This window comes from Pinus tabuliformis, chromosome 9 (genome assembly GCF_031772625.1).
Source record: "Pinus tabuliformis cultivar Carrire ecotype Pingquan chromosome 9, CPIR1, whole genome shotgun sequence".
Taxonomy (NCBI): domain Eukaryota; kingdom Viridiplantae; phylum Streptophyta; class Pinopsida; order Pinales; family Pinaceae; genus Pinus; species Pinus tabuliformis.
Genome location: NC_142307.1, coordinates 858,758,681 through 858,830,769, shown reverse-complemented (window position 1 = coordinate 858,830,769; position 72,089 = coordinate 858,758,681).

Genomic DNA, 72,089 nt, shown 5'->3' with positions numbered 1-72,089 from the left:
GGTTTTTGACAAACCCTTACACAGCGCAGAGACAAACTAAGCAGCTTCTCAGGCACAAGCAGATCTCTTGACAGCACAGGCTCTGTGCTTCTAGAAGCAAAGCACAATGAATATTCCGATGGGGGAGGCATCAACGCCTCCCCCCAATGAACACAACAATGAAAACCCAATAGAAGGAGGAACTCAGAATACAGAGACGCCAGAGATATGGCCTGACCAGCAGCAGGGGAAGAAAGCGCAAGAAGATCTAGACAACGAGAAAGAAGATAAATTGGCAGCATCTGAAAAACCAAAGAGAGTAACATCGTCCACTTGCAAGCCCATTGCCATAGAACGGCCCAAGATTGAGCTACCCAGTCATAGGATTAATGCGCAGATACAACACATGAGAGACCATGCTCTGATTGGCAAATTTATAGGCTATTGGCCAACTGAAAAAGCTCTGCAAGGATGGATAACCTCAAAGTGGAAGCCCAAAGGACATGTCACTCTACAGCTGGGCCCTAAAGGCTTTTTCACAGCTATCTTTAACTGCCTTGAAGACCAAAATCGAGTCCTGGATGGAGGACCCTATTTCTTCAATGCAGCAGGTCTTTATCTACGTGACTGGGTCGAAAGATTTAACCCAGATAAGGAAGACTTCAGTTGGGCGCCAGTCTGGATCCGCATGTACTCGCTTCCACTGGAATACTGGGATGAAGAATCACTTAAAGCCATTGGCAATGGATTGGGAGAGTTCATAAAGGCAGCTGAGGAGACAAAGCTTCGAAGATATACATCCTACGCTTGTATTTGCGTATACATGAAGTTGGGCCAGGCGCTCACGAACTCGGTAAGTCTCCTACACGACGACTTTGAATGGATACAACCTATAGATTATGAACATGTACCTTTCAGATGCAGGAGATGCCATGCTCATGGACATCTTTTTCGTGACTGTCCCTTAAACGCTCCTCCTAAACCCACAGAAAATGGAGGTAAGTCTGATCCAGAAGGATACACCAAAGTGGCCAGCAGAAAAAGGCATACCAAAAAACCTCCCACAGTACCTAAAAATGTTATCCCATCTTTAGATGTGCCATCCTCCAGCAACAGCTTTGATATATTGGAAAACCTAGATATGCCTGAATTAGATCCCCCTGCAACAGCAAAAGCAACCTCTGTTCCATCCACCGCTCTCTCCTCCATACCTATTCTCAATAAAACAGGTCAACCATCGAAAGTCAATACCTCTATTACGCATGCCTCAAACTCGCAACTTATCCCCAACTCTAATCAAAACAAAGCCCTCTGGTCTGACAAAGTTATGGACATTGATGAAATACTGGCAGAACCTCCTTAGCCATTATCCCTTATGGAGGGCAGCAGTCAGCAAAGCTTAATGGAAGAAGAACTTGAAAGCTTTGATCTAGGAGATATAGATATTTTCAGTCTAGAGCAAGCCTGTAAAAGGAAAGAGTTTGATACAATACCAGACAGACAACTGGAAATTTGGAAGTAGTGTTAACAAGAGTGCATCAGCACAATACTTTGGGCATACAACAAGGAGGTAAATGGGATGGGAAACACATCATCAAAGATGGGAAGAAAAGAGGCAGAAAGACAGATCTCCAGTGCACTATTTTAATTGGAGAAATGCTAGTGGAGTCCGGAATGTGCTCCAAGTTGACCAAATACTACCGATCCCTACCTACAGGTCAACCATGAAGCTCATCTCATGGAATGTAAGAGGACTTAATGGTCCCAGGAAGTACAGAATGTTAAAGAACATGATTCAGCAGGAACAACCACAAATTGTATTCATGCAGGAAACAAAATGTAGCACTAGTACATTAGCCTACACTTTATCCAAAGCTTGGGCAGGATGTCAAACTGTGACAGTAGACGCAACAGGAGCCTCGGGAGGGCTCGCCATAGCATGGAACACTCAGCATATCTCCCTAACAAATTTCCATGCCTCACATCATTTCATTCAAGCAACGTTCCACCTAATCAGAACCAACATACATGGCCATTTAACTAATGTATACTTCCCTCAGGATGGCACGCAAAAAATCAGGGTGCTAGAAACATTGGAAACTCTTAATGCTCTAAGAACTTATCCTCTCTAGATCACAGGAGGTGACTTCAATATGATCACACGGCTGGAGGAAAAACTTGGAGGTAGAAGAAAGTTGGACAATGAAAGCAATAACTTCAAAGAATACATTCAACACAATGGTCTAATAGACTTACCATTTGATAACGACACCTACACATGGAACAACAAAAGAGCAGGCTCACAGCAAATATCATCACGGCTGGATAGATATCTAATCTCAGACAACTTTGTACATCTAGGTGGGGACATATGCACCTCCATTCTCCCCATGGCTGGCTCGGACCATTGGCCCATTTCCTTGCAATGGAAAAATCTGGGAAAATCAAACAGAAAACCTTTCAAATTTGAAGCTTTCTGGCTCACCCACCCTGAGTTCAAAACAATGGTCAAATCAGCGTGGGAAAGCTTCCTTCCCAATGGAGGCTCACTAATGTATCAATTCCAGCAGAGATTGAAGCACATCAAAAAGAAAATCAAAACCTGGAATTACACTACATTTGGCAACATATTTCAAGAGCAAAAAGTTCTGGAGCAAAGCATGAAAGAGCTACAGCAGAAGATCATCATAGAAGGCAGAACAGAGGACCTAGCCAGACATGAACAAGTCCTAATAACACAATTAGACGAAAGAAGGAAACAAGAGGAACTGCTCTAGAAACAAAAGTCAAGAATCAGATGGCTAAAAGAAGGGGAACGAAATACCAAATTCTTTCATCGCACAACCATACAAAGAAGAATGAACAATACAATCTCGCATATTCAAAACTCACAAGGAGACAGAATGGAGAAACAGGAAGATATAGAGAAAGAGCTCACTAATCACTTCAAAACAGTGCACCAAGAGCCGCCCATAGACAGACAACCTGCCATCAATGAGATACTTCAACATATTCCTAGACTCATAACAGAGGAGCATAATCAGCTATTGCTAAGACCGGTCACCCCTATGGAGGTCGAAGAGGCATCAAATCAATTGAAAGCGAGGAAAGCACTAGGACCTAATGGTTTCACTTCTAACTTTTACCATCATTTCTGGGACTTAATTAAAGTAGATGTTTGGAATGTGGTCGAAGAATCACGAGTCATGCATTGGCTACTTCCCTCGCTCAATGCGACCTTCATCACTCTTATTCCTAAAGAAGCGCAGCCGAGCACTCTGGAGAAGTTCAGGCCCATCGCACTCTGCAATGTCCTATACAAAATTATCTCGAAAGTCATTGCCAACCACCTCAAACCACTCCTCCCTCTTCTCATTTCACCAGAGAAATATGGATATGTAGAAGGACGTCAAATCCTGGACGGCATTATTCTGACTCATGAAACCATCCACTCATTAAAGAAACACAAACAGGCAGGCATGCTTTTGAAAATCAACTTATCTAAAGCCTTTGACAAGCTCAGCTGGACCTACATAAAACAGATGTTGACTGCCTTTGGATTCAATCCAACCTGGGTAAGATGGCTTATGACCCTTATTTCCTCTCCTCTATGCTCTGTTCTAGTCAATGGGATCCCCTCCAAACCCTACTCCCCTTCTAGAGGAATACATCAAGGTGACCCTCTATCCCCATTTCTCTTTATCATTATGGCTAAAGGTTTGGGTCGTATTATAAAGCAGGCCATTCATTCTCATGATCTCAGAGGGATCTCCGTACATGGAACCCCTGCAATCACTCATCAACAATTTGTTGATGACAACATGCTCTTTGGTCATCCCTCTGTCAATGAAGCCCGTACCTTCAAAGCTCTTCTAGATACCTTCTCAAAAGCCTCTGGCACCACTATAAATACGGCTAAATCCCAACTTTTCTTCTTCCATACTCCTGTTGCTACTCAAAGAATCATTGCTCGAATCATTGGATTCTCTCAAGCCAAACTTCCTTCTCATTATTTAGGGGCCCCTCTTATAGATTCAGCCTTAAAGCATGCTTCCTGGCATCAACTTATTGAGAAAATGGAAAGCAGGCTATTGTCTTGGACACACAGAACCCTTAACATGGCAAGCAGGCTTGTCCTAATAAAGGCAGTCCTACAATCCATGCCCCTCTATCTTTTCTCAGTCCTTGCTGCACCGAAATGGGTACTAAAGAGAATCAAGAATATGCAACGCAATTTCTTATGGGGTTCCACAGGACAAAATAGAAAATGGGCATTAGTAAAATGGGACAAGGTTTGCAAGCCTAAAAGGCAGGGAGGTCTAGGCTTATGTGACCCGCAACATAGCAATACTTTGATGGGAGCACGAATCTGGTGGCATTGGGTCTCTTGCCCACAAAAGCCATGGGCACAACTCTGGACTGCTAAGTATGCAAACAATCGACCGCAACAAGAGCTAATAAGGATAACTACCACAATCACAGGATCCCTAATTTGGAATGTAGCAAAGCAACATAGAGAGATCATCCAACATCATAGCTTCTGGGAGATAAGGGACGGGAGGACAACACACTTCTGGGTGGATTCATGGCAACAGAGACCAAAAATTGCAGAACTCTTTCCTTGCACAAATTACAATGGAAACGATATTAACCAGGAGGACAATGTAGCACAATTCTGGACTCCCGGCACCACACAGGGCTTCAGGCAATGGAAACCTTCTGTTCAAATAACACAGCAAGAAGCAAAAGCTTATAACTTGGAGCTACACAAAGAACTCACCAGTAGAAGAATCAGATTCAACACTGGAAAAGATGTACTTAGATGGGGACATACACCAAAAGGAGTATATACTGCCAAAGAAGCATACCAGCTAATGCTCCAAACACAGGAACCAACTGATCTTGCTTGGAATCGTATCTGGACTGCAGGGATTTGGCCAAAAATCTCCACTTTCACCTGGCTGCTATATCACCAAAGAATACTCACTTGGGACAACTTAATCAAAAAAGGTTTTCAGGGACCATCCTACTGTCCCAACTATCAAAACAATGAAGAAACTATTTAGCACCTTATGGACTCCTACCATATGGCTAACCATCTTTGGGAAAATCTCACTTTCAGATGTCAGCGACCTTGCAGACTTCTAGGGGATATAAAAGGTACCATTCGCAACTGGACACCAGAGCCCTATAATTAGAAAGTTCTCAATAAGCTATGGACAATTCTGCTAGGCTTCCTTTTTTGGACAATTTGGAAGGAAAGAAACAAGCGAATTTTCAAAAATAAAAAAACTTCATTAGAAATCATATGGACTAACTTATGTCAGAATATCAAGGAAACTCTAGCTCTATACCATTGGAATACTGAGGACTTTCCCACCCAGCCTCAGGAATCAAGCATATGGGCAAACTGGAACCTCCAGCTTCAGCAAGCTCCACTAGATCCCAATAGAACAAGCACTATTACCAAGCAGCTCTCACATTGGACTCACCACCCACAGAAAGTGATTAAGTTAAATTTTGATGGTGCCTCCAAGGGCAACCCAAGCAAAGCAGGATATGGGGGCATATTCAGAAACCATGAGGGCCAACCATTGCTAATATAATTTGGCTCCATTAGATGGGATACGAATAACTCTACAGAATTGGAAGGCTTATGGCAAGGTATGAACTTAGCTCACCAACATAATTTTCATCCCATCATAATAGAAGGGGACTCCCAAATTCTAATCAATATGGTTACTCAAATCCAACAAGGAAGCACTGCTTCGAGAGTCGCCAAAAGCTGGAGATTAATGGCTAGGTTTGAACTAATAGAGCAATGGATGAAAAATAGGAGAGCAATCACTTTTATTCATGTCAAAAGGGATAGCAACAAAGTTGCAGATCTCCTGGAAAACATTGGAGTAGAACAGGATCATATCCTACATTCAGGTGCAATCAATATTCTAAATGACCACAATCAAATGCAAGCTTGCACTGACCTGTTGCACAAAGACGCCCATCTCCCGGATGTGGGTGAAAATGGCAGACGATGAAGTGGCCACCAACTAGGTTAGTGCATGGAGAGAGCACATGGCCTCCCACAGGGCGGTACAAGGATCCAAACATGGCATTTACCACTGCCATAAATGTGCCTCGAGCGATCACTGCCACCGCTCTGATAACTGACTCCAACTTCGGCTCGAAATCACGATGGGCTCTTTGGAAAACACAACCTTTGCTCCTGCCATTCCTCCTCTGCAACCACCTACCATTACTCCTATGCAACCTCGGCCCCTGCATTGCCTCTGCTCTCATGCAGTGGCGGTGCCCAGCTCCTGCACCACCACTGGTAGGCGGTGTAGTCTTTACTGCTGTATAGATTTTGGCTCAGGCATCCATTTCACCCACAGCCTGAACCTACAAATTCTCATTCCCTCGGCCCTGGTAGCTCATTCCTCCATAGATTTGCCTGGTAATCCCGCTGCAACACAGCAGCCCACTGAGCCTAATTTGGACCCAAACTCGCCTCCAATTGTGGAAAGTATGGTGCGCCATAGGATGTGCAGTCGAAGAGGAGGGAACCGAGGGAGCTTGAACTACTCCAGGCACTCTTCTACTTCAGAAACAACCTCCTCCCTGGCCAAGCAGAACACTGGCCGCTACCCCAACACGCATAGTGGCAGAGGTCGTTTCCACTCGAGAGCCTCTGCTACGCCTCCCTCAATTTCCGGCCCTTCTACCAGAAGCACTCCGCCTGCCCCTCAGCCTCAGTCCCAGAATGCTTAATTTACCTTTCGCTCGACCCTGAACCAACCCCTCATCACGGCCACAATTACCATTAGTTTTCATGAGGAGAAGCAGAATTCGGAGGCTCAAGACTCTGAGGTTGGCGGCTGACTCATGGCAGCCGAGCAACACAGAGCTATGGAGGGTGGCTACACTAACGCAATGGGGCTCTCAGGCACTGAAGCGGGAGGACGAACCACTGCAGGAAGTAGTCATCACAAAGCCAAAACTGAACTGGCTCAATCAAGTCTTCAGGGTGCAGGGGAGTGCAGCACTGAATTGCCAACCAGACGAGCAGGGAAGGAAGTGGAAGCGGCTCAGCAGAGGAACTGGGTTTTTGATGAGTATTGCTGCATCATCGAGGAAGAGTAGCCAGAGCTGCAGACAGGTGACACAGAGGCGGAGCCACTGGCAAGTGGCGACATGGATGAATATCGATGCTTCATTGTGGAGGAGCACCCTCTGTCGCCGCCACGTCCCTAGTGTCACCTCGTTGCCAAGTGCTAGCCACTTGGTCTGCCACCCTGCGGCCTTTCAACGTGCCACGTGCCTGCCCTGTAAACTACCACTCAGCCGCCATGTGTCTCAGGTTCATTGGGAGTTTGTTCATTCAGTTTCTGGTTTTTACTGGTTTTTCTTGGGGAATACTAAAATGTTAGGCTCTTTTGTTAGGTTTAATTTTAATCTCCTCAGATACAATGTAGTAAAACTTGTTAATTTGCTGGTTTCCCCTTCGTGGGCAGCAAGATAATATTTTTGAAAACCTCGGTTAAGAACTAGTTTCCCTTCGGGGCAGTTCAAATCTAGTTTTTTTTGCTAGTTAATGCCTTTCCTCTGGCATAGCTAAGTACAGGCTTCGGCCTCTGTGTATGATATTTTTTCTTACTTTAATAGAATTAGCCTAACTTAGAAATATATATATATATATCTATATATATATATATATATATATATATATATATATATATATATATATATATATATAATAATTTTAAATATGCTAAATATGTTTGAGATTTATTTGGTCATTTTAATTTTAAATTTGCTTAGTTACCTTAGTTTGTTGAGATGATAAATATTGTTAATAACTTTAATGATGAAAAATGATGAAATAAAAATTTTGAATGCAAAGTGACAATGCAATAGCATTTAATGATATAAAATATGTAATAGAAATGTAGTCAATTACAAATAGTCTTCACTGTGATCAATCTCAAACTATTTTCTTGTACTATTCTTATTGTCGCCCTTGTTAGTTTTGACATATTTTCATATCGATTATATGAAAAGGATAGTTGAAATCATAAATCATTTAAATCTTTAGCTCGATCTGTTGTAGTAAACATCGTACCTTGTCTCTCTTGCTCTCTAATATTAATAGGTTGAATTACTATAACACAAAAATCAATGTACATTGTCAATAATTTTTTGTGCTTACACTGAAATCAATGCACATTGTTAATCCAATCACTTTAAAATTAATGTACCATCGTACATCCAATTACATCAAATCAGAAATCAACATCTACACTGAAATCAATGCATTTAATGCAATCAATCAAATAAGATTAGAAAACAACATCTACGCTGAAACCAAAGCATCTAATGCAAGTAATCAAATAGGATTAAAAATCAACATCTACGCTCAAATCAATGCATCTAGTGCAAGTAAGCAAATAGGATTAGAAACTAACATCTACACTCAAATCAATGCATCTAGTGCAAGCAATCAAATAGGATTAGAAATCACCATCTACATTGAAATCAATGCATTTAGTGCAAACAATCAAATAGGATTAGAAATCAACTACATTGAAATCAATGCATCTAGTGCAAACAATCAAATATAATTAGAAATCAACATCTACATTGAAATTAATGCATCTAGTGCAAGCAATCAAATAGGATTAGAAATCACCATCTACACTAAAATCAATGCATTTAGTGCAAGAAATCAAATAGGATTAGAAATCATCTACATTTAAATCAATGCATCTAGTGCAAGTAATCAAATATCATTAGAAATCAACATCTACACTAAAATCAATGCATCTAGTGCAAGCAATCAAATAGGATTAGAAATCACCATCTACATTAAAATCAATGCATCTAGTGAAATAAATCTTCTTCCCTCTCTCCCCCCTCCATCTATATCTATATCTCCCTCCATCTCTCCTTCTTTGTCTCTCTATCTCACCCCCCAAACTCACACGCTCTCTCACTCCATATCTATCAATCTCTCTATCCCTCCCTCCCTATCTCCATCTCTCTCTTCTTCCCTCTCTTCACCTTCCATCGATATCTCTATCTCCCTTTGTCTCTCTATATCACCCCCAAAACATACATTCTCTTTCTTCAATTTATTTATCTCTCTCTCTCTCTCTCTCTCTCTCTCTCTCTCTCTCTCTCGATTCTATCTCTCTTCCCTCCCGTTGTCCTCTCTATCTCTCCACCTTTCTCTCTCTTTCTTTCTTCTTACCTCCCTCTCTCTCCCCCTTCATCTCCATTTCTCTTTCCCTACCTCTCTCCACTATCTCACATCCTCTCTCTTCCTTCCTCTCTCCCTTTCTCTCCCACCTCTCTCTATCTCTCCACCCTCCAACTTCGTTACTATATGGCTCTCTCTCTCCTTCCCTCCCCCCATTCTCTTCATATCTCCTACTTTGTCTCATTATCTCACCCCCAAACATGCACTCTCTCTCTCTCTACATCTCTCCCTTGTCACTCCCTCTCTCTCTCTCTCTCTCCACTTCTCACTCTCTATGTCTTTCTTCTTCCCTATCTCTCTCCTCCTCCAACTCCATCTCTCTATCCCTCCCTCTCTCTTCCTCTCTCTCAAGTCCTATCTCTTGTCCTTCCTCTCTCCCCCTTTCTCTCCTACCTCCCTCTCTCTCCCCTCCAATCCTCTCTCTTCCCACGTCACCCTCTTCCTCTCTCTCAAGTCCTCTCTCTCGTCCTTTCTCTCTCTCCCTTTCTCTCCTGTGTCTCTCTCTCTCTTTCTCTATCTCTCTCTCTCTCTCTCTCTCTCTCTCTCTCTCTCTCTCTCTCTCAACTGTATCATTATATCCCTCCTTTTTTCCTTCTATCTCCTTCTCCCCCCCGCCTTGTCTCCATCTCTTCTTCTTTGTCCCTTTATCTCACCCCTAAACATGCACACTCTCCCTCCATCTCTCCCTTGTCAGTCCCTCTCTCTCTCCACTTCTCACTCTCTATGTCTTTCTTCTTCCATCCCTCTCCCCCCCTCCAACTCCATCTCTCTATCCCTCCCTCTCTCCTCCTCTCCCTCAAGCCCTCTCTCTCGTCCTTCCTCTCTCTCCCTTTCTTTGCTACCTCCCTCTCTCTTCCCCCATATCTCTCTTTCTCTCTCTGCCCTCCAATCCTCTCACTATGTCCCTCCCTCTCTCCTTCTCTCTCTCCCACCTCCATCTTTATGTCTCCCTCTCCCTCTCTTACCATTCTCTACCTCTCTCATTCCTCTCCTTCTCTTACCATTCTCTACCTCTCTCACTCCTTTCCCTCTCTCTCTCTCTCTCTCTTCATTCGTCCTCTCCCCTTCCCTTCAGTTTATCTCCATCTCTCCCTTGTCACCCCCCCATCTCTCCACGTCTATCACTCTATGTATTTGTTCTTCCCTCCCATATATATCTAGAGTTAATATATATATCATGATATATATTTGTTCCCAAAGGAAGAATCGTAATTTTATTAATGAAAACAAAATTACATGTTGTAGATGCTTATAATGCATTCAATCATGCTAGTTGAAACCGGTGTTCACATAGACAAAAAACTACTCTGAAATGGAAGTACTCAAGTTACCCTTTTCTCCATTTCTTATCTTCTACCTTTCGCCATTCTTCCCAGGATGGAGTGGTTGTTACAAGTTCTAACTGGGTCCCTCCATTCATTCTTGGATTTTCCTTATCTGAATCCGAACTTTTAGATACATGATGATGTTTTTAGTCCCATGTCTCCTTTGCTTTAGGGATCATCTCTATGTTGGAGTTCCTGAAACTTCATGATTAACTCCCTCCTTTTCTACGATGTCTTGTGGATTATGGGTTTCATCCTTGGTAGGGGGCTCCATTTCTTCATCATCCTCTTCTTCTTTAGGCATTTGTTGTGGGAATTTCCATCCCTTGGGTTTCTTTCCTGATTTCTTCTTCCTTCGAGGTGCTTTCTTGGCATCAGGACATGAGTTTTGTAGATGTCCGGTTTGTCGACATATTCAACATCTAAAAGTTGTGTTCTCAAAATCTAGAAATTGTGTCCAACACTGCTTGTTATGTGTCAAGAGAATATGGTCGATAATTCCTTTCTCAAATTCACCTCCACACAAATTCTGGCAGAAGTGTAGATTCGTTCTTTGACTCTTTGTGTGTCTATCTTTATGTACCTCCCTACGAGGTCCCCAATGCCTTCTAGCACTTTATTCAATGCCAGAAATGAAGGGGGGGATTATGCAATCTAACCCAAACTGACATTCTTAATAACACGATTGTACTAGCATCGAAATCTAGGAACCATGGGGTGACAAATAGTCCCGAAGAACCCCAGAGCCATGGACCCTCTCACAATATACATTCATGTTCCTTCGATGATGCAAACTTTACTATGAAAAAAATCCCTGGAGCAGAGGTGAATCTCACAAATTGTTGTCTAAGTTGTGAAGATACAGTGGAAAAGATCCATTGGTTTTTGCTAGAAACCATTGAATTTGCATATAATTGCTTGAGATTCATAGGTTGTGCATAGATCATTTGTTTCTGATAGATCTACAGTCATTGCTGGTATTTGATTCAAGTGTTCCATTATATAGGGGATAAGGATATTGTGTATATAATCTGGTATTTTTGATGCAACATAATTCCCTTTGAGGATGTCTTTAAACGAAGGACCTCCATTTACTTGTCCTTGATTTGATTATGTTCCTTTGGGGAGACTAGATCCAAACACTCCCCTACTCCCTTTTGATTGATCGATCCAGGAGAGCCTCCCCGAAGCCTCAAATTTAAGATGATGGTGGATGACGGAAGAATGTTATAATCTTATAATCTCAGTTCATCCTGCATGGATTTTCCTCCATAGATCAGGCTCCGTAGGAGCATCAAAGTACCCAAAATGTGCAGGATATTTTTCTTCAATTGGTTGACGTGCTTTAAGGCCTGAACCTAGAATAATATTCATTTTCCATCTGGGATTTTAATGAAAATTTGGAAGGATGTCTTGGTTCTCAATTCCAAATCCCATACATGACAATTGCACAAATCGTCAGCTAATATATCATGATATATTAATATATGTTATAATATTAAAACTTTAATATTGTATTAATCCAAAATTATTAAATTTAATAATATTAATATTAGGGTGAATAATTTTTTTTCATGGTATTAATAATAATTTGGTCCATGGTATTTGACCCATATGCTTGGTGTATAATTAGATATTGATTTCTAATCCTATTTGACATATTTTTATTTATTTACCATACCTCTTTTATATTTATTTATTTACCTTGCCTCTTTTACAAATATGGTATTTTGTCCATGTTATTAATAATAAGTCTTCCCGTAGTATTTGGCCCATAGGCTCCACCTAAATAAATCCTCTTTTTTGAGTTTTTGTAAATATAAAGAGGTTTATGGAGTAAATATAAAAAGAGGTTTTTATTTATTTACCATACCTCTAGTTTATTTATTTGCCATACCTCTAGAGTAAGTATAAAAAAGGGTTTTATTTATTTACCATACCTCTGGTTTATTTATATTTTTACTTATTTACCATACCTCTTTTTTGAGTGTTCATAAAGCTCTTCATATTTTAAATTTTTATTGTGTTTATACATAATAATAATTAAATTGATTTTTAAATAGGACCAACATTAGATTAAAAATGTTAAATGTTAAATGCTAAATGTTAAACATTACATGTTAAATGTTTAAGTGTTTATGTTTACGATTACGTTTTTACGTGAGATCTACCCCAATACTGGGCTATAGAGAGCCTCTAAGCACAATAACTATGAATACATTGTACTAATCACCAAATAAAATAATAAAATGTATCCTAACAAAATTATATTTAAAAAAATAATAATATGTGAAATGTTTAAAAATAAGGATTAAAAAATGACTTAAACATATAAAATACCAATCCCAAAATTTACCTTATGTAAGAATTAAACCTATGAAGTTTACATCTAAAACCTCCATAACAAAACCCCGATCCTTTCTAAAAACTTGTAAGATTGAGTTTAACAATTCATATTCCAGCAATCCATTGTCATCAAGAACTGCCTCCATGTGATCCTTCCAGGCAATGAAATTTGAGCTACCTTCTAAGGCATACTCTAATCTTATTCCATTGAAGGCCATTCTCCTAACTCTGAAGAAATTCTGCTACACTGAAGTTGCAAATTCGAACTTCCTGAGGAACAACTTTGAAATTCTTATTCTAATGTGAATCCTGCTCTGATACCATGTAGAAATATGGTGATAGAATTGAAACTGCTCAAGAAATTTAATCTAAATCAAGAGACACAATTCTACTCTATTGCTCTATGGAAATTAATTCACAATTTATAACAACATTCACAAACATGCATCAATCACATACACAAGTACACAAATTTATCTAGGGGAAACCAACTGGTAAAAACCCTTAAGCCTACTTGCATTAATCAGATGAATAGAGAATGTATTACAATTTCTTGCTTGCTCTGAGCTCAACCTGCAAGTGAATAATTTTTCTCTCTGCTCAATGAAAAACGCTGACCCATACTTAGTCAATTGTTTCATCCAACTGAGATCTTATTTACTTGCACAAAACTTGAGGAATTAGGTCCCTATTTTTTGGAATTTTCCTCCAATTGATCGCACATTTCCTAAGGATTGATCACCGATTACATGCAACACCTATACAGTCAAAACTAGTCTGCAACTAATGTTACACTACCTTGGAATATCCACCACAACTGAGCAATTCGAAATCGTTGCATGCACGAGCTATTTTTGATTGATTGATCAGTAAACTAGATGATCACTAAGTTAGACTACTGTCCTACTACATAACTAACCTGCAACTAGTTTTATTAACAGATAGAACTAGTTTTATTGAATAACACTAGAAATAACTGAATTGGATTGCTACAAATTAGTAATCAACACATGCAAATTGAACTCCAAACCCTTAACTTGAATTTACTGAGCTAACTGAGTGACAGAGCCATGTCACCTAAGTTAACTACCTCCAAGTTGTCTGCTAATGTGGAAATTTCAAATTTTCTCAATTTGACCAAGGTTAAGTCAAATTGAGCCTTTCTTGCTACACTTCTCAACAAGGCCCTGGACACTCAAGAGGAAAAAATAAACGATTCCTGAACTCAATGGCTCCTCATTGGAAAATGAAGACACTATAGGTTTTAGTTCTTAGAGACAAACATGTTGAAAAGTACAACATCTTTGCATCCTTGGAAGATGTCAAGAGGATATTGAGAAATATGTGCTTCTGCATTTATGGGATTGATGCTCGCCTAAGGCATGTTGAGGGCCATGTCCCTCGTGAATCAAAAGGAGGTGACCCTGGAGACTTTCCTGGTTCAAGTGTTCGTGCCCCGGCTATTGTTTCTTCATTAGATAGAGATTAGTGAAGGAGGGTGGGAGAAGAATGGTTTTTTAGTTGTCTCCCTTAATGGTAGACTTCAAGTTCCAGTTTGGCCCTGTGTGGTTAGCTTTCATTTGGGATTACAATGACATATGGAGTCACGACCTAGTTTTGATGGTGGTAATGTTCTCCTTCAACTCATGATGGTTACTGTTTTGTTGCGTATTGTAAGTTCCATTGCCTCTCGCTACGTGGGTTCTTTGGAGACGACAGAGGTTGCTCATCTGTGGATCTTTGGAATGTAATGCCTCTTGGGTCTTTGGTGATGTCTGGTTGGAAATTTTATAAGCCTAAGTGGGAAGTATTTTTATAAATATTAATACACATGCAACTAGATTCAGTTGGATATATGCGACAGGGGTCAATATCTCCAGTTAAAACTCCCTCTGCCAGTATCAATCTCTCTCTCTATATTTGTTTATGTGATTGATACAAAGTTCTGGAAAAAAAAATATCATCACTTATATCTCTCTCTCTCTCTCTCTCTCTCTCTCTCTCTCTCTATCTATATATATATATATATATATATATATATATATATATATATATATATATATATATATATATAATTTTAAAATATCTTATAAAAAATTAAGAAACAGGTGATCATTTTTAATTTATGTCTCAGTATATCTTCTTTAATAAGAAACACCCATGAATCATGCAATGACAGGAAGAGACCCCGAGCAATAAGAAACGGGGCACAAATCCCAACAAGAAGCTCACAACAACTCCAGAACACTGTCAAACATTGTAGCAGAGAAAGGACCAAACAAAAATGACAAGACGACTGGACGATGACAACCAAAACTAAAAAATTGGCAAATCCAACCAAAATACATAACAAAACACCACACTGAGATGACAATTACATAAGACTTCAATGCCCAACATGGAAGATGGAGAAGACCCACGACTCCATGGCAAAGACACACGAACCAAGGGGCTAGGGTGATTGGGGTATTAACAAGGAAAATTGGATGAAAGTTTATCTTAAAGTTTAAAAACCTTGGCGAATCTTACTAGTCCCTAATATGCAAATTGTAAAATGTTTGACAATATTTTTGTAAAATATTTATATTTCTAGTGATTTATATTACTCTATAAATTTTGGTGATTTTTAAGGTAAAATAATTTTATACTATAAAATGTAGGCAAATCAATTTTAGAAAAAATGGAAATTAGCGAATCTTTTTTTGGAAAAAACATGGAAAATTAGCCCACCTGCTCCTAAAATTTTCCTAGTAGAGTTTCGGCCACCCCGTCCTCTTAACCGAATTTCAATGAGTTAAATGTCATATATATTTTGGGTAAATTATATATTATATTAATTATTGTTTGTAAAAATTTTGTAGTCAATAAATTTATTTGAGAATATATATGTATATGTATATGTATGTCAGTCATTAATTATATATTAATATATAAAATTATTGTAAATTTTTTTTATTTACATTATATATACATATAGATTAATATAATTTTGTTAAAGTTAAACGTGATTATTTGAAAAATAGAATCCATAATTCTTATTTATGAATATGGATTAATATATTAAATTTAAAATTTAATAAGAAATCAACATTATTAATAATAGTTTAGATTAGCACAACTATATTAATAAATGTGATTGATAAGATATCTTTTTCACCTTTTATATGTCAATTTTTTACAAATGAGGCCAATCGACTTAATTTTATATTGTTTATTAATATTAAATTAGTATTAATGTTAAAAAAAATTATATTAAAAACATTAATATCACTAATAATATTAATATTATTAATATTAAAGTAATATAAAACATAAAACCTAATTTTAATATCAAAGTATCAGCTAAATATGATGTTTTTATTTTTTATTTATAAATTACAAAATTGACAAAATACCAAATTTTTATATGATTGACAAGAATATAAAATTCCAAAATTTGATAAATACACTAAAATGATTCATAAAAAATATTACAAAATTCTCTGTATACCTTATCTATAAATAACTATGAATCCATTGTATTAATCACCAAATAAAATAATAAAAACAAAATTATTATTAAAAAATAATAATATGTGAAATGTTTAAAAATAAGGATTAAAAATTGACTTAAACATATAAAAGCTTATGTAAGAATTAAACCCATGTATTCTACATTAAAACCTTCAGAACAAAATTGCAATCCTTTCAAAAAACTTCTAAGATTGAGTTTAACAATTCACTGAGTTGTAGTCTAACCAGCCTGCAAATTTGCCTTGAAAATCATGGAAATTTTGATAAGATCTTGATAAAATCCGGCACGGATTTTTGTAAATCTAGGTTACATCTATCAAACTTAAAGATTTTGGGTGCCCTAGAGGTTTTTGATGGTGTTGAATCCATATCCACCATAAAAAACATGATTCAAACACTACTACTCCGAGATTTTTTGAATTTTTTTTGGCCGGATTCCGACCACTTTTGACTGTTCGAGCAATTCCTCCGCAGGTAGATGACATCATTCATTAATCATAACAAAAAATTTAATAAACTAAATGCTAGAAATTAATGGACATGGACTCAATCACCACTCAAAATAAAGTGGAGCTGAAGTGACAAAGCAATGTTTGATAAATATTTTTTTAATAAATTTTAACACCAACAACATTTCATTAATTGTTTTTGAATAAATTAAATATAAGAGCAAAGCAAAGAACTAAAAAACTATTCACAAACCTTATATATTATCCATTGGATCATGTATTAGACAAAGAATGTATTTTTTTTTAATAAATTTTAACACCAACAACATTTCATTAATTGTTTTTGAATAAATTAAATATAAGAGCAAAGCAAAGAACTAAAAAACTATTCACAAACTTTCTATATTATCCATTGGATCATGTATTAGACAAAGAATGTATTAGACAAAGAATATTATGAGATTATCAAATCTGGTTCAATCATAATTTAAAATTTTGAAATTCCTCAAATCTAATTCCCATATAAACCAAACTTTCAGCATAATTAAAACACGTTACTTGAAAAATAGATAAACCTTTACTCATATACGACCTAAACCAAAACCAAATCAATATAATAGATAATTACTTATTTATATACGTAGTTGCCATGATTAAAACCAAAACGAACCCTTATAATTATTTATTTATATACATGGTTGCCATGATTAAAGAAGGACAACTTAAAAGGGTAGTATTCATGATATTTTATTCATCAATATAAATGTTTAACCATATGATTATATTAAAATATTGGATAAGATATCCATTTCATTGTCAATTTATTTGTATATAAGATTGTTATAATAAAAAGAATAAAAAAAATTCGTTATTAGTTGCTTATGCTTTCCAGGGATACAAAGTCTTTATTCACTATAAACGAGGACATAGTATACAATAGTCAAAATGAAATTTTAATTAAAGTATATAAAGGACATAGTATACAATAGTCAAAATGAAATTTTAATTAAAGTACAAAGAGGAAATAATATACAATAGTCAAAATGAAATTTTATTTAAATTATAAAGAGTTATGACAGTGATGCCCAATCATCCATGATCCTCAAAGCTCGTTTCAATCATTCCCTTATGGCAAAAGTGCATTCACCAACCCCATGGGGAAGGGTTTAAATCTCAAAAACAAATATTAAAAGGAAAGATTTATTTTCCCAAAAAAAACATGAAGGTTATTGTTGTGTATTGTATTATATTAGAGTGTTTGTGAAGGAGAAAGAGGCCCCCAACGCCCAATCATTTTTTTATTTATAGAATATTCTTTATAACACTTGTTTATACAAATATTAAAATCATTATTAAGAATGATACCTTATACAAATATTAAAATCATTATAGATTGATACCTATTTAGTATTGATATTATAAGTAATATAAATTCAATGTTTAACAACAAAGATTTCTTTATTCTAATGAGGTACATTGATATTCTAAAAAAGTAAAAGGTGCATAGAAGTGCGCTTGTCCGCATTCTCGAACCATACAACGTGCGTGCAACTTGTGGAAAGAAAGTCGTGATGTGGGACGTCATTAATTTTCTCTGTTTAATTGTAAGATTAGTATATTGTTGATAAGGGTTCTATCATCATGGGGTAGGTGATAAGGTTCAATCTTCATGAGGCGTTAGGGGTTTGAAGTGGTCAAGATGTGTGAGGTTTATATTGCATTTCTCCAAACATATATACATAGGTAAATCAAAGTTCATTTTCGTGTCATTTTTAAGAATGGAAATTAATTTTCTTTTTTTTAATTACGGTGAATCAATGATTGTTCGAGTATTATGTATGAGGTCTAGAGTCTATTTTTCTTGTTGCCACTATAATACAAGGAGTATATTCAACTACTCACAAGTTAGAATGAACATAAAAATTTGGGGGGATGGGGGGAAGGAGAGGTTGTGCAATACCTCGAATGTTAAGGAGGTAGCTTTCACACTTTCCCACCCGAATTAATATCCCTAATAAGATGACCCATTATGTCTTGGTTGAAATGGTAGACGCCCCCATTGGGATGTCTCGATCCTATGCTGAGTCACAAGTTTCTTGTTAGGTGTGGCTTGCACACTATCATACCTAGCCTAAGTTTTATAGTGGCAACCGACTAGATTTGAATCTTCACCTCACCCAAATGATCTTGACTAGTCACATATTCTCCTAGATCTAAACTATGACAAAATACTTTCAAAAGGAGGTGAAGGGGAATGTTGAAAGGTATTAAGCATGGATACAATCATGATTTCAAATACATGATTTGGTAAATCTTTTAATAAAATGGTAGGAGGTAACAAAATGAGAGGAATGGGTGGAGGATGGGTATAAGGAAGTGGAGAAGGTGGGAAACCCAACCCTTGTTTTGCTAGAGGAGGAAAATTTATGTGCTAAAATGAAGTAATTCCATTTGATGATCTGTCACTAAGCTCATGCAGTGTGCAACATGCTCATTATGGTTTGGAATCTAATGAGATGTTGATATCTCTATAATAATACAACTTAGATTGAGGACAATATAATGATAATGAAGGTAACATGAAAGTGCTAATTATGCTAACCTCTAATGTGAAATTCGGCCATTTGGAGAATGAGTTGATTTTCTACGGTGCATTGTATTTATCTAAGGCCCTCACAACCTATACTGGACATTTTACTACACCTACTACCCTTATAATCTAGTTTTTCTAAAACAAATATTTTTATCTTATTTCTTATATGCATCATATGTATAACTAAATGTGTTCTACAGTAAAATGCTCTCAGGCATAGGAATATAAACATTTAACTCTACCATTATTTTCTATGCATATGTAACAAACATAATTACATAATTAATTATGGTAGAATTCAAATAAACATTTAAATTAACACTTATATGATTAAAATACCAATTAGTTGCATAACTAAGATGTTCCTCCTAGCCATAGACCATGATGTTCATATTCCCTTAGTAGTGAGTCACCCCAAGTTAGGGATTCAACTCCACAAGGTAATAGCTTACCTAAGAACTAGGTACATGTCCAATACCAAATATGATAGGACCAAGGTATCAAATCCCAACAACCTCCAATGAACAAGGTCACATACCTTATCATCCCCACATCCAAGTATTGCACCCTATTCTCTGCATTCACAATACCTTGGGTAGTGCTACTACCTCCAAGGTGTCTGACTCGACCAATGAATAATGTGTCAAAGTCTTGTGACTCCTGGAGTTTATGCTTATTTTAGGCGTCCCTAGGTACCCTTCAAGCCCTCACACTAGGGAACCAGTCCCACCTTCCACAATGTTGTTACTCATCTCCCATCAAGGTGTCTAGCCCCTTCCCCTAGTCAAATCATGTAGATTATGTGTTCCAAATCACCAACAACCTCACTTTTATGTGCATGTCTTTCATTTGACACATGGCACCCCTTAAAGTCACTTAATGAACTTAAGTTAAAAGCATATGCACTTCTTAATAATTATTAAGTCATAAAAAATCCAATTTTTAATACTCACAGAGTCTTAGATCCTCATACTCTTTTCATTTGACTCAGTATGTGGTAGTAATGTATTTATTAACATGCATGAAATTTCATATTTACAAAGCTAGTTTCTCTGGCTCCAAAACATATAGAAACAAATGCACACTAGCACACTATCCAAAAAATTATAAAATCATATGCACACAGGCACATCATCCCAAAAGTAATCCTTGGCTCACCATCCTAAATTTCACATGTGCATGTTTATTTACAATTTGAGGGTTGAGTCAAGGTGTTGCATTCTCCTCCTCCTTATTTATGCACTATCCTAAGTGCATTAAGGTGTTGTTATGCAAATCTAATCCTCCATTACTCCACTTAAGATATACCGCAGTTTATTAACTCCCTGGTATGGTCCTCACATGTCTTGATGAAAATGATACATGGTTAAGGGATCTAAAGAGTTCAAAGCTCCATAAATCCATACTTTACCTACCAGATATATCAAAGTGCATTGGAAGAATAAAGAAACATGGCAAGTAGAAGGAAGGAGGAGTCATTTTGTAGAGACATAACTAATTCACTCACTTGAAAAGATAAGAACTTCCATTGGTCGACAAAATATCAATTGTATTTGAATCTAATACCTAATAAGAAGCTAAATAATAGGATTTGGATTGTTGGCCTCTCTAATACTATACGTGTTCATGCAGTATTTGATTTCAGAGAACTGGTTTGTTGGTGTGCCCAATGAGACCTCAAGATTAGGACTATGAAAGTCTCTTTGCAAAGAAAGAACCCAATTTACTTGACTTTGGAAGCCTTCAAAGATATGCTCAAGCTACCAAACCCAAATAGGAAAATCAAATTTCTTAAGGCCAATGCTTTCCTTGATTCTCGTGGTGGTGGAATCAATGTCATTCAAGAGTTTATGGTTTAGTCTGTAGATGTACCGACCAACCTCTATTCCATCTACATATTGATGTTAACAAATATAAATAAGGAATTTTCTTGGTCATTTACCCATATTATGGGATGTGAATCAAGATCTCATGTACCCATGCAACGTTATACATTATGTGTTTCTCTTTCAAGAAGGACATTATTTTTTATTAGGCCAATGTAATCTCTAATGAAAGATATTTTCAATTATCCAATTATTTCAAAACTAAAAGATTTTTCATGATGGCCTATTTAGTGATGGAGATAGCCTATTGCAATATGTTCAATGGTATTACCCCCTAAAAATAATATGAATCGTGCAGTGGGTTAAATATAATTTTGGTATCTTGTTTAATAGAGACATAATGCACCATTTAAGTTTTTACTTGTTCAATATAGATTTGTCATGTAACATAGATATATGTTGCCTCAAATTGAATCATAGAGGATGAATCTAGAAACATAAGAGTTCTTAAAGGAAACATGAGTATACATATCTATGGAAAGACAATCATACATAAATAAGAATTTATGGTAAAAAAATTAAACCTCCATTACTCCCTATTTTCAATTCGGATAGATATATTTGTTCAGAAGTGTGTAAGCAATATTGTTCTTAGTCAATTTTATTCAACAGGAAAAAGAAGAGGAAAATTATTTTATTACCATTTAAAGTTGGAGAAGTTTTGGTAAAGAACTCTACACATTTATCAAAATTATCTAAAACATTAAACTATCTTAATTTGAAGGAGGATGAACATTCCCAAGGATTTGATATTGAGTGTTTATTTTCCCAAAATATAGCACTAGTAAGATATGGCAACCTATTGAGTAAGATCATGGAAGGAAGTAGAGATAATGAAGTAGACTTAAAAAGAAAAGTAAAAGGAAAAAATTGTATAGAATGATGATTTAGTCACACAAATGAATGCAAATTTAGAAGGGAAGATCAAAACCAAAAAATGACAGAAGAGCCTTACAAATGTACAATCCTCATCAATCCCATAGACCCCTTAGAGTTCCCCTTTGGAATATAAAAAACAAGAGATGCCTGTAACCCATGGAAAGCATAATGAAAAATGCTCTAATAGAGATTATGGTGAAGATCCATCTCCTCACAGTATTTTGGAGAAATCTCATTGTAGTTACTTTGTCAAGTAGTAGTAAAAAATCTACTAAGAAAGAGTCGTAACCAATAGAAGGGCCTACCAACATGGAAGTGGATAGTGCTACTGTGCTCAAATGGGTAGAAATATATCTAGCAAAAAAATATATAAAAAAACAAAGGAATTAGTTCTAGAGGAACTATTCATTTTTGAATAATAATCATTGACTATGCATAATACTCATTATGATAAGGTTGGTAAAAAGTTACAAATTGAGAATGATCTAAACTTAAACAGGAATGAAACAACTTACATATATAATCATAAACACAGAGATGCAACAAAAAAACACTTCATTTCATTAATAGAAAAATATTGAACTATGCTTACAAACATAATGGAAATAAGATAGCTCAGGCGATGGTAGCTTATCTCTGAGAAGAGATGTGGTGGCTACATGCCTCTGAATTGTGTTAAAATGAGGCTCAAGGGCCTATTTATTATTGGAAAACATGAGAAAACCCTAAACAACCAAAGCCCTAACCTCATGAGATTTAACACCAAGAGTTTGTTGGCCCCGGTGGGGTTAGTTGGGTAACCAACTTCTCGGGGTCGTAACTTGGTAATATTATCTTTGTTTGGCACGTATGATATCTTGTTCGAAAAGTCTCGCCGAGTACTATAGGTTTCGTCGCATTCCCTACCTATGGAAATGGGCATGCCGCAGACCCCACAAAACATCGTTTAGGGGGTCAAAACTGCTCTGGAAGTTCAAGACCCAAAAAACTGCTAAAAATAGTAAATGTTGGAATGAACAAAGAAACATATGAAACTGACTGGGGGGTCTAGGTGGAATAGGCGGGTGGTCACCAATATCCACCTGGATCATTCCTCCCCCCTTAGGAATTAATGGTACCCATTGCGTGTAGAGCCTCCATGAGGTGAGGAAATTTTTGTTGAACTTGGTCCCTAGTGAACCACTTGCCTTGGTGAAGAAGTTGGCCTGCTTTGACAAATTGATATAACTGTATCCTCTGTTGGCGAGTGTTCTTGATCTGTGTTTCCATGATCTAATCAGTTGTGGCCTATTCCATGCAATCCAGGTTGAGCTCTGTTGGTGTGAGTTGTTCTACAATGTCAGATGTGTCCAACAATGGCAGAAAGTATGGCCGAAGGTGATCTACATTGAACACTGGGTGTAGAACAAGGAATAGTGGGATGCTGAGCTCAAAGGCATTGTCACCAATGACCTTGGTGATGTTGTATGACCCATATAGGAGAAGGTGAAGCTTGCGGTGGGGTCCAACAAGGTGCTCCTTCTGCAAATGTAGCCAAAATTTGTCGCCCACCTGGAACTTGTATGACACTTGATGTTGATCATGACACTGCTTGTACTTAGCATTATCTTTGTCTAATATATCATGGACCTATTGTCAGATGTGTTGAATGCGCTTAATGAATCTTATTATCTCTTTCAACTTTGAACTGAACATGAGCTGAATCTACCTAAGTGGCTGCAAATGTTATGGCCACATCAATGGGGCATAATGGCTAAAATCCCAACCCTACCTGAAAGGGGTTGTGGCATGTTGAGATGTAGAGAGCTCTTTTGTAGATGTGTTGGACATAGGGGAGAATTTCATCCCACATGTAGAAATTTGAATAATATAACACTTATTCATAGAGATTATCCTGATTATACACTATTTTCGGAATGCATGCATAATACATAACCTCCTCTACTAATGATCATCAATTTGCGGAATTAAAAGCAATCGCATGCGCATATTGAAACATCAATCACACATATCAACACAGTATGTCATGGGGAAAGCATACAGCTGAAAACCCCCAACTATCTGTATATTATAATGATAGAGAAAATGTAACAATACATAGTACAATACTCCTCACAAGTACTCAGTACTATCTCCACCAGCTACACACAAACTAGCTCAGATCTGAACAAGTCACGGGTTCAAATCTCCTCCACTGTTTTCCTGCCTCTACTGCACAATCCAAGTTCGAATTCCCTTGGCTTGTACTGCGCAATCCTCATTGGCAATCTCAATCAATGATTGTGCAAATCTCATGCACAGTTATAGTCACAACTGATAGTAGTCTCACCCTTTCACCCACCTCTAACACTTGTCTCCACTAAACTATCCATGCACTGAGTTAACTGATGTATTCTTTAGTTCATTTATGAGTTAATAATTACTGAATTAATTAATAATTTCACATCACTCATCACTAGTGTATTTGGCAATTAGACTAAATACAACTAGTTCAACTAAGTCAAACTGAACACAACTCCTCAATCAACTCCACCAAACTCAATCACTTGAGTTCTAACTGAAGTCCATCATGCAATAGCTCAACTAACCCATAAGAAAAGCGTATTTCCTTCTGGAAGTTGCATGTGCCACATCCGTAGCTCGAACTGAATTGTTGCAAGAGGATAAGATAATGTTTTTAGTCCAAATATTATTAAGAGCTAATAATATTCGACTGTTCTATTTTTAGACTGGTAGTCTAAAAATAGACTCTGCCCATATGTCTAAAAATAGAGGTCCATCTATTTTTACCAACATGACCAATCATCCATAAATAGCATCCTGCAACTCATAGACCATGATCCATATGTCTAAAAATATACATAGTCTGAAAATAGACTTTGCGCCAAAAATAGCCTGCGGGCCCACTTAGTGAAGGCGACTTCTTTTCACTAAGCTCCATCATCTTGTTGCATTTTCAACACTCCCTCTCAACAAGATATGGATTATCTGCAACCCCTATCCTACCTCTGTGGTATTCGAATTTGCTCCTTGTGAGCACCTTCGTCAAGATATCAGCATCCTGATCCTCCATGGGAATGTATGAAAGTAACATGATTCTCCGCTGCACACAATCTTTGATATGATGGTACCTGATGTCGATGTGCTTGGATCTATCATGAAACACTGGATTAGCCGAGAGTTTAATGCAACTCTGGTTATCCCAATAAATCACAGTAGGCTCCAAGTGTGACCTGAACAACCTGACCATGATCTTCCTCATCCATATAGCCTCACATGTAGCCAAACTTGTTGCCATATACTCGGCCTCTGCTGAACTGAGTACCACAGATCTCTGCTTCTTGCTGTACCAAGAAACTACTGTCGACCCGATACTGAAGATCCCTCCAAATGTGCTCTTTTTGTCTGTTGGATTCCCTGCCCAATCTGCATCCGTGAAGCCACATAGCTTCACCTCATTCTCCTGTCTGTACCACAATCCATATCCCAATGTGCCTCTGAGATAACTTAATACATGCTTACCTGCCTTCCAGAAGAGCTTGGTTGGCTTAACCATAGCTTTTGAAATCTGGTTGACAGCATAGCATATATCGGGTCGTGTATTGACCAGATACATAAGCGACCCCACCAACTGTCGATAAACAATGGCATCCACTACCTCCGCTGAAGTAGCATTCTCCTTCCTCCAACCTCCAGGAAGAGGAGTACCAACAGGGTTGCAACCATGCATGTTGAACTTCTCCAGTATCTCTTGGGCATACTTACCCTGAGAAACAATAGTCCATCACTGCGCTGCCAAATTTCCAATCCCAGGAAATAATGAAGGAGGCCCAAGTCCTTCATCTCAAACTCTCTAGCAAGATCCTCCTTGCATGAAAGTATCAACAGCTCATCTCCCGTCAAAATCAAATCATCTACATAAAGTACAATTATCAACAACTTACCCTCCACCACAATCTGGTATAGGTTAGGTTCCGCCTCACTCTTGAAGAATCCAAGTCCAGTGAAATAACTGTCTATCCATGTGTACCAAGCACGAGGTGCTTGTTTCAATCCATACAACACTCTCTTGAGCCTGCACACATGAGACTCGTTACTGAAGATCTCGAAACCTTCGGGTTGCTCTATGTACACCTCCTCCTCAATGACTCCGTTGAGGAATGAAGTCTTCACATCCATCTGATGGATGTGCCACCCCATATGCGCTTAGAGAGCAAGAATCGTCAGTATGGAAGAATACCTTGCGACAGGTGCAAAGGTCTCCTCATAATCGATCCCCTCTATCTGTGAGAAGCGTCGGGCAACAAATCTTGCCTTGTACTTCTCCACACTCTCGTCAACTGCCTGTTTCACTTTGTAGATCCATCTCGAACCCACCACTGATTCCCCTCTGGTCTTGGGACAATCTCCCATGCACTGTTTCTAACAATCGAATCATACTCTTCCACCATGGCATCTACCCATGTGGGATCCTCCACAGCTTCCTCGAAAGAGGATGGCTCAGTCACGACACATTTTCTCACAAGAGCCAGGTATCCAGTGTACCGATCAGGTGACTATCTCTGTCCGCACTGTACTGTAGGTGGTCCTACAACCTTCTCTGCATGTTGAGCCAGTCGCTCAACTTCTGTAGTGTGCTTTCGCCCTCTGATGGTTAGCGCTGCATGAGTGGTATCTTCCACTCCATGAACTTCATCTTGTGGCTGATCCACATCCTGAAGCTCATCCTTAGGAACTAATAGCTCCTCATCTGCATGCAAGTGTGGCTTCCTCTCAAGTAAACACTTCATGGCTTTCTCCTCCTGAAATTTGATATGTCGTCACACAACAGTATTGCGACTGTCTGGCAAATACACACAATAATTGTGGGGTGTATCAGTGTACCCCACAAATATCCCAACCTCTGCGGTCAGCTCCAGCTTCTTCCTGGCATCCTTCGTCACATGCATGTAAACAGGAGAACCAAAAATCCTCAAATGGGAAATACCAGGCCTCTTACCAGAATAAGCCTCCTCGGGTGTACTCATGCCAAGTATCTTGTGAGGACAACGGTTTTGCACATATACTGTAGTATTGCATACCTCCACCCACAAGTGAAGGGGTAGGCCCTGATCATGCAACATCTCCTGTGCAGCACCCATGATCGTTTTGTTCTTCCGCTCAGCAACCCCGTTCTACTGTGGGTTATGGGGACCTATGAGCTCTCTTCGAATCCCTTCTGTGCTGCATAAGTCCTTGAACTCGCCATAGATGAATTCACCACCATTGTCGCTCATAAGAGCCTTCACCTTCTTCCCCGATTGCTTCTTGACCAGTGTTTTGAACTCATAGAACTTTGAGTATGTCTCGCTCTTCTTCTGCATGAAGAAGATCCAGCACTTTCGAGAGAAATCATCAACAAAGATCACATAGTACTTGTGCTTTGCCGTCAAAGCTACTGAGAAAGGTCCACTCACGTCTATGTGAATTCTCTCAAGGATCGTCATGGCGTGACTATCCTTCTCGTGAAAGGTGGCTTTCACAAATTTTCCCAAAGTACACCCCTTGCACTGATCTGACTGTGCAAGAGTGCCTTTAGGAAGCCCAGTAGAAATCTGCTGCAGTATCTTCAAGGCTCCATGGTGAAGGTGGCCCAATCTCCGGTGCCACAGCTCGCCATCATCCCAGCTCACCAATCCTTCTACCTTGCATGCCATTGCTACGCAGCCATATACATGCAATTGATAAAGGTTCTTGACTCGAACCCCTATCTTCCAGGTTTCTCCAGTTGTCTTACTGCGCAGGAAAGCCTTTCCCTCGCTGAAGACAACATCATATCCCTTGTCTTCTAACGTCGCCACAGAGATAAGATTCTTCTTCAATCCTGGAACATGCATCACTTCCTTCAATATGAAGGGTTTACCAAACTCTCTCTCAAAGGAAATGGTACCAATACCGGTCGCATTGTATCTACCATCATCACCCACCTCGATGTGCACTCCAAGATCTTTCTCATCCATATCATTAAACAAATCTCGATCTCCTATCATGTGAAAAGACGCACCAGTGCCCAAGAACCATACTGATCCCATCACACTTAATACCAAGCATGCGATCAGTGAAAAATCCAGCTCAAACTGCGAGGCTAAGGCCTCTCTCGCTGCAGATCCAGCAACTTGCTTATTTTTCTTCTTTTGCGGACAATTTGTGGCATAATGTCTGTGCTGGTGACAGTGAAAGAACTTCACCTTGGACATGTCATGCTTCTTGCCTTTCGCACCGGAATGAGAAGCTTTCTTGTTCTTCCCCTTCTTTTCTTTGGCAACCAAAGCACAATTTTCTTCATCAGATGCCTCTGATGAAGATCCATCCCTGGTATTCCGCCTGATCTCCTCTTGCACAAGATCAGACCAAAGTCTCTCCCATCCTGGCAATTTCTCCCGACCATTGACATAGTCCTAATAGGAATGCCAACTCTTCGGAAGACCAAGAAGAGCCAAGCTCACCAAGTCCTCATCATCGACAGTCACCCCCACACTTCCCAGCTCATCCCGGCATTGGGTGAATGTCATGCGGAAAGAGTCAATTTTGCGGACAAAACCGACCTCCCTAGAAGCTAAGGCTTTCTAGTGACAAACAAGACAATTAAGCACTATCTTTCCCTAAATATGTATTTAGAATATAAGCAACCAGGTGTTTAAAGCATACCTTTAGTCCAACGTTGTTTGTAGCAGTCCAGCCTCTCCGATCCAGATGAGCTCCTCCTTCTCTTTGAAACCTGCATTCACTAACAAGCAAACGATTACATAACACCTGAATAACTCATAAAATAAAACATATTCATCATAAAGACCAAGGAGTATATGAAACAAATTATATATATAACAACTTGTTGAGAAAAATGAACTTAATTGTATTAAGTGGAAACAAAAGAAACCATTACAACCAGTGCCTTGGTGTTGTGCAGGTCCCTCCTAGGGTCCAGCAAGAGTTCTCCTTTACTTTGATCAGCTCACCCACTTCCAAATGAAGCTAAGAAAGGATGGGAATCTCTCCTCTCAAGCTCTATAAGGGAGTCCTAATTTCAGCAGCATCTACCCTTAGGAATGTTCAGCTTTCAACCTCTCCTCCTTCTGGCCCAATGCCTGTATTTATAATGCTTTGGAAGAAGTTAATCAGGTCCATCATCAATGGGATAAGCCCCTCTTTCAATGGGATAGCTCCCCTCTTGATGGGATAAGTTCCTCTTTCATAGGGATGCATGAACCATCTGGAGGCGCTCAATACACGTCAAACCATCTTCTAGAATGCTCTAGATTTGACCACAAGTAACTTTTTTGAAGTAAAACTCGCGCCTTTTGACCTTTACAGGAGTACGCACCCACCCCTTTACAGACAGAGCGTACAAGTACGCAGGTATTGTGAACTTGAGGTGCGTACACGCAGGTAAGGTTAAGAGAAACTGCGTAACCAGAGTTAATTGACTTTTTAAGGACTTTCTCTCTTTCTTGGAGTTTGACATGAGGAGCAGAGGTATGAGACTTGCCAAGGAGGATAGTATGACAGTTGATGGAGCCATACTAACTGCAAATAGTCATGGTGACAAATTTTAGTGTAACAGTGAACTTCGTGAGATACTTGGGCATACTGTCTCCTTTCTCACACTTAATGTTTCTGAGTTTATCCTTGAGCGCCAACTTCCTCTGGTTGCTCTTGCTTTGGAATAAATCTGTCAACGCTTTCCACATCAAGTATGGAGAAGTCTTTCCATGCAGGCTGGATACAATGTGATCCTTCACGCCCTCCAACACTTTGTTGTCTTCTTTTGCCAAGCCTCAACTTGAGCAGCATCAGTAGGCTTTGGGACCTCAGCATCTATGAACTCCTTCAACCCATTGTCATCTAACATGGCCTCCATCCTGTCTTTCCATGCAATATAATTCGAGCTGCCTTCAAGGGCATAGTCCAATCACAATCCATTGAAAGACATTTCAACTTCGACACCAAGAAAACACTGCTGCAAATTCGAATTCCACCAGCTCAAAACTCAACTGCTTCTGATCTAAAATTCGTGAGAACAAAGTATTTCTCGTATAGAGATTGACTGTATTGGCATTTACCGGATATCTCACCTTCAAAAAGAAGGATGAATCCATAGGCTACCTGGCCTGATTATAGACTTTTCCTGAAGAAATAAAATATAATCACTTTCTGAATAATAGATCTGATGATCAACTTCGCTCTGATACCATGTAGAAATTTGAATAATATAACAATTATTCATAGAGATTATCCTGATTATACACTATTTGTGGAATGCATGCATAATACATAACCTCCTCTACGATTGATCATCAATTTGCGGAATTAAAAGCAATCACATGCGCACATTGAAACATCAATCACACATATCAACACAATATGTCATGGGGAAAGCATACAGCTGAAAACCCCCAACTATCTGTATATTATAATGATAGATAACATGTAACAATACATAGTGCAATACTCCTCACAAGTACTCAGTACTATCTCCACCTGCTACACAGGGACTAGCTCAGATCTGAACAAGTCACGAGTTCAAATCTCCTCCACTGTTTTCCTGCCTCTACTGCATAATCTAAGTTCGAATTCCCTTGGCTTGTACTGCGCAATCCTCATTGGAAATCTCAATCAATGATTGTGCAAATCTCATGCACAGCTATAGTCACAACTGATAGTAGTCTCACCCTTTCACCCACCTCTAACACTTGTCTCCACTGAACTTTCCATGCACTGAGTTAACTGATGTATTCTTTAGTTCATTTATGAGTTAATAATTAGTGAATTAATTAATAATTAATTCACATCACTCATCACTAGTGTATTTGGCAGTTAGACTAAATACAACTAGTTCGACTAAGTCAAACTGAACACAAATCCATCAACTCCTCAATCAACTCCACCAAACTCAATCACCTGAGTTCTAATTGAAGTCCATCATGCAATAGCTCAACTAACCCATAAGAAAAGCGTATTTCCTTCTGGAAGTTGCATGTGCCACATCTGTAGCTCGAACTGAAGTGCTGCAAGAGGATAAGATAATGTTTTTAGTCCAAATATTATTAAGAGCTAATAATATTCAACTGTTCTATTTTTAGACTATAGTGCGCCTCCCAAATCATCTTTGCACGCTCACTTGAAGGAACACAAATGTCTTCCAGGTGGCATAAGAGTGCATCTCGAAGGTGGAAATTTGGAACTGGCTTCCCTTCCAGGAGTGTCTTGTATATGCTATTGAATTTTGGATCACTCTTGTAAAGATGCGGCCACCTCAATGTCTCGTGCCCATAGGAGTCGAGAACAGTGATCAGTGCCATGACTGGTGGTCAGCTGAGGCAATCAACAACATTATTTTTGTTTCCCTTCTTATACTTAATGTTCAAATGGAACTGTTGCATAGAGGTGGACCATTTCTTATGGAAATCGTTCTATAACTTCCCTTGTGTTTGTATTAATTGTAGAGATCGGTGGTCTGTGTGGGTGGTCCTTTCCTTCCCCATAATGTAATTCTTCTATTGACGGTAGGCTTGCACAATGGAATACATTTCTTTGTTTTAAGCGGGGTACTTTAAGATTGTGTCTGAAAGTGTCTCACTGTGGTAAGCCACTGGATACCCATGCTGAGTAAGAACCACACCAATAGCATAGTAAGAGGCATTTGTCTCAATCTCAAATGGTTGTTGTAGGTCTGGGAATGTGAGCACTGGTGCAGAATAGAGGTGATTCTTCAACTCAGAGAATGATTTTTGCTGGGTTTCCGCCCAAAAAAATTTACTTTCACTCTGACCTTGGTGGCTTGACTTAAAGGCCAAGTGATATGAGAGAACTCCAACACAAACATATGGCAGAAATTGGAAAGACCCAAAAATATGTGAAGCTCTATTAGAGTGGTTGAGGCTGGGAAATCACAAATGACTTGTATCTTGGATCGGTCCACATGTACACCCCGCTCATCAATGATGTATCCCATATATTGAACCTGGGTCAGGCCAAAGGTGCATTTCTCCAAGTTAGCACACAAATTGTGTTGTCGTAGGGTTTGAAGGACTTGTCGAATATGGTGGAGGTGCTCTTCCCAACTCTGGATGAAGTTCAAGATGTCAACTAAATACACCACCATGAATGCATTGGTGAAGGGTCGCAAGATGTCATCCATCAGTCTCATGAAGGTTTTAGGGGCATTCGTTAATCCGAACGGCATGACCAACCATTCGAAAAGGCCCTCCTTGTATTTGAAGGTAGTCTTCCACACACTAGAGGGTTCGATAGGGACCTGGTGATAACTTGACTTCAAGTCAATCTTGCAGAAATATTTGGCCCCTTTGAGATGGTCTAGAAGGTCAACAATCCACAAGATTAGGTACCTATTTTGGACAATGATATTTTTCAAAGCCCGATAGTTAATACAGAGCCTCCAAGTCCCATCCTTCTTCTGTACCAATATAACTAGGTTCCCACAAGGTGATGAGTTTGGCCTGATGTTCCCTTTTGCAATAGTTCCAGTGTCTTCCTCTTGATCTCATCATTCTCAAGAACAGAGTGTTGATAGATCGGTCCATTGGGAAGTGGCACACTTTGGGTCAGATTGATGGAGTAATTGACCTGACTGTGCAGAGGTGCCCCTACAGGTGAGGTGAAAATATCCCTGTACTCCTCCACAAACTTGTCCATCTGTTATTTCTGTGCAGAGGAGCCCTGCCTGGAAGTCGTGGCCACAACTTACTTCTTTCCCCGGGGGCGAATAATAAGGAAAACAAATTTCCTGGTCTGGGAAATGATATTACTCCATTGCTTTGCAATGATTAAAGAGATGGCGGTAAGCGGGGATACCTCCAATATCCTGTACAACTTATTAGCCAAAGTAATAATCACAAAGCGAGGTCTAGAATCATATACAACATGTTGCTTCCACAAGTATAGTTGTCCTAAAGATACATCACAAACTTTAATGGATAAACATCACACAACACGTCATACGTGAAGGGCTTTATGTTGTAGGGAAGGCAGATCTGCTGGCTGACGTGAAGATCTCATCCTTGGTGAAGCCAACCGATGGTGTATGACTGTGGATGTGTTGTAGTCATTAGGCCCAGCCGCTTCACGACCTCTACTGAAATGAGGTTCTTTTAGCTCCCGTTGTCGACAGTGAACTACAACGGAGAACCTTTCACCCACATCTGTGAGTGGAAGAGGCGTTTCCCCTCCTTTGGATCTTTAAGCTCAATCTTCTAGATCTTGGTGGTGGCCATAGTGGCATTGTGCTCTACATCAATGATATGCTTCCCTTTTTTAGTTTCCTTAATGGAATCTGATCCAGAGTCAGAACCTGCATCTGATTCGGGAGCCTTCAGGTCGACCACCAGTAACTGCTTGGCCTAACACTCACTTATATTGTGAGTGGAGCTCTTATGGAACTCACACCATTTTATCGTGTCCTTTTTCATCTTCATGGTGTTGTTCTTTGCTTGTAGCTTTGGCGGGCTGTCTTGGGTATCCCCACCTTGGCTTAGTCCTTTGTTCTGTGGTTTGGGGGTGCCTTTTCCTTGCTTTGGATTTTCAGATCCAAAGTCCCACTTCTTTTGTTTAAACTTATGCTCAATCTTGATAGTGTACCGATACGTTGTGCTGAGCGAGGAAATGTCTAGGAACTCCATCTCGTCCTGTATATACTTATGTAGACAATGCAGTACTTGAGCACCATATGCTGCTCAGTATCCTTGATACCCAGCTTCGTGCGAAGGGTATGGAAAATATTTGTGAACTCTAGCACATCTTGGTCCCTTCCCTACCATAGCGTGGTCCACTTTATGTATTTGTCTTCATAGCTCCCGACAGGGTAATATTGTTCCTTGATGGCGTCTCGAAAAGAATTCCAAGTGGGTGCAGCTGAAAACAGTGAGGGTTCACTCTTGTCCTTTTGTTCATAGTAGGTTTCCCACCAATCCTTGATGTGAGGGGCAACTTTAAGAAGTGCAAAAGTAATATTTTCTCGATTGAAAAAGTCATGAACTGAAAAATATCCTTCCAACAGATTTAGCCATTTATCTACAGCGTCTGCATCTATCAAGCCTTCAAATATGGAAATCTCGAAGTTAACTTGTACCTTGAAAGGAGTGGCGCCTCTAGAGTGGTTGTTGGGTGAATATGCATCGCCTATGGGTAACCGTCGAAGGATCTGGGAAAAGTTATCTATCATCACGTCCCTTTGTTGCTCAAGGGATTGCTCGAGCAACATTTTGAAAGGATCTCCTGCCCCCTCATCTTTCTTTTCTTTCACCATGGGAGGTCATTGGGTTTTGTGAGGTTGATCTTGCAATGGTTCAACCAGATCAAGCCCTAACTCCTTATACCCTGACCTCATTGGGGACATGCAAAGAAAAACAAAGAAAGAGCAAATCGCTCTGATATCACTGATCTGAACTTATATAGGAACGCAACAACTTTCAGATATAACCATAAACACAGAGATGTAACAAAAAAAAACTTCATTTCATTAATAAAAAAATAGTGAACTATGCTTACAAACAGAATGGAAATAAGAAAGCTTGGGTGATGGTAGATTATCTCTGAGAAGAGATGTGGCAGCTACATGCCTCTAAACTATGTTACAATGAGGCTCAAGGGCCTGTTTATTATTGGAAAACATGAGAAAACCATAAACAACCAAAACCCTAACCCCATGAAATGTAACACCAAGAGTTTGTGGGCCCCATTGGGGTTAGTTGGGTAGCCAACTTCCTAGGGTTGTAACTTGGTCATATTATCTTTGTTTGGTGCATATGATACCTTGTTGGAAAGGTCTCGCTGAGTACTATAGGTTCACCACAAGCTTGCCACAGGCTTGTGCCAATGACTATAAGCCTGTTGCGGACCCCAAAAAAATGCCGTTTAGGGGTTCAAAACTGCTCCAGAAGTTCAGGACCTGAAAAACTACTAAAAATAGTAAATGCTGAAATGAACAAGGAAATAGATGAAACTGACTGGGGGGTCTAGGTGGAATAGCTAGGTGGCCACCAATATCCACGTGGATCAGAGAAGGTGCATATTATGAATACGGAGGTGACAAAGAAATTGAAGTCGGAATAGATGTATTAGGAGTTGGACCTACTAGACTTCTTAAATTACATATGACTCTAGGGGATGCACTTGATCATTCTACCTTAGAAAAGGAAATTGAGAACAAGTGATTGAAAAGCTAGGTTAGTGATATTGAAGAAGCTCTCAATCCTAGACATTTGACTATGCCCCATTTGGCTATCAGAACCCCAAAACTTGCATCGACAATCACACTTGGAAAACCAAATAGAATTAATAAAGTAGTAAAATTATTGAATGATGTAACATACCTCAATTTGTCATACTAATTTTTTTTCCTTCTTGCTGTAAATATCCAAAAGAATAACATTATATTTACAATCTCTAATTTTTATTAAAACTATTTCACCATAAATTCTTAATTAACTTCAATTTCAATTTATTTAAATCTAACTTTAATACTTCTAAATATATTAAAACTTGTTCTTTTACTTAGTAGCACCCCAAGGTGTTTATTTATTTCTCAGTCTTCTTCCAATTTATTTGTGTCTCATCACAACCCATAATATAATATCTTGCATTTCATAATATGCCAGGATCAAAATTCTCTTAAACCACAAAGAGAATGGCATTCAAAATTATAAGAAGGTTAATATAATTATATAATAATAATTATAATATATTATTATTATTATTATTATTATATAATTGCATGGCATTCAATAATACTCAACGGATGCTTTATAATGTTGATGCCCATGATCTCTAAACCCATATATATACATATTATGAACACCTGTTTAGTTGGATATATATATATATATAGATATATATCCTTACAAATTCAATTTTAAAGCATAATATCAAATTTCTGTATATCATATGAAATTTACTAAAGAAATTATGGGAATGGGTTGCGGTCATTACACTTAGCACAGTAAGTATAATCCATTCGATATTTTCCCATGTGAACCCACATTTTTCTTGTAATAATGCATCTCTAACGGGGATGATTAGTTTAGTTGATTAGACGGTGGAGAGGGATTAGGGTTAAACTCTCTCGAATTTCCCTACCACCCACTTTGTTCGACCTCATTTGTTCCATGCTCTCAGTCAGAATGTCGCCATGATTCATGGCCGGATTTATGGCCAATTGGTTGCTACTACTCAAGGAGATGCTTCAAAGGAGATGCTTGTAATATACTTAGAGTTTACGTTGGATGCTTGAAAGTTACACAGGGAGCTTTAATAGCAATTGCCTGTAAACTATGAACTAGTAGCAATTAGTTACAGGTAGCTTATAGCAACTGTCTGTAAATTGTTATAGCAACTAGTTCACTTTCTTATAACTATCTGTACTAGGTTATAAGTCTTTATTTATAAAAACTACCTGTAAATTGTTCACATTCTTGTTTATACTTTGCAGTTTTTCAAGGTAAAAAGAACGATGACTTGGTTTATGACGTCGGTGGGTCAGTTGATACTTGCAGAGATGGAAAGACAATGTTTCTCTGCTAATTATCAGGAATAACACATCTTTTATTTCCTTCTTATCACTAACACTTCTTTGTTTATTTAAATCTACCTAATGAAAATCCAAGGCCCTAACTCCAGTATGTATAATCATGGTACAGGTATGCTAATCAATCCTAACTCCAGTATGTATAATCATGGTACAGGTATGGCAATCAAATATATTGGTTGATTTTGGTTAATCTGCAACAATATGTTTGACACTGCCATAAGTAAAATTGCATCTCTCTTTTTATAGGTTGGCATCCTCAGTTTCTCAATCCCTCCTGAAGTTTACTTGATGTACACTTATAAGTTGAAACTAACGTAATTTGGGTTTTCTTTGTTCTATGTTTTCATAACCCTACATGGTTATGTTTTGTAACCTTTAGTTGTGGCCTTAACAAGCCACCAAATTGCATTATAAATATTAACCAATTGGCTTGTACAATTATTATTATTATATTTAGGCTATAATAGTTATGAGTCTATGTATGGAGTTGTGTTATACTTTTTGACCAAGGGAGGCTTCGTTTAGGTGAAAAAGGGATCTCCACCGAGCATTTAAACACTTGATCGATTCTTTTTTAAGTGCTCGATTAAGCTACTTGAGTGATAAAAGATAGCTCAATTGAGTGTTTAAAACAACCATCAATCGACCTCATGTTTAACCCAAGTTACAGGAGCTCGATCGAGCAATTAATTCCTATTAAAAACTCGGTCGTGGTTTGCGCAAACTTTTTTTTTTTGCGTAAACTATGAGGAGATATGGGCTTGACCAAGGGATATAACACTCGATCAAGGGATTTAACGCTCAATCAAGGGATTCGAAACTCAACCGAGATGGAGGAGCTCAATCCAACTACCAATGACCCTGCCAATGACCTAGAGGCTTAAGCCAAGTTGGGTTTTTGTTATTATCTTTTTTGTCTCTTTTATTTATTTATTTTTTGCAAAATAAAATAAATTAATTTGAAATGAAAACCCATTATACAAAGACAAAAAAAAAGATTGTGAAAACCACCAATAAAACCCCTAAAAACCACCATAAACAACCTATAAAACCACAAAAAACCATCTTGAAAACCCTTTAAAACCACAAAAAAAACTATAATTTAGGTTTTAATTTTTTTTCATTTCCTTGTGTAAGTTTTTCATACAATGGTAGCCTGTTTATTATGAATTTTTTTATGATTTTCAATAGTAAAATCTTTATTTTCTAATTATTTTAGGCTTTAAAGTTTTTTATTAGGAATTTAATGAAATAATTTTTCGAAAAAAAAAAATTGTTATTTAAAATGCATTTTAAATTTTGAACAAATTTGACCAAAAATATGCCAAAAAAAAACACCAAAATAGAAAACAATCATACTATAACCAATAGCCCCAAGGGGTAGTGCAATTGGTCAAGTTCCTGTTGCTAAGTACCTCACCTAAATCTCCTCGACGCCCTTGGGGTTAGGCCTTATTAATTTTCCTGGCAGGTAGATCCCTTCGGATTGATCTACCTAGATTTTCTGGTGGATGTAGCGACCATTCAGTGTTCGTGAACCACCCTTAAAAAAAACCAAATTATAACCAATAAATATATAAACTAAGAGCTTGCAATTGACATGATGAATAAATAAATATATAAATTAGGAGTTTGAAATTGACATGATGAATATGGTTGCATAAGGTGAACCTCTATTTATCAAATAAGAAATTTATTTATTTTAAATTTAAATTAATTTACATTTTAAATATTTTTTTACTAATAAATAAAATAATTTGTTTAAAAAAAATTAGTTGTACTTAAAATAAAATATTAACTAAATTAAAAGTCCAAAACTAGAAATTTTTGTTATTTATTTAAATTTGAATATATATATATATATATATATATATATATATATATATATATATATATATATATAAACTATGATATATGATAACGATATATATAGTTCTATACATTATAACTATATAATTATAATTTGATTATATATAACATCTAATATATAACAATTAACATAACTATATATAACTAGTTCTTGTTTGTAGGTTTATGTGGGTAGACTCTGAAGAAGATAATTTTGAAATATGCTCCACAGTTTGAATTTCAAGTCGATGTTTTAAGTCCATACTAGGACCTATCATCATGATAAGGTGCTTGAGAGAAGAAGGCAAAGTGAGAGAAGAAAGAAAAGGGATCAACCATTCTTCTCTTAATATTTATTTTTAATTTTTTGAGTAAAAAAATCTCACACCAAGTTTCCCCTCTATGTGGTGTGATATTTCTTGTTTGTATGCTTCTGTGGGTAGAATTTGAAGAAGATAAGTCTGGAATATGCTCCATAGTTTGATTTTCAAGTCCATACCAAGACCCATCATCAGGACAAGATGCTTGAGAGAAGAAGGCGAAGGGATCAACCATTCTTCTCTCAATATTTATTTTTAATTTTTCAAGTAAACGAATCTCATGCCAAGTTTCCCCTCCATATAGGGTGATAATTCTTGTTTGTAGGTTTCTATGGGCAGAATTTGAAGAAGATAACACTGGAATATGCTCCACAATTTCATTTCCAAGTCGAAGATTCAAGTCCGTACCAGGACCCATCATGAGGACAAGATGTTGAAGAGAAGAAGGCAAAGGGATCAACCACTCTTCTCTCAATTTTTATTTTTAATTTTTCAAGTAAACGAATCTCATGCCAAGTTATATATATATATATATATATATATATATATATATATATATATATATATATATATATATATATATATATATATATATATATATATCTATATATATAATATATATATATATATATATATAATGTAATTATACAACTATATAACATAAATGTACATAACATTATAACATAACATAACATAACGTGTAGCATAACTATAATATAACTTTATAACATAACATTATATATATATATATATATATATATATATATATATATATATATATATATATAGACAAGTTCAAGTTTCAACAATGCACCATTGGTAGATACATTAAATCCATGATCAAAAGTGCATTTAAAGTTAATAAAATCATTTTGACTCTTTTCTAATTTGTACCATGTCGTTTCATTATATAGTATATTGTACTAGAAACATTGTCTTCATGTGCTTGCACCTAGTACATGTCACGTGTCAAAGTCAAACATTATAAGAACATGTCTTATGGATTATTTGCTTCGCATGAAATTTTATTAGTTTTGCAAATAGGTGTATTTTAATTTTTTACATATATTTACATATTTATGCTCTATGAATAAAATGCATTATTTACAAATGGGAAAAAGAATGAAGCTAGATTTGATCACCTCTTTCTATTGTGTTTACATGGAACTCAATACTTTAGCTGATAAATTATCAAAAAAGGGACTCTAAAGTTTAGGACTTTAGGCTATATTATTCTATTCAAGTTTAGAAATGTTTTTCTTGTCAACATTCTTTGTAAGTCAACATATTTTTTCTTGGATTAGTTTATATGTATTATATATAATATGCAGAGGCATCTCCTATATGCCCCCCAAATGCAGGTCATCAGAGTGCTGGGGGGGCGGGGGGGTCTTCTACACATGGTTGTGCTCGTGATAGATTACGTAGCCCAACCAGAGTGCATGTTCCACTCATAGATCCTCACTCTGACACCAGTCGAAGTGTCAAAGGCAGTGTTTCTATCTTTTTAGATGATCCCGTTTTAGATAATTGACCTTCTTACTAGTTCCAAGTACACATCATGCATTTTTAAATCATCTTTAAAATTTACATGTTTATGTCTTGAAATTGTCTTTAATTTTTAAATCATTTTCAATTTATGTATTTGAATTTAATGTATTTGTTATTATGCTTCTGTTTTCTTATATGTATGTTAAATTATGTTTATGATTTAGAGACCCTCAGTAGGGCGAAGTTGAGGAAGTGAAATATCTCTACTATGATTGAGATAATATTCTACACCAAGTTCTTTTGAGTTTTTGTAAAGCTATCATGGTAGGTGTTGGGATGGGGTCCCCAGGGGTAGAATTGAATTAAGTTAATCATTTTTTGTAAATAATTTTGTAAAGCATGTAAATTCTCCGCAAAATATGGATGTGGAGCACGTAGCTAGCCAAGAGTCACAGGGGCCTTAGCCCCTTGTTTGGGTAAGTGATAGGCGGTTTTGAAGACTCACCCATGAGTTGGGGGCCATGTTATTGTATTAGAAAGGCTATAAATAGTTGATTCATAGTGAGTCTTAGAGATAATTTTTGATAGATAAGAATATAAGTATGAATGAATGAATGATGTTGTAAAGGTTTGATAGATAGGGAGGTTTGTTCCTGTCAGTAGCGAAGGAAAGGCTCTGCAGCTGAGTGCATGGAGGCCTGGAAGAGTCCACAGCTGAGTGTGTGGATCCCTATAACTGAGTGTGCAGGGTAGTTGAAGTCTATATTGGAATGATTCTGATTAATAAAGACTGATTTTGGGTTGAAAAATTCCTGCATCTATCTCTTTAATTGTTATGTTACTTTCACTAATGATTCTATAATTCATTGTGTTTTCTCTATGCAAATTGGGTTAGCTGAACATGTTTATGCCCAATAACATGATTGAATGATATTCGTGAAGATCTAAATCTAGTTTGGGTTAGTTTCGGATAAGGAAGATAGGTATGCGCAATGCCAAATCTAGATTTCAAAAGCCCTAGAAGACCTATTTAGTTGCGTGAAAGTAGAAGGCATATCCTGTTATGGCCTGATTAACGCCATTTCCTAGTCCCGCGAAGAATTGAAGGTAGTTAGGGCTGAATTAGCAGTCTTAACTCTATCGGAAGGTTAGATCTACACAGAAGCAGGCCCTGAAAGACATCACACTAGTCTCTGGATGCAAAAAATTGGTTCTTGTATCTCCCCATACTACTTCGGGTGAGATTGTGACCCGTGCTACACAGGTTGTTGCCGAAAGGGCCAGGAGCATAGGGTTTTTTTGGTTGGCGCAACTAACTCCAAACCTGGGTCAGGACCCCCCTAAGCCAAAAAATGGTTTCGTTGTCGGGACCGGGATTTTCTTAAGAGATGTGTGATGTCGCATAATTGTAATCTGACTAAGAAAGAGATTGAAAAGTGTTTATATCGAAAGATTCACGAGTCTGCGGCTCAAGAAAACAGGAATCCATGCCTGTCAAAGGAGGATTGGTTGAATAGATATTTGTATACAGAGATACACAAAATTTTCTTTTTTCACTTTTACATGCAAATTATATGACTGGTTAGCTAAGTTGGCAGACAGTTAAGGGAGGTGGAAACTCAATAGTCCTATAGTGTGGACTCCAGAATTGGTGCAACAACTAGAGGCATCTAAAAACAAGACCGCACAGGTTGTCGATCATTGGCTTGATCGAATTCTGGGAGAATTTGTTACTGAATTTACAGTTGACACCTCAATTAGCTATAGCGAAGCAGAGCAAAGATTCTTCAAAGGACCGCAAGGTAAGTACTTAAGGTCATTGAATACTTGGATTAAAATACTATTATGTGAAAAGTGGGTAATTCCATTACCTTCATGTTTGGAGCTACGCGAAGTGGAATATTCTTTAGAGGAAGTAATGGATCAGGTCTAGAGTATAGTCCATTGATTGAGCCTCCTTTAAGTGACGACGAAGGGGCAGTGCTAACTACACCATGAAGCATTGTTAAGTTAATAACTTAGGGTATTCTGAGGATATCTCATCCATACAATCCACCTCCACCTCCACCTCCACCACATACACCTTCACCTACACCTTTGCCTCCACCTCAACCATTCATCATGGCAAATGCAATGAAGATGTCGATATTCAAAGGAATGTGAAGTGAAGATCCAGAGAAATTATGGTTTGTTGCGAACGCTGTATGGACATCGCAACAAGTCACCAATGATAATATAAAGAAGGCATAATGGGTTACTGCCTTGGCAAGATCATGCACTAACCTGGTACATTAAGTATTTCTCTGATAATCCTCAGGCATCGTTAGGAGAGAATCAGACAGCTATGAACAAAGAATTTAGTAAGCCTAAATCCAAGGCATAGTCGGTAATTGAATTTAAGGAGATCCAAATGAGAGTCAATGAGACACCTTGAGACTTTTATTAGAGGTTGAAGTGCAAGATTATGCAGGCTAATATGAAAATATCAGATACCCAACATCACGATTGGTTTATAGTATCGCTTTTTCCGCACTTAAGAATACCTCTATCACAGTAGAAGATAACAACGTAGGCAAAAGCCTTGGAAATCACGATGAGGCTACACTCATCACCTATTCAGGATACATACCTGGGGGTACAACAGATCCACTCGCAGTTAGAGAGCCTGCACCGAGAATTACAGAGTCTAAAGAAAGAGAAGGAGACTAAGCCAAAAGTGCATACAAAGGTTTGGTGCTTGAAGTGAAAGGGATACAGGCATGATAAATATCATTGTCCAGTATACGTGAATTATTTTATAGGGGGGCTAGCTTGTTGAAATGTGGCAACAAGAATATTCCAATTTTAATTTGTCCTTGAATTAAAATTCGAATTTAGTCTCACCAGCTGCTTGAAAAATAATTAATTAATTCATCTTGAGTCAACTAGTTGGAGAAATTCAAGTTAGAAGTCTTTTTGAAGTCATGCAACAATTATCCCTTAAGGAGATTATCCCTTAATTAAGGAGATAAGATTGAATTATATTTGAATTGTAATTAGTTAGCTCAGTTTACTGAGTTAAGTCTAGTTAAATTAGTTCCAAACTGGTTGAGGAACTAATTGTGCGTTATCAGTCAGTTGGTGCATGCATGCACTCAACTAGTGTACTCCAGATAATTAAATATTCTCCCATCAATAACTCATGCATGTATATTCTGAGAAAGACTCAGTTGAGATTAAAGACAGGGATAATGTACTATCATTTCCATGTGTTTTCCTATATAAACAAAACTCATGCATGCAAAAGGAATTCATTCCTTGAGGATTGCGTAGTTTTATAGGGTGTGATATTAGTGTGAGTGATCAGTGTACCACTTGGTAACAGGAGGATCACCTAGGAGAAACAGCTTAAGGAAATAGGAGATCAGGAGGGCAGAGGAGAAGGCCTTTGTGTAATTCTGAGATATTTCCAACTTGTAATGATAATACAGATAGTGGGGTTTTTAGCTGAGGCTTTCCCCTGAGTATTTTCTGTGTTTCATGTGCTTTGATTCTTCTCTGGTTATATGTGTTCCACTTGATCTTGCTCAAATCTTTTAAGCTTCCGCTAATTTATTGTAGAAGTAGATTAAAGTATTTTTCTTTATTTATATTGCATTATCAGGTTAATCTACAGTAAGAATTTTTACATGGTATCAGAGCAAAGGTTATCAGAGTTGTGAACAATATACTGAGAAGAGAATTCGAAGTTTGAAGTTCGGGGTTGTAGGTGCAAAATCGAATTCTTATCATACTTCAAGGTTGGCCAATGGCGTTCAATGGCTTGAGACTCGAGTATGCCTTGGATGGTAGCTCAAATTACATAGCATGGAAAGATCACATGGAGGCTGTATTAGAAGACAATGACTTGAAGGAATTCAATGATCAAGAAATCCAAAAGCTAGCTTCAACTAATGCACAAGAGTTGGCTGAGTGGAAGAAGTGTGTGGCGAAGGCGAGACGGATCATCCTTGAGGGAGTTCGAGACCATATTGTCTCGAGTCTCCATGGGAAGGATACTCCATTTTCAATGTGGAAGACATTGAAGGACCTCTACCAGAATAGTAGCGACTAGAGGAAATTGACACTCAAAGATAAGCTTCGAAGAATCAAGATGGAGAAGGGCGATACTATTTCCAAATATCTGAAAAAGCTCACCACTTGCAGAGATGAGCTTAGCAGTGTGGGAATAACTACTACCGATGCTGATATGGTGAGCCTCGCTCTCCTTGGCCTTCCAAAGAGCTGGAATAGCTATCAGGACTCTATGAATGGGAGGGAGAAATTGCCAGATTGGGAATGACTGTGGTCGGATCTCATGCAGGAGGAGATCAGGAGGAGCACACGAGATGGTTCTTCATCCAAGAATGACGATGAAGAAAATCTGGCCTTAGCAAGTAAGGCAAGAAAAGGGAAGGGGAAGGCTTCCCATTCAAAAGTGAATTCTTCTCATGGAGGGAAGAAGGTTGACAAGTCTAATGTGAGATGCTTTAATTTTCACGAGATGGGACATTATGCGACTAATTGCCCATCGAAGAAGTCCAAGAAGGGATCCTTGAAAGGATCGAAAGGTGAGGCGTTAGCCTCTTAGTTCGAAATGGACTTTACCCTCATCGCATGCATGGTGCCATCGATGATGGGTTGTTTCTGGTATCTTGATAGTGGAGCCTCATTCTATTCAGTACCTTGTAGGAGAAAGACCTCAAGATGCGCATAGAGATGGGTGACAATGGAAGGTATAGTGTTTCAAGAGTGGGCACAGTTGCTTTTCAGAGGAAGCATGGAGCTCCTCTCACCATGACAGATGTGATGTATGTGCCTAGGCTAAAGAAGAACTTGGTATTGGTCGCGATGTTGGAGGACAAAGGTTATGATGTTGTCTTTAGTAAAGGAAAGGCGTTCCTAAGACACATAGCCACGGGTCAGACTGAGAGGATAGGGATTCAGGTGAAGAATCTATATAATCTAGAGGTAGATGATTATGCAGCATTGAGTATGAAAGTAGAATTGGTGCAAAGCCAAGACATTGGTGAGTTGTGGCACAGGCGGTTGGGCCATTTGCATCATGGGGCCTTGAAGATAATGCAGCAGATATCTATAGGACTCCCCAAAGGTAAACTTGAGCAAGTTGATACATGCAAAGGTTGTACCTTGGGAAAGTACACCAAGCCTTCCTTTCATGATCGAGACAATCGAGCAGAGGCTATCTTAGAGCGAGTTCATACTGATGTGTGTGGACCGTTCTCGACGACATCCACAACGAAGCAAAGGTATTCTGTGATTTTCATTGATGATTATTCTCATAAATGCTAGATATATTTCATGCAGAAGAAGGACCAAACCTTCACAGAGTCTTATGAGTTCAAAGCTTTGGTCGAGAAAGAGTCAGGGAAGAATATCAAGGCCTTGAGAAGTGACAACGATGGAGAATATGTCTCTCAAGAGTTTAAGAACTTATGTGCAGCAGAAGGAATTAAACAAGAGTTGATGACACCTCATAACCCACAGCAGAATGGGGTGGCCGACAAGAAGAACATAACTATTGTAGGGGAAACATGGGCGATGCTGCATGAACAAGGCCTACCACTTTACTTGTGGGTTGAGGCATGTAACACAACAATCTATTTTCAGAATAGAAGCCTGCATCGCATACTTGGGATGAAGAAACCAGAGGAAGCTTTCTCTGGTAAGAGACTAGATGTGGGTCACTTCAGGATCTTTGGCTCATCGGTATATTGCCATGTGACAAAGGATGCGTGGAAGAAGCTTGAGTCAACAGTAGAGTTGGGGATACTTGTGGGGTACACTAATACACCCCACAACTATCGGGTGTATCTGCTTACCAGTCGGAGGATAGTGGTTCACAGAGATCTCAAGTTTGATGAGCAGAAGGCCATGCGAGTTTCCATTGAGAGGGAGCTCCAACTATAGGCTATGGAGGAACTGTTGGTTCCTAAGGAGGAGGAGCCTCAGACTGATGCAGAGTAGCCACATGCAGAGGTTCTAGGAGTGGAGACATCCACTCAAGTAGAGTCTTCCAGAGATGGACGGAAGCACACAAGAGAAATTGATAGATTGTTGATGGATGTGAGAGATAATGTGGGAGAACCATCTTCTCAGCATAGACAAAGGAGGTCACCTGAGAGGTACACTGGATAAATGGCCCTTGTTGGGGAATGTGTTGAGACTGAGCCATCTTCCTTTGAGGAAGCAGTGCAACAACCGATTTTGGTTGATGATATGGTGGAGGAGTATGACTCCATAGTTCATAATAGTGTTTGGGACGTGGTTCCGAGACTAGAGAACAAGTTAGTTGTGAGTTCTCGTTGGCTTTACAAGGTAAAGCAAGCTGCTGATGGTAGTGTGGAGAAGCATAAGGCAAGATTTGTTGCCTGTGATTTTTCCCAAGTCGAGGGGATTGACTATGATGAGACTTTTTCTCCTGTCACAAGGTACTCATATATTAGATTGATGTTGGCACTATCAGCATAGATGGATTGTAAGATCCATTAGATGGATGTGAAGACTGCATTCCTCAATGGCAATATTGAGGAAGAGGTGTACATAGAGTAGCCAGAAGGTTTTGAGACCTTCGATCGTGAGTCACATGTGTGCTGACTCAAGAGATCTTTGTACGGGCTGAAGCAAGCACCTCGTGCTTGGTACACCAAGATAGACAACTAATTCACCGGGTTGGGCTTCACAAAGAGTGAAGCAGATGTGCACCTGTGCCACATCATGGTGAAAGGTAAGCCGTTGATCATATACTCTATGTTGATGATCTCATATTGAAAGGTGATGATTAGTTGATCATGTCTTGCAAGGAGGACCTTGCAAGAGAATTTGGGATGAAAGACATGGGTCTCATGCATTACTTCCTTGGCATGGAAGTGTGGTAGAAGGATGGGGAGTTGTTTGTGTCTCAGGGAAAGTATGCTAACGAGATACTCAGGAGATTCCACATGGAGAAGTGCAAGTCCATGCAGACTCCTCTAGCAGGTAATTGGAGGAAGGAGGTTGCTACTTTAGGAGAAGTCGTAGAGGCTACTGTGTACAGGCAGCTTGTGGGTTCGCTGATGTACTTAGTGAACACACGACCAAATTTGTGCTATGCGGTGAACCAACTAAGTTAAGCGATGGTTCAACCTACTAAGATGTTTTGGAAGGCAGCAAAGCATCTATTGAGATACATCAGAGGCACATCTTTGTATGGATTATGGTACAGACGGATAGAGGGAGTGAAGCTACAGGGCTTCACTAATGCAGATTGGGCAGGGAGTCCATCAGATCAGAAGAGCACATCAGGAGGTATTTTCAACCTTGGGTCAGCTGCAGTTTCTTGGTAAAGTAAGAAATAGAGGTCGGTTTCACTTAGCTCGGCAGAGGCTGAATACATGGCTGCAAGTTAGGCAGCATGTGAGGCCATCTAGATGTGGAAAATCTTAGTTGGTTTGTTTGATCAAAGGATGGCAACAACTGTGATCTATTGCGATAATGAGAGTTGTATCAAACTCTCTGAGAATCCAATATTTCATGATAGGTCCAAGCACATCGATATCTAGTACCATCATCTTAGAGACTGTGTAGCAAGGAGGATCATGTTGCTGCAGTATATTTTGACAGAGGAGCAAGATGCTGACATTTTGACAAAGGCATTGTCAAAGTGTAAATTCGAGTTCCATAGAGACAAGATTGGGGTGGTAGATAATCCCTTTCTTGTTGAGAGGGAGTGTTGAAATGTGGCAACAAGAATATTCCAATTTTAATTTGTCCTTGAATTAAAATTCGAATTTAGTCTCACCAGCTGCTTGAAAAATAATAAATTAATTCATCTTGAGTTAATTATTTGGAGAAATTCAAGTTAGAAGTCTTTTTGAAGTCATGCAATAGTTATCCCTTAAATTAAGGAGACTATCCCTTAATTAAGGAGATAAGATTGAGTTATATTTGAGTTGTAATTAGTTAGCTCAGTTTACTGAGTTAAGTCCAGTTAAATTAGTTCCAAACTGGTTGAGGAACTAATTGTGAGTTATCAGTCAATTGGTGCATGCATGCACTCAACTAGTGTACTCCAGAGAACTGAAGATTCTCTCATCAGTAACTCGTGCATGTCTATTCTGAGAAAGACCCAGTTGAGATTTAAGATAGGGACAATGTACTATCAGTTGCATGTGTTTTCTTATAAACGAAACTCATGCATGCAGAAGGAATTCATTCCTTGAGGATTGTGCAGTTTTACAGGGTGTGAGATCAGTGTGAGTGATCAGTGTTCCACTTGGTAACAGGAGGATCACCCAGGAGAAATAGCTCAAGGAAATAGGAGATCAGGAGGGAAGAGGAGAAGGCCTTTGTGTAATTATGAGATATTTCCAACTTGTAATGATAATACAGATAGTGGGGTTTTTAGCTAAGGCTTTCCCCTGAGTATTTTATGTGTTTCATGTGCTTTGATTCTTCTCTGGTTATATGTTTTCTGCTTGATCTTTCTCAAATATTTTAATCTTCTACTAATTTATTGTATAAATAGATTAATGTATTTTGCTTTAGTTATATTGCATTATCAAGTTAATCTACAGTAAGAATTTTTACACAGCTCCCTTGAAGCTAGAAGCCCCAGCCGAGCCAAGCATGTGAGCTACACTATGGTGAGCCATTTGTCAAGTCACTGGGAAACATGCGATGAATAACTGCCACTTACTTCAGAAGTTCGTTCAGACACCCCAACAATTTTTTTGAAATTTATATAAATCTGTGGGCCATGATGAGCGCCATTGTCGAAGTTATGAGCTAATGATGGAAAGAACCCCTACTTACTGTATGCAAGCAGAAAGCTGGCCCCAAGATCAAGATGCAAGAGCAGCGTGTGGAGGATTCCAAGGTCGAGGATGAGGAAGAGGCACTAGATGAAGGTTATGGCGTGGATAGATAATTTTCTATAACTGTGGTGAAGCAGTGCACTGCGCATTCATGATTTTCCAAATCCCACACATCCGTCATGTCAGTATTGTCGATAGTTTGATCACGTCATAGAGGAATGTCCGGTCCTTATGGCGAAGATGCAAGAGACGAAGGCAAAACCACAACAGCCTACACAAAATTTACAAATGATGAGAGCTAAGCCTCGCGAAGAGGATCCGAATATAAACATTGTGTTAAGAAGTGGTATAACAATTGGCACAGATAAAGGCAAGAAGCTTGAGGAAGAGCGATGGGTACAAAAGGCTACTGAGAAAGAAGTTGATTTTGATCTGAACCGCGCTAAAGCGACATTCTTGGAGGCAAAGAAGAATTTTGCTAAGGCCTCCACCTCAGGAAATTAGGAGAAAATGTTGTAAACTAGTGTGTTGCAGGAAGTAGATCCTTCCACACTAGCTACTTTCCTGAAAAATTGTATGAAGTTGTTGTGCGATCAAAAAGTTGTTGAAGGATTGCAAGACTTAATAGATAAGTGCGCCAATAAGGAAAAGACTCCGATGGAGCAACGAATATTTAGAAATATTGGTAGGCATAAGGCACGAACAGGACACGAGATGCGGTTAATAGTGTAGATAGGCGATTACGAAATGGACCAGGTAATTTTGGATCTGGGGTTCGATGTGAATGTTTTGCCGAAACAGACATGGGAAAGGATGGGGAGACGTACACTGCAGTGGTCTCCGATTCATCTTTGAATGGAAAATCAGTAGAAAATCATCCCCATGGGATGATTTTATGGAGTGAAGATTGATATTGAAGGTACGAGTACATTAGCAGACTTCAAAGTTATAGAAATTGTCGATGATAGTAATCCCTACCCTGCGCTCCTGGGAATCGACTGGGATATTGATATGAATGGAGTCATTAATTTGAAGAAGAGGAAGATGACCTTCAAAAAGAAGTCACTTAGGGTCGTAGTACCACTGGATCCTGCGGAAGGATAGTGCTATACCGAACACATACGCGATTATGTAGAAAGTGACGACAAGCTAGACCAAATATACAAGATAACAACGCGAGATCAGGATTGGATCAATCCAACGGCGGATGGACGGATCACATGGGACTGGGAGAGTTCATGCACTTCTAAATTAGATGAGGAATTAGAGCATTGGCAAAACTACTTACATGAACTATCTACATTGCGGTGCAATATGATGACGAAGTCACTATGCTGCGTTTTGTCTGAGGTAAGAAAGCTACCTTATTATGATGGTATGACTGATGTATATATGTTTTTAGATGAATTTGAGAATGAAGTCCCTGAAGACCATTGTTTTCAAGAATTGGAGCTGGCACTGTGCGATACACCTACATGATGGTGGGGTACACATAAGGAAAGTTTTGTTGGATGGAGGGATTATAGGTGAATGATGAAGTTATGAATTGGGCATGCTAATACCACGATGACTAAGAAGTATAGTGGGAAGGATGATCCACGTGATCACCTAGCGAAGTGGACTAAGGCGTGGGGGATATAACCGCAGCTAGAATGGGTACATATATTTTTTCATACCGTAGGTACGGTCCCAATGAATTGGTATCTCGAGACAGAGCTCCACCACGACACTGCGGAATGGGATGTACTGAGAAAAAGTTTCTTACTAGCTTTTAGCTTTGAGGACGGGTTTGCAAGCATCGATGAAGAGATTCAAGAAATCAAAGTGGTTATCTTCAGGATGACAAAGGAACCTATGGAATGGATCCAACCTAATTGGAGCACCCAGCTGCGCCACACATTAGAATGTTATAATGTGACCACTGAAGAGGAGGAATAAGACCTGAGGAAATATTCCAAAAACAAAAGGGAATTTCATAATAGAAGGGCCACAAGTAGAGAACCCAGACATCTCCACACCTTTAAAAATAAGACAGGAAAACATTGGCACTGAGGAAGAACCAAGGTTTGTGAAGGTTGGAGATTATTGGGACAATGCTACAATAGACAAAGTTGTTGAATTACTTTGTAAGTACCAGGATCTCTTCCCCATTAAATTTTCACATTTACAGGGCATACTTGGCGATTTGGTTGTTATGCGGATCACATTGAAGCCGGATGCAAAGCCTGTCAAACAGAGGCCTTATCTCCTTAATCCTAAGTACAAGGAGAAGGTTCGCCAAGAGCTGGATAAAATGATGGATGTTGGCATTGTAGAACATGTTGAAGAGTCTGATTAGGTGAGCTCAATGGTAGTCCAAGAGAAGAAACAAAAGGGTGAAATAAGGATCTGCGTATATCTGCGGAAGTTGAATGATGCATGTGTCCATGATCCATTTCCAACACCATTTACAGATGAAGTGTTAGACAATGTGGGAGGGCAGGAGGCCTATTCCTTTACTGATGGGTTTTCCAGTTATCACCAAATTAAGATTGCACCAGAGGATTGAAGTAGAACCGACTTCACGACAGAGTGGGTTGCTTTCAGTACACTATTATGCCTTTTGGATTAAAGAACGCGCCTGCAATATTTTCTCACGTAGTCATAGCAGCATTCAAAGAATTCATTCATAAGTTTCTGGAAGTATACTTCGATGACTGGACCATGTTTGGATTGGTAAAACACCATGTAGCAAGTTTGCACCTTATGTTGGATACATGTTGAAGATACCAGATTGCACTGAATTTGAAAAAATGTATATTATGTGTTCCTTTTGGGATCTTGCTGGGTCATGTCGTGTGTAAGCAAGGATTGATGGTGGACCCTGCAAAGATCATTGTGATTGTGAACTTGGAGGCCCCTAGGAATGTCAAGCAACTGCGTGTGACACTGGAAACACTAGATACTATAGAAAATTCATTAAAGCCTATGCTCAAATTATTGCACCTGTGGAAAAAATGTTGAATAAGGATGTAACATTATGTTGGGATGAGGAGTGTCAACGTAGCTTAGATGTGTTAAAAGGAAAGACGGTGACTGTGCCCATCCTGGTATTTCCCGATTGGAAGAAGGAGTTTCATTTACATGTGGATGCTTCTTGCATTGCACTGGGTGCAATATTAACACAGGCAAGCAAAGGTGAACTAGACCATCCTATAGCCTTCACAAGTAGGAAATTATCAAAGGTTGAAAAAAATTATTCAACAACAGAGTGCGAGGGGTTGGCCATGGTCTATGCGCTGCAGAAATTCAAGCATTATCTGTTAGGGGGACATTTCAAAATGTATACAGATCATTCTGCTCTAAAGTACCTGGTCAACAAGCTTGTGTTGGGGGAAATATTTTCGATGGTTGTTATTATTTCAGAAATATTATTTTGAAGTTATTGTGAAGTTGGTCGGTTGAACGCCAATCTAGACCACCTGTCGAGGATTGAAATAGGTGAAGAACCTAGTGAATTTGAGGAAGGGTTGCTGGATGTGAAACTATTTACAGTACGTGTATCAGATGATCATTTTGTTGAAATTATTCAATTCTTAACTAGAGGGATGGCACCTGAAGGATGTACAACTCACCAGAAGAAAGAACCAGTAGTTCACGCAACAGACTTTTCCGTCTTTATGGGACATTTGTACAAAATGGGAGTAGATATAATATTGCAGAGATATGTGCCAGAATTTGAGAGCAATAATATTCCCACTAAAGCTCATGGGGGAGTTGCAGGAGGCCATTACGTAGGGAAAGCAACCGCGCAAAATATTTTGCACGCAGGATTATGGTGGGCAGCACTCCATAAGGATTCCAAAGCATAGTGTAAGACATGCTATTCATGTCAAAGGACTAGTAGACCGTCATGGAGGGATGACTACCACTACATCCTCATGTATCTTTGCAAGCATTTGAGAAGTGGGCGATCGATTTTGTTGGGCCAATTCAGCCACTAGGAAAGAAAATCGGCACGTGCTACATTATCACTGCCACGGAATTTCTAACCAGATGGGCGGAAGCACAGCCGGTAAAGGAGTGTACATCGACTACTATAGCAAATTTCTTATTTGAATATGTCTTAACGCAGTTTGGATGCCTGAAAGTATTAATGAGTGGTAGGGGAACACACTTTTTGAATGAAATGATTAGCGTGATGAGAGATGAATTTCAAGTCTACCATCAAAAGATCACACCATATCACCCACAGGAAAATGGGATAGTTGAAGCTTTTAACAATATTTTGGAGAACATGCTGACAAATGTATGTAACGCGCAGAAAAATGACTGGGATGTGCGCGTACTTGTAGTACTATGGTCCTATAGGACAACCTGTATGAAGCTAATAGGGCAAACACCATTCACATTGGTCTATGGTGTCGGAGCGGTAATGCCTATGGAGTACATTGTACCTAGTCTGTGCATAATAGCTTTGACAGATATGGAGGATCGTGAGGCCTTGGAGGAATGGCTCGTGCAGCTAATGGAGTTAGAGGAGGACCGATTTTTGGAGGGATTCCACCAACAAGTACAGAAGGAACACAAAAAAGCATGGCATGATCACCATATAAAGCTTCACACTTTCAAGATAAATGATATTGTGTTGTTATACAATAGAAAGTTCACCAAATTTCTAGGTAAATTCCAGATGCATTGGTTAGGACCATATATTTTCAAGGAAATTACAAAGGGTGGCATAGTTCAGCTCGCGAAGCTGAATGGTGAACCTTTTCCAGGAAAAGTAAATGGGAGCCAGTTGAAGCTGTATACAAGGGATCCTGCCCCTGCGCAATGAATATATGAATGCAGGACAGTCCTAGTGCTCCAGGAAGTTGAAATGGAGCGCATGAATATAAACTACACTGCCTAACTGGGAGGACAAGGCAACAAACAGGCTACACAGTGATTGACAAGGGTGTAATAGATGAAGCTGCGCTTAGGAAAATGTGCCAAGAATGAAGGTACTATGCATCCCAAACCAAAAATAACTGTTGAAATCACTGTAGCTGATTGGACTGAGAAAATCCCGTTAGGAGGAGCAGGTAGGCGGAAATTAAGGTGAAAATATTTGAAAATCTGCCACCAAAGGTGCATTTATGACAAAGTTATGGAGGGAACAGTCGGATTTGAATCCAAAAATTGCTATCAGTATGTCCTATTGGTTTGCAAAGAAGCAATTTGTTGTCTACAAATTTCTTGCATGCACCAAGAAGATTGGGAGGTCTTGTTTAAGCACCCAGTGCTCGTTCATTATTCTGATACATTGTGCCAAGTTTCTTTGGAGATGATATATGAGCCTATGCATTCTGACACAGTGGTGTCTAAGGCCCCAACTCCACAAGCTGCGAGCATAGAAGCTACAACAACAGTACATACGACGCTAAGGTTTCCTAGGCCAAAGCAGTCTGCTTCTAAGCCAAAGCAAAAGAAGCTAGTCATAGAACCAATGCGCCACTTGCCTAGAAAGCATCTGCAAGAGGTGGAGCAGAAGGGAAAAATGGACAAGCAAAAGAAACCTTTTGTTCCCCTAGACATAGAAGAAGAGGAACTCCACTAGGGGATTGAGGATTTGGATGCCGAGGACGCTGAACCAATCACTATGCTTCTAGCATATGTGCCTCTGTGAAGAGGACAGAAGAAGGTGACCAAAGACCCCGATTCTAGCAAATTTTCAATTGCTACACCACTACTCCCAGCTAAAGTTCCATTTGAGGGTACGCTCTTAGCGTGCATACTAGCGTTAAATATGGAAGACTGGGACCTCGCCAACTAGGCGAAATTCCTGCATTTAGTAATAAATTAGTATATGTCCCACATATATTATGAAGATACAAGGGTCACGAAGTTGGAACCAATGAAATGGGTTAGAGGAGTTCAGCTAGTGGGACTATTACACATGCTATTCGTACCCCATTTTCACCACTCCAACATCAATACGGCGTGTGTGTGCCAGTTGTTGACATTAGTGCATGATGGGTGTTTATGGCTAGGTGAACCTATCCCCATCATGGATATGTTAATCCATTGGATTACTAAGCTACCCTATAAAGGAGTGGACCCGACAAAAGAGTTTGTGGGAAAAACTAAGGAAAAACAACTCACAAACTGTATGAAGACCAAGTTGAGGCTTGTAAAGGGAAAGCACAGATATTCTATTCACTCCATAACTGACCAGGTGGTATAGTTTGTAGCGTAGATCCTAGTAGGAAAGATAATTCGAAAGTGTTACACTGATGAAGTGCCTGTGTCAGTCATTTCATTAGTAGTGCAGTCTGCGAACGAGGTCCTATATAACTAGGTCCAATATCTTTGTAGAGAATTTTTGGCAAACTGTCGTGAGGCGCAAGAGAATAGCTATCTGTTCCACTATGCTTGGCTCTTATTACTAATCATTTTGGTGGAATGGAGGCTTCTGGAGGAAAATCAGTTCCCTTCGCTGAATGAAACCCTCCTAGAGGTAGCGAAGTTCGCTTCATTGTGGCCGACAAAAGATGTGGAACAGAGTATATAATCCAAGGTTTTTTGGGTATTCATGGATATAGACATTTGTATGGCTATCAACCAGAGGCCAAGGTTATCTCCCACCTTATTCAAGCAGCTAAGGGCCTTTGCATAATTTAAGGCAGACTTTCACAATGCCTGGATCCGCGCGAGGATTGACCCTAAAGAGGTATGGAACAAGCTACCTTACTTAGTGGCTGACACAGATGTACTCGAGGTTGTAAATGGATGGCCAACAGAGTGGCATGAGCCTACCCAATTAGATGTCGGGACAAGCAAAGTAGGAGAAAGCTCCTCTGCACAGACCTTTGCTGCGAAAAAGAGGAAAGAAAAAGAGCAGGCAGCCGCATGGGAAAAGGATGCCCAACAAAAGAAATAAGTTGTTGAAAAGACCACTGCAGAGACAACATGTGCTAAAAATGAGTGAGCAGACAAGGAACGTACATGAAAGGAGAAAGCATCAGCTTCCCCATATACCATAGACTAGGACCTATCTACACAGGGTGATGATGGGGGAGAGGAGGTGTCCACCCCCTTTAAATTCTAGAAGTGCCCCAAAGAGACAGTGATAGGTTCGTGAAAGAAGCAGAAATCAGATAAACATTCGCTAGAGGACCCTCTTGTACTCATAGAAGGTGATTCAGATGAGATCAGTGACAAGGTTCGTGACACCACATCCGAGCTATGGTCGCATTTTGAGTAGTAGTATATGTAGACAATGTGCAGTGTCCAGAAGGATCTACACGAGCTACAGATCTAGTTCGGTAGGATCCATGCGAGTGTTGGGCAAGCGATTGCGGTGCAAGTGAGCTTGACTTAAATGAGTGTGAGTGTCCCAGAAGTGGAATGAATAATGGACTTAAGGATCCTTCGTTTACCAGAAGGATCCTTGCAAGCATATAACCAGGAAGACCACGAAACACTAGCAAAGATCAAGCATATTGGAATCAACGTGGTCGTGCTGCTACTCCAGGCCCTCCACACATTGCATCACGGGGTCTTAGATGAGTTGCGGATCAGGGAGCATTGTGCCCTTGCAACCCTCAGTGAATTTAAAGTTAAAAATGAACAGATGTACGTGGAAAAGACATAGGCACTAAATGAGAAAGAGGAAATGCAATCGAGATGCGCAAATCTAGAGTCAACAATTAAACAAGCTTGCAAAATAGTTCCATAATTACATATCCCAGACGATGCGTAGATTGAGACAAAAGTCAGGAAATTAGCTGATGCGATGCGCAACGCCAAAGAGGAGGTTGGGCAAGTCACTTTCGAGTTCCAGATGAAGATATCCAAACTCCAGCACAAGATTCAACCAACTACACTGCCAGAAGTTTGGGAACAAAGAGGTGCATCTATAAAAGAATCCATGGGTCAACTAGATGTCGCAGTTCACGATTGTGACTAGCTATTCAATTAGCCAATGGGCCTATGGGATACATTACAGGAGGACCCTAAGCTACAACAGTTGAACAAAAAGATCAGGGAAGCACAACAACAATATGATGAAATCAGTACGACTATACGGACATTGGCGCCAGTCTAGCACTTCACGCACTTGTAGGAAGGTAAGGCGATTCAGATGCAGATCCAGGAGTTATAGAAAAAGCAGTCCCTACTAAGAGACCAACTTCAGCCTTGGATAAAGGAAGCCAACCAACTTTCACAGAATATTCATGAGAAGTTGAAGGCCATGCAGTAGACCCAACGGACTACGCAACTTGCAGTGGAGGGGCCAACCACAGAGAAATTGGTCTAGGAGGTACAACAAGCAATAGAACAGAGTATCGCGGAGCTTTAGGCATTAACCAAGGCATTGAGCGAACTCCGCCAGAAAGTGGAACAACTAGCTGAGTGACTCGAGGGCGAGTCACGATCTTTGTGTTGGGGACCTGTTGGGATGGGGTCCCCAGGGGTAGAATTGAATTAAGTTAGTCATTTTTTGTAAATAATTTTGTAAAGGATGTAAAGTCTCCGCAAAATATGGATGTGGAGCGCGTAGCTAGTCAAGAGTCACAGGGGCCTTAGCCCCTTGTTTGGGTAAGTGATAGGTGGTTTTGAAGACTCACCCATGAGTCGGGGGCCATGGTATTGTATTAGAAAAGCTATAAATAGTTGAGTCATAACGAGTCTTAGAGATAAATTTTGATAGATAATAATAGAAGTATGAATGAATGAATGATGTTATAAAGGTTTCATAGATAGGGTGATATGTTACCATTAGTAGCAAAAGAAATTCTCTGTAGCTGAGTGCGCAGAGGCTTGAAAGAGTCCACAACTGAGTGCGTGGACCCCTGCATCTGAGTGCGCAGGGTAGTTGAAGTCTGTATTGGAATGATTCTGATTAATAAAGACTGAATTTGGGTTGACAATTCTTGCTTCTATCTATTTTATTGTTATGTTACTTCCATTGATGTTTTTATAATTCATTGTGTTTTCTCTGCGCGAATTGGGTTAACTAAACATGTTTATGCCTAATACGACAATTGAATTATATTCATGAAGATCTAAATCTAGTTTGGGTTAGTTTTAGATAAGGAAGATAGGTCTGCGCGATGACAAATCTAGATTTCAGAAGCTCTATAAGGCCTATTCAGTTGCTCGAAAGTAGAAGACATATCTTGTTAGGGCCTGATTAACGCCATGGTTGGTCCCGTGAAGAATTGAAGTTAGTTAGGGATGAATTAGAAGTCTTAACTCTATCAGAAGGTTAGATATGTGTGGAAGCATATCTAAGGCCCTAAAAGACATAAAACTAGTCTCTGGATGCAGAAACTTGGTTCTTGCATCCCCCCATACTGTTTTGGGTGAGACTGCGACCTGCGCTATGCAAGTTGCTTCCGAAAGGGCCAACGGTGTAGGGTTTTGCTGGTTGGTGCAACTAACTTCGAACTTGGGCCAGGACCCCATTAGAAAATAGTAGGAAAATATAGAAGCATGATAGGATGCATCATTTTAGGAGATGGAATTATAAGGGCATACAATTGCAGCAAGAGCACATGACATCAACATAAGAAGCTTGACAGATAATTGAAGTAGAAGTCTACGGTAGCCATCACTAAAAGGAAGTATCTCTTGGCAACCTTATTGGAAGCATAAGTAGTACTTATGGATAGAAGAAAGTCATCTAGTATAGAACTCATCATACATCATTGGAAAGGAGCATTTGCAGGATGGGGATAATTAAGATCCTCCATTGGAATCTTCATTAGAAGGTTCAACTCTTGGAAGAAGAAAATGTCTCACTATGAATTCCACTTTATATGGGATTCATTGTTTGAATGAATGATGGTATGATGATGGAGAAATGTGTTGGGAAAATTAATTGCTTAATAAAAACAAAAAATAATCACCTAGGCATTAATTATCAACCTGAGGAGAATTTTTTTATTTCAAGCCAATCGGCAAAATATATGCAAGCAAATACCAACAACTAACACTGGTTCTACATGATTATGTTCTACACTATCAAGCTCATTTGACAAGAAATAAAATGTAAGACTTGAAAAAAAATACTAAATTAAAAAGAAGATAGTAAATGACAGGAAAATAATTATGCTAATCACATGGTTTGAATGGATATAAAATAAAACTACACCTTGCTGAATTGGAAATTTAAGTTATTGCACTCAATAGAATTCAAATGCTAATCTAGAGCAACAAATTAAATGAAATCTAGAAATTGCTGGAAACAACAAAAATGGAAAATGCAACAGCCAACAAATTACTTGAATAAAAGGAAATTTACTTTAAAGAACAACGATTGAAATTCAAAAAAACAAGCACACAACTAAACTAGTGTAGATGTTCAAGGCAACACCTTGTCCAAGGTACTGGGCCCAGTTGCCTAAGATTCAGTTCCGCCTTGAGAAATAACTCAGATCAGATTACAAATAACATATGTAGAACTCAATGGATAAATTCCTTCATTAAAACATATGAGAGAAATAATTACATAAAATTGAAGTTCTTAGCTTTGCCTCCAATTCAACAATTGTTCATTCTCTCCCCTCCCCCTCTTTGATCTCTATTTTCATTTAAATACACAAAGAGCAAAGGGAAATTACAACTAAAATGATTTCAAACTGATTTCCATTACAAATTTGGATTTTCCAAAACAAATTGATCAGCAAGATCAGATTTGAAATATCTCTCCATCATGATTTAGTTGGAACAAGTCGAATTTGGTATTGCAATTGGAAGAATTTGGAAAATGGTCGCAACAACAAATCTGAGAAAATAACTTTCAGAGAATCTTGTGTTTCTCTTAATCCAAACAAAATTTCAGAAAATGGCTCACTAAGAAACTAACTTGGTCTATTCTGCACAAAACCCATGTCTCTGATTTTCAATATTCATCTTCATTTTCCCGAAACGTCCAATGCAAAACTGTAACTTTTTATCCCAACGAATTTTTGAGTTGGAATATTTGATTATGAGTTGGAGATCAAATTTGCAATTTGGAAGAGATCTTAGAGGCTAAAATAGTGAGTGATGTTATAAAAAATTCATTAATAAATCATCATTGGAAAAATCATGCATAATAATCATCAGTTTATTAAAAATAAAGGAGAACAAGTATTATTTACTCACAAGAGCATAAATAATTCTAAAATGGAATTATATGATATATTATGTTAAATAACATGATAAATAATGGTAGAAATGGATGAAATAGACGTTAAAAAGTGATAATAATAATGAAAAATTAGTGGCCCAACAAAATGCAGCATGTTGAAATGGTTGAAGTACTTTCAATCAAAGGAAAGAAGCTGTTGAAGGAATTCTAGATGGCCAAAAGAAGAAAACATGTATGTATACACATGTTTGATATATTAATTCATGTCATCATAGCATATGATAATACTCTACCTCATGAGTATGATCAAATCAAAATGATCTTTTTCAAGGATGCATGAAGGCATGGTTCACATATTGACTACATGAAATCAACATAATGGTGGTTGACAAAAATGAACGAATTATGAACTAGAATTCCTGGGAAGCAATATGTGAAGAGAGAAAGAAGATATCATGAAACATGCAAATATGGTCACATGGAAAAGAAAATGAGCATCCAATGACTAGAAGAAATTGGCCATGATATCTCCATGGGAAAGATATGAAGATTTTGGGAAAGTTTGGAAATAAAAAAAGATACTTGAAAATTGAATATCTTGGAGATGTGTCAATATGTATGCAAGATTTTTATTTTGAAACAAGAAGATGTCATGATGAAGGGCCATCACAAAAGGTAATTTTTATTTGATGTTAATTTTTATTTTTATTTTTGAAAAACATCTAGATGGGTTGATACAGGGCTATCAAAAGAGAGTTTTAGATGTTATCTACAGCTAGCACCCATGTGATTGGATGAAATATCCTGAAGGAAACATGACATGGAATAGGTAGTTGTATGAAGGAAATCCATATGTGGACTAGAAGATCACTTTTAGATAAAAGATAGTTGTTGCTGGAAACAGTTTCCTAGGCAAGAGGAAGCCTGGAAGCAAGTTTTGGTTAAGAAGGAACTTGGAAACAAGTCCCTAGCTAAGAGGGAGCTTGGAAGAAAGTTATGGTTAAGAAGGAACTTGGAAACAAGTCCCTAGCTAAGAGGGATCTTGGAAAAGTCCTTCATTGAGAGGGAGCTTGGGTACATTCCTTTTATGGGAATGAGTACATTACTTCATAGGAATGGATATATCCTCCCTAGTTGAGAGGGAGAGATAGGAACATCATTCTTATCTTCACTTGGGAAGAAATAATGGAGGATTGGGTATGCATCTGGAATCTAATACTCTTTAAGGATGTGGTAGGGAATCCAAGATTAGAGTATTTATAGAGGACCTATATTCTTTAAGGACTAGGAATCCAAGATAAGGATATTCTTAGAAGGACATACCCTGTGAACACCTGGGTGGGGTATGTTCCTTAAGAGATAACGATGAGGGTGTCTATAAATCATTGGTCTTGCCAACATTGTGCTCTGGTATTATGGAGAGATAGAGTTGTTAGTCAAGGCATTTCTATTTGAAAATGTTGGTTGACATGATGCTATATAGATGGGTTACCAATCCCACTCTTCTTATGAGAATTCTTAAGATTGAGAATGTCTAAGTACCTTGTATGGATTATGAATACCTCCCCAACTATGAGGGAGTGTTGAAATATGTATCTAGGTTTCATCTTCATAATGACATATGTAATCATGATTTTACGTATTTGATGTAATGAGAAAAATAAATTTGTTATTTTTGTTCTTGAGGCATGTGTTTCATGCCCAAGGTAATTCATTTTTAGGTCAAGCCCCCATTATGAGATCGTAGGGCTTCTCAATAAGTCTCCAAGTCATTAAGTCATTGTCATGTATGGAAGACCCATTTGGGCATGTTACATATTGTAAAATGAATTTATTTGAGTCAAAATCAAGTCAAATATCCCTCAAAGACCAAGTCATATTGAAATATTCAAGTCGGCCTAAAAGGAGAAATTCGACCCAATGAGAAGGCTATATAAAGGAGACATCAAATTAACTTGGATGACACACTTCATACACACAATTCGATCATAAGGACAAGAATGAATTCGGAGCAAATTAGGACGAAGGAGGAAGAGAAACTCAAGTTTTTTGGATTGTTACCAGGGTACTTGTATCTACACATGTGAAGAAATTAGGGTTCTTGCTGTTGTAAAAAATCTGAGTTGCAGAAGTGAAGTTAGGTCATCAAGAAGAGATATTTATGAAACCGAATTCTCTAGGAGAGATAATCTACCCAAGCAAAGGAGAAAGGAATAAGATCACACCATAACTTCTCACATGTGCAAAGCTTAGGTTTTTTGCAGAAGAATTTTCTCGGTAGGTCGAAGTTGCAAAAGGTTTTTCTTGGAAGGTCGAAGTTGCAGAAAAGTTTATGTGCAGGTCAAAGTTGTAAAAGATTTTTCTGGGCAGGTCGAAGTTACATAAACGTTGTTGGGCGAGTGAAAGTTGCAGAAGAAGTTGTTGGAATTCAGAATTTGTAGAAGTTATTAAAAGCACGTTTGACTTGGTCTTAGAGGTTCTTGGTCAAGGGTAAAAGATCTTGGAATTTTTCAATTGAACGTATATAAGAAGAGAAAGAATTCTGGTGGGTTTTCTTCTCAAGTTGGAGAAGTCTTGGCCCTCTATGATTGCCTACATATTGTATCCTATTATTTCATTGTTCTTTATGTTTTGATAGTTGTTTAATGATAAAGAACACTCATTATAATAAAAAAAATAAGAAGTAAATAAAGAAAAGAAAAAATACATCATAAGTAGTTATCAAAGTAAGAGAAATCATTCTATGTTGCTACACCTGATTTCTCATCATGATGCAAGTCACTTTGATACTTAAAATGAACTAAAATATATCATGTATCAATTTAGTATTGAGCATGGAAATAATTACAAATATGTTTCATATTGGCTTGTAGAAAGTGCCTTTTAGTGTACTCAACATGTATGTTATTACAATGATTTTAAAAATAAATTATTTGAATTCTAAATTCATCCATCTATATATATATATATATATATATATATATATATATATATATATATATGGAATTTTCTGCGACCCACCCATATACCATTGCATGGTCTACTTTTTAAAGTATTTCAATCAATTCCTTATCCCAAGGTTCAATAAAAAAACAGAAATAGGATTGAAATAAATTTTATTCAATTTTAAAAGATGTCTTTTAAGAAACAAATAAGTTTTATTCAATATTATTTCTTTTGAGATTATTTACAAGAGCTAAGTCATAACACGAGATAAGTCAATTATATTGGAATTTAATATAGGTCAAAAAACAATATAGTTATATAATTATATATTCAAATGTTACACACACACACACACACACACACACACACACACACACACATATATATATATAGCTTTAGATTACAATTTTATTATTACAATTAGTTAGCTATAACTATAACATAACTATATATAATTATAGTTAACATAACATATAACATATCATAAATAGTATATACATATAAAACTTTATTTTTGCAATGACTCGATCGACCCACAAGTTAACCACATAAATGGCTTGATTAAGGGTTTCTTAAACCCTCCATAGAGCTATTTGAATTTATATCTCAAACACTCAGTTGAGCATTTTAAGCACTCGATTGAGCTGTCGAGGTCCTAAAAATCATAGTTTTAACACCCCTTCTGCAAATTCTTTGCAACACCATTTTATACCCTGGCAGACTTAGGGCATAATTTGTCCTTAAGTCACAAGTGGAGAAGTTGATCACGTTGGATTCATGAAAGAATCCTATATCCAATGGCATATGAGTTTGACATTTTCGAATTCATATGATATTTTTCATCTAATTTCTGTTAAACATAATGTTTGAAATTTTCTCGGATAGTTTCAAAGGAGTTGAATAAGAAATCAATAACATAAAATATACACAACGAAAAAATTTCAATTATTTTTTCAAAATATACCAATATATTCGTTTACGAGTGCTCTTCAAAAGGGTACTCTAGGTTTTTCAATTTATTTAAATAGTTCAAAATAATCTTACATGAACGCATGTGTCTGCAAAATGTAATTGAAATATTGTTTCGCCAACTTTGAAAAATAATAAAAAATAAAATTTTATCGTGCATAACTTAGTTCTCTCCTTGTAAATCATGCTTATATATATATATATATATATATATATATATATATATATATATATATATATATATATATATATATATATATATATATATATATATATATATATATATATTAAAAATTACACATTTTAGACTAATTTATGCTATGTGAACACATGCATACCTCCTAAGATGTGTGAAATTGCAAGGACAAGCATTTCATTTAATAGAAAATTGACAGATTATACAACACTAATATTTTTTGCAAAAAATATCATTAGGACAACAACATAATTCTCCACAAATTGTATTTTACTCCGAATTAAAATTCACAATACTTATATGAATTTTAGGGTTTAAATTCAATAAAAGAGCAAAATTTTGAAAATTTGGTGTCACATTTGGCCCAAAGGTGTAACCCATCTTCATGCATTCTATTGGGATGGGGACCCCTAGGTCCAATTTTGTCTAAGTTTTGAATTTTGTATTATTGTAAAGTCTCCACAATTTGAGAAGTGGAGCAAGCAGAACACTAAGAGTCAAAAGGAGCTTTTAGGAAGGTCAAAGCCCCTTTTTTTGTAAAAGGATGGGTTATTTTGACGATAAAATGAATTCTACCCATGGTTCATGGACCATGGTAATATAATGTAAAAGATATAAAAGGGAGTCATCTAGGTGTCATTAGAAGGAAGTCTTAGGTCATGAATGAGATTTTGAGTCTATTTTTTCTGTAATTCTGTATTCTGGAGAAGGGGAAGGCTCCTGCAGCTAAGTGTGCAAAGACCTTGGTAAGTCCACAACTGAATGCATGGGCCCCTGCAGCTGTGTGTGCAGAGTCAAAAGATGTGTATGCATTGAAGATCTGAAGTAATAAAACAAATTTGAAGCAAATGTGTACGTTTTGTGTTTATTTATATGTTATGTGTCTTTATGCTCAGGTATGACTCAATTCTATGTTATATTTCTTTAATTGCATCACGAAGGTTCATATCTACTTTGGTTTAGTAACTTATGCATGTTAGAACACTTAAGTGAAGCTCGGAGATCTAATTAAGTAGAAATCTATTTAAGTTTGTGATTCAAAAGATAAGGGTTCGCGAAGGCCAGATAGGATCCTAATTTAAGGAAACGCCTTGCTGCTACATCACATAACCTTCTGAAAGTAGAAACCTGGCTTAGCATCCCCCATTACTGCCTTAGGTGAGATTGTAGTCTGTGCTGAGTGGACTATTTCTGAAAGGGCCAGTAGTGTAGGATTTTGTTGGTTAATGCAACTAAATTTGAACCTAGGTCTAAGCCCCATCAAGCCAACAAATGGTTCTGTTGTCGGGAACGAGATCTATCTGAGGGATGTGTGATTTGGCATCCATGGATACCAACTAGGAAATAAATCGAGAAGTGGATAGATCGGAAGTTGTATGAGTTTTCAGGTCAAGAAAATCGAAATCCGTGCTGGTCCAAAGAAAGGTGGTTACAAAGATATCTCTAGACAAAAGAGCACACAATTTTCTTTTCATTGTTCCCTTGCGAATTAGATGAGTGGTTGTCTAAGATAGTGGACAACGAGCCTACTTGGAAACATGATGATCCTATTGTTTGGAATCCCGAACTGATCAAGTGCCTTGAAGAGTCTGATTATAAGGTCGCAAGGGTTGTTGACTATTGGATCGATAGTATTTTGGGCAGTTTCATCACTAAAATTGCAATTGACACATCTGTATCTTATAACGAAGCTAAACACCAGTTCTTTAAGGGTCTGAGAGGTAAGTACATGAGATTACTAAAAACTTAGATTAAAATGATGTTGTGTGAAAAGGGTGTTATGCCTTTGAATTTATGTTTAAAAGAGGTCAAACCAGATCTACGCGAAGTGGAAAGAGATTCATATTTGATTGGGACAAATACACTGAAGGTGCATATAGTCCATTGTTGCATGAATCAAACAGTGAAGAAGAAAGGACCAATGCTAACACACCTGGAGGTGCGCCACAGACAGAAGGTCAGGGCACTTCTAGGATTTTGCATCCATCCACCCCATATCCACCTTCATCACCACCTCATACACCTACGCCTCCACCCCCACCTCCACCTCCACCTTCATTCTTTAGTATGGTGAATACAGTGAAAATGCATGTATTCAAGGGTCAGGGATCAAAGGATCCTGATTAGTTTTGGCTTGTAGACGAAGCTATGTGGAAGGCGCAACAGATCAATGATAGTGACATGAAGAAAGTGAAACTAGTTATAGAGCTACAGGATAGAGCACTTGCATAGTATATCAAATATAACACACCAATCCAAATGCTATGTTGGTTGAGACAAGGACTGTGCTGAACACATAATTTAGAAAGCCGAAATTAGAGGCTCAGTGTGTTACTGAAATAAAGGAGATCAAGAAGATAACTAACACATCTGAGTGGGATGTGGATCAGAGGTTGAAGTACTTACTGAGACAAGATAATCTACAAATTTTAGATGAAAAGCATAAGGAATGGTACATAGCTTCACTATTGCCACATTTAAGATTGCCTTTGTCTCAACAGAAGATCGAATCTTAGGTCGAAGCATTAGAGATTTTAATGAAGCCGGAGGCTTTGCCGATCCAGGATACGAATATAGGAGTCCAATAGATCTAGTCACAGTTAGCAAGCCTACATATGGAGTTGCAGGATCTAGAAAAGGGAAAGGAGGTTCAATCAGGACTATGCCCTGAAGTTTGGTGCACGAAGTGCAAGGTTGTAGGCCACTATAAGGATTAGTGCCTTGTGTATCGGGATTATATAGTTGTTAGAGGTCCCAACCCACTAAAACCAGTCTCCTGTTGGATCAAGAGCTAGTTCAAGCATCTAGTGTAGTATTTACAAAATACAAGGAATGCATACGAAAAAAATTGCTATCTATTACAAAAGTTTGTGCAGTCCCCAAAGAAACTCTTTTGCAAATTTTGTAAATCAGTTGGACATGATGAACGAGATTGTTGAATCTATGATTTGATGATAGACAGAACCCTGATGTATAGGATACAGGTTGAAACCCATGCGCAGAATGATTAAGGCTCACCTACGGCCCGCGGAGAATTCCAAGGACGTGGAGGAGGCGCTAGAAGAGGTCGGGGCCAGATCATCTGCTACAACTGTGGAGAACCATGACATTTTGTGTGCGACTGTCAGAATCCAACTCATCCTTCTTATCAATATTGTAAGCAGTTTGATCATGTTATAGAAGAGTGTCCTGTATTAATAGCAAAGATGCAGGAAAAGAAGAACCAACAACCAATGCAGAACATTCAGATGATGTAATCTGAACTATGTGAAGACAATCCTAGTGTCAATATAGTAACACGAAGTGGTATATCCACTGGTGAAGACAATGTAGAAGGTAAATCAGATACATGGGTTCACAGGGCTGGTGAAAATAATGTTGGATTTGACTTACACAGATAAAAGGAGACGTTTATGGAGGCAAGGAAATTTTTTATGGATCCAAGTGCTTCTACATCTAAAACTCAAAAACCAATAGTCCCAAAAAGAGAGAAATATGAAGAAAGTACTAGGACGGAGAACTTCTATCCCACAATGTTGAAATTGTTTCTATAGACATGAATGAAGGTGTTGAGGGAACAGAAGGAAGTTGAAGGACTCCAAGAACTGATAGATAACTGTGCTAGTAAGGACAAGCCACTCCCAGAATAGCATGCAGTAAATAAGGTGAACCGAAGAAAGAAGAGGATTGGTAGGGAAATGCGGTTGAAAATAAAAATTGGTGATTTTGACATGGACTAGATAATTATAGACTTGGGATCTGATGCTAATATACTGCCAAAATAGACTTGGGAATGTATGGGGAAACCTAAGTTGCAGTGGTCGCCAATCCAACTATGCATGGAAAACCAAAAAAAGATAATTCCAATTGGTCGCCTACATGGATTCGTTGTAGTTATTGAAGGTGCCAATGTTCTCGCAGATTTTGAAGTTATTGAAATAGTATATGACAATAATCCATACCCAACATTTCTTGGGATTGATTGGACTTTCAAAATGAATTCTATTACTAATGTAAAGAGGTGAAGCATGGTATTTGAAAAGAATGGCCTTAGAGTAGTTGTTCCATTGGATCCAGCTGAACGTGCGTGATACACAGAGCCAGTCCATGATGACTATGACGATGAATTAATTGATCACATATATAATCTCATTCCACAAGACGAAGACTGGATTAATCCCACTGTAGATGGACGTATCAGTTGGGAGAAGGATAGTTCGTGCCAATGAGACTCAGATGAAGAATTAGAAAACTGGCAGAATCAGTTGAATGAGGTCTCTACAATATGATGCAATAAGCTTATAAAGTCTCTGCATTGTATATCAACTGAGGTACATAAAGTACCTTATTATGATGGGATAGAGGATGTCAATACTTTTCTTTACCATTTTGAAAGAGATGTACCAGAGGAGCACAGGTTCCACACTCTAGATTTGGCTTTAAGAGATACGCTTGCAAGATGGTGGGGAACCCACAAGGATAACATTGTTGATTGGAAGGAATATCGTTGGTTGATGCGATTAATATTTGGCTCTACAACAACACATCTCAATGAAAAGTACACAGGTAAGGATGACCCGCACAAACATCTGGCTTGATGGACTAAGGCTTGGGGTGAGGTACCTCAACTAGAATGGGTACATATCTTTATTCATAACTTAGACGTTATACCGACGAACTGGTATTTGGAGATGGAGCTGCAACGTAGCTCACCCTTGCTTCGGGCGTACAAGACTCGATAGCAAGCTCATAAGCCAGCCTATGCACAGGACTGCTGATTGGGATGAAATGAAGGAGAGTTTTCTGCTTACATTCAACTTTGAAGATGGGTTCGAATGCATTGATGGGGCACTTCAAGAAATTAAGGTAGCGATCTTCCAAACACCAATAAAACCTATAACTTGGATGCAACTTGAATGGAGTGCGCAACTATAGCTTGCATTGGAATGCTACAATGTTACTATGGAAGCAGGCGAAGAGGATCCACAGAATTTCAACATTCTTGAGTCAGAAGGAATGCACGAAGTAGCAGGACCTGATGCAAAGATCCATTATATCTCACAGCTGGTAAAGACAAAACAAGTAAATATTGGCTCAGAATAAAAACCAAAGTTCACACACATTGGCGACTATTGGGATGAAGACACGGTCGACAAGGTTGTTGAATTACTGCATGAATATCAGGACTTATTTCCAACAAAATTCTATGAATTGAAGGGCATAGTAGGTGATTTGGGTGTGATGAAGATCAATTTAAAACCAGACGTGAAGCCGATTAAGCAGCGCCCATATCGACTGAACCCCAAGTACAAGGAAAAGGTACGAGAAGAGTTGGATAAGATGCTCGTGGAAGGTATAATTGAGCCAGTGGAAGAGTTGGAATGGGTCAGTCCAATGGTGGTCCAGGAAAAGAAAACAAAGGGTGATATATAAGGATCCACGTAGATCCATGGAAGTTAAATGATGCATGTGTGCATGACTCCTTTCGTACACCGTTTACAGATGAGATTATAGAAAGCGTTGGTGGACAGGAGGCTTATTCATTCATAGATGGATTTTCAAGATATCACCAAATTAAGATTGTGCCAGAGGATAGAAGAAATACTACCTTCGCTACAGAATGGGGGTCATTCCAATATACAGTTATGCCTTTTGGACTGAAAAATTCCCCTGCAATATTTTCAAGGGTGGTAGTCGCAGCATTCAAGGAATTTATTCACAAGTTTTTGGAGGTCTACTTCAATGATTGGACAATATTTGGGTTGGTTAAGAAACATGTTTCTAGTCTGCACCTAATGTTGGAAACGTGTAGGAAGTATCAGATTTCCTTGAATTTGAAGAAATGTATTTTCTGTGTACCTCATGGAATAATGTTAGGACATGTCGTATGCAAGAGGGATAGATGGTAGACCCTTCCAATATTTCTGCAATTATCAATTTGGATTCACCCAGGAATGTAAAATAGTTAGGCACAACTTTGGGTCATATAGGGTATTACAGGAAGTTTATAAAGGTGTACGCGCAGATCACTGCACTAATGGAGAAGTTATTAAAGAAAAACAATACATTTTACTAGGATGATGACTGCCAAAAGAGCTTGGATTTTCTTAAGGAGAAGATGGTTATCACTGCAATCCTAGTATTCCCAGACTGGAAGAAAGAGTTTCATGTGCACATAGATGCATCCTGTATAGCATTGGGAGTTGTTTTAACTCAACTAGGTGAAGGAGATATTGACCATCCAATTGCCTTTGCAAGTAGGAAACTATCTAAGGTGGAGTGAAACTATTCAACCACAGAACGAGAAGGATTAGCCATGGTCTATGCACTACAAAAGTTCAGGCATTATCTACGAGGTGTGCACTTTAAAATGTACACAGATCATTTTGCATTGAAGTACCTGGTCAATAAGCCTGTATTCGGGGAGAAGATCTGTAGATGGTTGCTTCTCTTCCAGGAGTATGATTTTTAAGTGATAGTTAAGCCATGGAGGTTAAATGATGGACCTGATCACCTCTCTAGGATCGAGAACAATGAAGAACCCACTAATATTGATGAGGGGTTACCTGACACGTAGCTCTTCATTGTAAGATTTGTTGATGAACATTTTACGGAAATTATTTATTTTTTGTCTACAAGCGTAGCTCCTGAAGGATGCACAACACATCAAAAGAAGGAACTAGTGGTAAGGGTTGTATATTTTTTAGTCATTGTACGACACTTATATAAGATGGGACCATATGAAGTTTTGCATCGATACGTACCTAAGTATGAATGATAGTATTTTGGCTGAATCGCATGGTGGTGTCGTAGGAGGACACTATGCAGGCAAGGCAATTGTGCAAAATATTATGCGAGCAAGATTATGGTGGACTATGGTACATAAAGATTCTAAGGAGTACTACAGTGCACACAATGTGTGTCATAGGAATGGAAGACCATCGGGAAGAGATGCATTTCCATTAAATTCATTGGTCGCACTACAAGCATTTCAATAAATGGGCGATTGACTTCGTTGGACCAATTAATCCACTAGGGAAGAAGAAATGTGCACATTATATTATCACTGCGACATACTACTTGACTAGATGGGTAGAGGCACAACTTGTGAAGGATTGCGGTGTGGAAACTGTTGTGAAGTTTATATTCGAGTACATTTTTTCACGCTTTGGATGCCCAAAGATCCTAATGAGTGACCAAGGTTCAGACTTCTTAAATGAAACAATTAAGGCATTAACATAAGAGTTCCAGATGCACCATCAAAAGAGTATGTTGTATCATCCCTAGGTGAATGGTATCGTCAAAGCTTTTAATAAAATATTGGTGAATGCCTTAATGAATATTTGCAATGTTAATAGGAACGAATGGGATGTACGCATACCAGTAGTTCTCTGGGTATATAGGACGACTTGTAAGAAATTGACAGGGCAAACACCATTTAGACTGGTATATGGACAAGAAGTAGTAATGCCAATGGAGTGTATAGTACCCAGCTTAAGGATCACAATAGTCACTAGGATGGCCAATCATGACTACATGGAGGAACGTTTAGCGTAGCTACTTGGGTTGGA